Raw genomic sequence first — 72089 nt, 5'->3', positions numbered from 1 at the left:
AAATCAACCATGTGCTGCAGACTCCCAACTGCCAAACAAATGCTGTCCCCTGCTTGATGCGTCATCTCTGCCTGCTCTGCATCACCCCACCCTCGCTGTACATACTGAGTAGAGGATTGTGTACCTCCCTCCTCTGGAGAGATGTCTTCCTCCTCCATCGACTCCTCCTCATCCTCCTCACAAAGTGTTCCCTTCCTAGGCCTTTGTGAGGAACAATGTAGCGCAGACTGTCCAGAAGCAGATGGCATTTGGGACTCCTCATCCTCCACCCCTTCCAAAACCTCCTCCCTTAGTGCTTGCAGTGTTTTTTGAAGCAGGCAGATAAGGGGGACAGTCATGCTGACTAGTGCATCATCTGCACTCGCCATCCACATGGAATCATCGAAGGCAAGAAAAACGAGGCAGATGTCCTTCATAGAGTCCCACTCAGTGGTGCTGAAGTGTGACCGGCGCACAGTGCGACTTGCTTGCGCCTGATGCAGTTGGTACTCCATGACTGCTGCCTTCTGCTCAGATAACCGCTCCAACATTTGTAACGTTGAATTCCACCTGGTGGGTAGGTCACATATGATGCGATGTTCCGGAAGGCGTAATCGGCACTGCAGAGCAGCAAGGCGCGATCTTGCCGTGCTGGAACGCCGCAAGTGAGCGCACTCTATGCGGACCTTGTGCAGCAGTGCATCAAGATCCGGATAGTCCCTCAGAAAGCTCTGCATGACCAAGTTCAGCACATGTGCCAGACATGGGATGTGAGTGAGGTTGCCTAGGCCAAGAGCTGCCACCAGATTTTAGCAATTGTCACACACTACCAAGCCCGGCTGGAGATTCCCTGGCAGAAACCACACGTCGCTCTCCTGCTTGATGGCATTCCAGAGCTCCTGCGCTGTGTGGCTTTGATTCCCCAAAGAAATTAATTTCAGCACGGCCTGTTGACGTTTGTCCACGGCTGTGCTCATATCGGTCGTAACAGGCTCCTGCTGCGCTGTTTCTGAGGAACTTGATTAGGATGAGGAGTCAATGTGTACAGACTGGATTCTTGCAATCCGTGGAGTTGGCAGAACACGTACAGCGCCACTCTCCAGATCTGTACCCGGCTCCACAACATTGACCCAATGGGCAGTGAGGGAAAGGTATCGTCCCTGTCCATGGTTAGGTCCACGCATCGGTGGTCAGGTGGACCTTGCTACTGATGGCATTTAGTAGCGCATGTTGTATTTTTCCCTCCACATGTTTTTGCAGGGCAGGGACGGCTCGCCTGCTGAAATAAAAGCGGCTCGGCACGGTGTATTGCGGGAATGCCAATGCCATCAAGTCCTTGAAGGTGTCAGTCTCCAACAGCCTGAATGAGAGCATTTCAAGTACCAGTAGTTTGGCAATGCCAGCATTCAGAGCCTGTGCTCGGGGATGGTTTGCTGAGTATGGCCACCTTTTATCCCATGCCTGTGCTACCGATGGCTGTAGAGTGGCCTGGGAGTGTGAGGAGGACTGGGAACGTGGTGCTGTGGGTGGAAGTTCACTGGGTCTCCGGACAACAGTGCCAGAGGTTCTTCCTTGGCGATCCTGTGAGGAAGCCAAACCAGCTGTGTGTGAGCTGGAGGAAGAGGCCCCAAAACGAGCTGAAGAGGTGGTAGGTGGTGCTGTACGTTGGCCTACGTCTTCAGTGTGTCTGTGTAACTCCACCTCGTGCTTGGTCCGCACATGTTTCCACATATTTGTGGTATAGAGGTTGCTGACATTTTTCCCTCTTTTGACTTTCTGATGACACAGCTTGCATTTGACAAAGCAAATGTCATCTGCAACTGTGTCAAAAAAGGACCACCCACTGCAAGTCTTGGGAGCACCCGTTTTGCCTTTTGAAAGAGGAATGCTCCTACCGGGTGCCAAAGTGGAGGCTACAGGCAACCAAGTCTGCCCCCTCCCTCTTCCTCCTGTTTTGGCCGTTCGGGGAATCTCTTCCTCAGAGCTGCTCCCACCACCTTCCTGTTTCTCACGCCATGATGGGTCAAGGACCTCATCATCTACACTCCCCTATTCAAACACCTGCTTCTCCTGGGTTGTCTCGCCAGCACCGTACGCACCAGAAAGTGGTAACTGATTCTCATCATCATCTGATGCGTATTGAGGTGTGCTGACCATAGGCACTGGCCCACCCGCCTCTTCAGATTCCGAGGGACAAAGAAGTTGCGCAACACTGCATACTCCCTCTTCGTCACATTCTTGAATGCTGCTTGGCTGGCCCCCTCTTTCCAAGCCAACAGATTCAGAGAACAGAAGTAGAGACTGTGATGGCTCCTGTCCAGGGCTCTCTGACTGCCTAGGCACTTTGGCAGGTGGTGAAGAGACAGACGGTTGCTCTTCAGTGCTCTGGCCCTGAGAGGACGTGGAAGTCATTGAAGTCGATGCGTTAGCTGCCATCCATCCGACAACGGCTTCAATTTGTTCCTCCCGCAGCAGTGGGGTACAGTGAGGTCCTACAAAGCTGCGCATAAAGGACTGTTGCCTGCTAAAACTGGGAGATGCTGACTCACTGGTGCCCGCAGCAGGTACAGAATCCCCACATCCTCTCCCTGCAGAATCCCCACGTCCTCTCCCTGCAGAATCGCCACGTCCTCTCCCTGCTGAAACTCCACGCCCACGCCCACGTGCCTTACTCCCTGCCTTCTTCATCTTGCTAGACTGATAAAGATAGGCAGAAAAGTACAAAGGGGGGCTTAGTGTGCTTATTCCTGAACAGCTGGTAACAGATATAAGAAACACTAATTTTATGAAGTGTGTGTGTGGACTACACTTTAATAGGAGCTAATGTGGCCTACACAACTGTCAAATGTAGTGTTTGGTGAACTTTATTTTGTTTGTTTTTTTAAAAAAAGCTAAAAGGATGTGACCAAAGATTTGAAAGTGATAGTATCACAAACTTTATGGAGCTATTACAATGCAGGCAGGTAACCTACAATGCAAAAGATGAGGCTTCAAAAAAATTGGGTAATACTAATCTGGCTGCAGCTGAAGGGCACAAGCCAGAAAAAAGGCTCCTCTATCTACTCCTATATAGTGTTTGCAACCAACCAATGTAGATGGATACGGATGGATGCACACTAATAGGAGAAAAAAAAAAGGAGCTGCAATAAAAGAAAAATGTGTGAGGCAGTGACGCACTCTGAGCAGCCTACAACCAGACGTAGCTGCAGGACACACTACTCAGCGTGAGCTGCACTCACACACAGTCAGAGACCTCTCAGACAGCCGTGAACAGTGCAGAGAAGTGGGCACTAGCACTGAAAGGCTGCAGAAAGGCTCCGATGTCTACTCCTATAGTGTTTGCAACCACCGTATATGGATACGGATGGATGCACACTAATAGGAGAATAAAAAATGAGCTGCTATAAAAGAAAAATATGTGTGAGGCAGTGACGCACGCTGAGCGGCCTACAACCAGACGTAGCTGCAGGACACACTACTCAGCGTGAGCAGCACTCACACACAGTCAGAGACCTCTCAGAGAGCCATGAACAGGGCAGAGAAGTGGGCACTAGCACTGAAAGGCTGCAGAAAGGCTCCGCTGTCTACTACTAGTGTTTGCAACCAACGTATATGGATACGGATGGAAGCATGCTAGATAGAATTTATGAAAAATAAGCAGCTAGAAAAGAAAAATATGTATGAGGCAGCAGTGATGCACGCTGGGCGGCCTACAACCAGACGTGGCTGAAGGACCCACTACACAGCGTGAGCTGTACTCACACAGCCCTTGCAGACAGCTGTGAACACTGCTGCTGGGCAAAAGAAAGCTACAGTGGTGGTTTATGTAGCCTGGGTAAAGCACAATATTTTTTTGAGAATCGCTATTTCTAACTGTCCCTCACAGTCTTCAACAGCAGCCTGTTCCTAACTGAATTCACAGCAGAGTGAACAGAAATGGTGGCGGCGGCTTTTATAGTGCATCATGACATCATTTCAGCAGCCAATCACAGCCATGCCAATAGTTAACATGCCTACATGCCTAACAGGATGTGCCCACATTTCTGAGGATTTCCATTGGCTGAATCAAATCGAGCGGGCTCATAGCATTATGGGAACTTCCGATTCCGGTATTCAATATGAAAAAAGTATCGGAACTAAGTATCGGAATTCCGATACAGCGAATATCGGCCGATACCCGATACTTGCGGTATCGGAATGCTCAACACTACTGTTAACTCAATTTACTTATAAAGTACTATTTCAAAAGTACTCACATACTTGTAGAACTATTGTTTCATAAGTCCAGAAAAGTCCTTAAAAAAGGAAGCAAACAAAGACACAAAAAACTGTAGTTGTAGAACAAAAAAATTCACAGTACACCTAGTGCTATTCTATCATTTTAGAGCACTCACTTTACTGTAGATCAATATTTTCCAAGGTTAACCTTGAATAATGTGCAAATGTGCTATGTTCAATGATAAAGCTCAGGCTTAAATGTAGGTAAATTACTAAGGGATTCTATCAAGCTTCATGGCCTTGAACTTACACTCCGTATTTCAGCAGAATATCATTTTGAGCTGCATTGTATTTATTTAGGTATAAATACATCTCTGAGTTTCAGAATAGTTAAACAAATGATTAAGAAAAAACGTGATCATGGTGATAAATAAAGACAAAGCAAATAGTCACATCGAAAGGTAAGGACATCTCATATACTTTTTTTTAATTGTGTAAATGTATGTACCTGCAGGGCCGACACAAACTGCTGAGGGCCCCTGTGCAAGGAATTTATTTGTGCTCTTTCCTCCATATGATGGCAAAGTATGGTCTTTTTAAAAAAAAAAAAATCAAACATGCAGCAGTTTAGTCCATTTTGCAAACCAGGCTAGTGTATGTGCAAAAAAGAGGCCACTGTGACACTCGTTTTCCAAGCACACAGAACCAGACGGGTATGCTGGAAATTACTGGCACTTTCTTCAGGTGTCTACTATTGCTGCCAAATGGTTAAAAGGGGTTGTCTGATACGTGAAATGCCCTTTATTAAAACAGTGACTTGCAAAACTATTCACCTCTTGGCATTTTTTTGTGTTTTGCTACGTCACAACTAGAGATGCGCGAACTTTTCAAGATTCGGTTAGGTTCAACGAATGTCCCAAAGTTCGACAAACATGTTTGCCAAACAGTTCTTCGAACATATCTAAAACCCATTGGATTCAATGGGAGGAAAAACCAAACGCATAGATAATATCTTCAGGGGATTCAAAAAGCTGCCAAAACACCTAAAATTAGGTGCAGACACCATGAAAAGTGACATCAATTGACCCTGAGAACAAATAGTATAATTGTGCATCATGAATGCATGGAACAAGGCCTGGGACAGGGTTTGGACCAGCATTTCTAGCTTAAACATTGATCAGAAACAGGTGGGTGAGGGACAGGTGTAGGACCAGTGCTCCATGAGCCCTGCCAAATTTAGGTAACATACATGAAAGAGACCAAACTTGGAGTCCAAACAGTTACAAAAATTAGGGGCAGACACAAGAAAAAGTAGCATCAATTGACGTAGAGCAGAAATTTAAAAATGGCGCAGCAGCATTCAGGCATGTGCCATTTATGAGCTAGGATCTGGGACAGCATTTACAGATTTAAATTTAAGTTCAAATTAAGAGATGGGTGTAGGCATGCTGTGCTGGAAGCACTGACAACTCATGCAGCAGCTCAAGCTACTTTTCTGCTCAGCCATACTCAGATGTCACAAACATCAGTTTCATAGACTACTATTGGTAGAAACATTTAAAGATAGTAACACAGGTAGTTGACTGATCAATTCACCCACAGTAGAAATTTTAGAATGGCACATCAGCAGTCAGCCATGAGCTATGTGTTACGCACAGTGTAGGACAGACTAAGTGCAACACAAAGGGATAAGGGAGGGGGAATCAAGCACTAAGGAAGGGGGAAGTGGAGACCCCTAGACTGATCTAACGTCGCCCTGTCTGTCCTACCATTACTACATAGGTTCCGCACCTATCGTCGAACAGGATACCTAGTCCCTGTGTGACTCTGGATGAACGCTAGTCAATCCCACTAACACTAAAGACATTAAGGATAAATGAAACTAGAGGTACACTTAGCTTGAGTAGAATCAGAGAGAAATGCTGACGTCCTCCAAACTCCAAGAGGATGCTAGCAGACTGCTATAGCTCCAAGCTTCAACAAAAAAGGCAAACAGAAAATATCACAGGAAGTTGGGAGTTATAAACACCTAGGTCCAGATGTGGCCTTTAGCACTTTGGGAGGTGGCCACTAGTCTGCAAAGCAAACAACTGCAACCTTCTACAAACGGATGCAGTGCAATGGTCAGCACCCTCTGACACATCCGTGACATTATGCATGAGGTATCAGGGCTTTGACCAGCATTTAAAGCTTTGAATTTAAGTTTAAATTAAGATGAGGTGAGTGAGGGACTGGTGCAAGCCTGCTGTGATGAGAGCCCTGATACCTCATGCAACAGCTCAAACTGCTTTTCTGCTCAGCCACACTCAGGTGCCTTAAACATCAGTTTCATAGACTACTATTGGTAGAAACATTTATAGATAGTAACACAGGTAGTTGACTGATCAATTCACCGACAGTAGAAATTTTAGAATGGCAAAGCAGCAGTCAGCCATGGACAATACATGAGGTATCAGAGCCTGGGTCAGCATTTAGAGCTTTGAATTTAAGTTTAAATTAGGATGAGGTGGGTGAATAACTAGTGTACGCCTGCTGTGCTGGGAGCCCTGATACCTCATGCAACTGCTCAATCTGCTTTTCTGCTCAGCCACACTCAGGTAGCACAAATATCAGCTTCATAGACTACTATTGTTTAAAAAATTGAAGGATAGTAACACAGGTAGTTCACAAGGGTAACAGGAGAAATTGCAACATAAAATTTGTTGTGCAATTTCTCCTGAGTGCGCCGATACCTATGCGGGGGAATACTACATTTCAGGCACAGTGCAAAGCTCAGAAGCATCATATTGGAATTCAGAGTTTGCTGGAATGGTTTGAGGGTGCCATGTCACATTGGCATAGAACCTGAGGTGCCAGAATAGAAACCACCCATATGTGAACTCATTTTACAAAGTACATCCACCAATGAATTAATCAATGGGTGCAGTTATCATATTGACATCACATTTGCCTCATAGAATTTTATACCATTGAGCAGTGAAAAAATACTGAATTACATTTTTACCACTAAATTGTTGTTTTAACCCCAAGTTTTTATTTTTTCTAAGGGCTAATAGGAAAATGTTATACAAGAAACTGAGATTAATTTTTTCCTGGGTACGCCAATACCCTATATGTAATTGGGAAATATTTTTCAGGCACAGTGCAAAGCTCAGAAGGAAAGGAGCACCGCACCATAGTGCAGATTTTACTGTTATGGTTTGCTGGTGCCACGACACACTGAGAGAGCCTCTGCATTGACAGAACAGCAGAAATCCCGATAAGTGACCCCATTTTTCAATCTACACCTCTCAGTGAATTAATCTCATGGTGCAGATTTACCATTAGACAGTGAAGAAAACATTATTACTAGAGATGAGCGACTTTGCATTTTTTCGGGTCGTGTCGGGTTTCATGAAACCCGACTTTCGCAAAAGTCGGGTAGAACGAAATCGGCCGATTATCGTGAAAAGTCGAAGGCCGACTGAAACACGAAAACCAATGTAAGTCAATGGGGAAGAAAAGTCGGCAGTGAGTGGAGGACAGGAAACACACCTACAGTGCCCATTTTAATGCCAAAAACATCAATTCTTATTCCTTAAGCTTGTCAACCTTAATTTACTTTATGATAATAGTTAGGCATTGAAAACTGGGGGTTATTTGGCTAAAGTTGTGGGGGGGTAGTGCTGGCTCCAGATTTTCATGGGTCCAGGGCCAAAGAGTGTCACTGGGCTCCTTTAACACATGACACAATGACGGCAGAGAAATAGCGGTACAGTACAATGAAAAATACTTCAATTCTTACATCACATGACTGATATCCATTTTAAATTCTCCAATAGCTCCAATAACAGACGGACAGAATATTCCTCCATACAGTATTATGGCCACCGCATAGTGCACCATACAGAGTAATGAGGCCCATATATTTCTCCATACAGAATCATTGGTCCCATATAATGTTCGATACAGTATATGATGAGCTCCACATAATGCTACAGTATATGTTGTTCACCATGGATGAAGCTCCAGTGTCTTATGGGCCCAAATAATGCTCCATATATAATGGGCCCCATTTCTAATGCTCCAGTGTATAATGGGCCCTGTCAATGCTGCTCCAGTGACTGATGTCCACCTTTGGAATGCTCCAGTGTATGGTGGGCCCCAGATATCATTCTCCAGAGTAGCGTGCTCCCCAAAAATTGCTCCCAACCTTTAAAACAATTATATAAGTCTCCTCGCTAGGGAATCCCTGTACTATGAACTCCTCATCATCCCCATCTTCCATCTCTCTGCACTTGGACTGTTTAGGCAGAGGGCGTACAGACGTGATGTCATCGCGCTCTTTAACCAGAATGTCACTGTCAGGAAAAGTGTTTGGTTTCCAAGGGCAGTATGGTTGCAAAGCTGAAACTTAAAGGAATCTCCAGAAGGGCACCACCAGGAGTGGGAGCCTGCAGCTTAATTGGACTCAACACGGGCAACCTCAACCATGCCATCCACAAAAAAGCTGCACAGATTGCAAGCTTAATTCCATTAACGAACGAGATTCAGGCATGCCCTCGCGGTCCGCGTCCAGCTTACTAGAGGGACACGCGAGGCTCTGGCACGTGAGATCGGCCAATAACAGGTCTGTCATGCCCTTACATGTCCGGGGCTGCACGCGTGCTACAATGCAAGGACCAGCGTGTATCGCTTACATGTGCGGATAACACGCTGAACCCTGTTAGTGATGGGGATCTGGGATTACAATTCTTCCCCACGAACAAGCATTTCCCAGTAAGTGCAGGTCAACCGTAATTCCGGAATTAGGCCTAAATGGCATTCCAGAAAGAATGTGAAAAAATTAAGTGTCCAAACCACAGGTGGTGTAGCTTGCTTAACAGCTGGGCTCCTCTGCTGAGTAGCACACAGTTCTTACATAAACAGGCGGCATAGCTTGGTTCACGGGTGGCCAACTCTGCTAAGTAGCATACACAGTTACTAGGCCCAAAGTATTAAGTGGTGTAAATGCAGTCAAAAATTGGTTCTTTCATAAACAGGCGGCATAGCTCGGTCCACGGGTGGGCTCCTCTTCAGAGTAGCAGACACAGTTACTAGGCCCAAAAGGATTTTCAGGACAATATGCGGTAAAAAATTATTAGAAACAGACACTGCTACTATGCCCTAAAGCTGTCTATTATCATTGAAAACCATTATTAATGTTAAAAAAGATACGCTTTTGTTTAATGAAACGTTCTCGAACAGCCGAATTTTAATCGAAGTGTTGTAGGTCGACGAACGGATCTAACACCGCCCAAAACAGCTAGAATTTGAACTTGGCCAACAGTTCCACTCAAGCACCACTCATCTGTAATCAGCAGGCAGACTCAGACGGTCTCAGGCGCAGTATGGATTCGACAGGATTGCAGAAAGTTGAGAAAGGGTACAGTATCACCGGATAACAGGTATTTATAGCATAGATTAAATATTTAAAATCTCCGTGTTTATTTCCAGAGTCCGACAAAGACACTCACAGCCTCAGTATGGATGAGACAACAATCTAAAAAGTAGAAAAAAGGAAATATTTTTGAAGCATACACCAGTATACACTGTTGGGGTATTTTTAAATCTTCATATATATTTCTGTCACAGTAAGACAGTCCTGCCTCTCCGCAAGAGGAAACGAGATGGATAAAAGTACAGACATAAAGTCGGGTGATTGGAGAAATTTAGGAATTACTAATCAGGGGAAAAACTCCCGGGAGAATTCTCAGAGGCAATGCTGACCCTCAATTATTTTGTGTGTGGAGACAGCGAAAACAGTTCTTTGTGAAGAAAGGGTTGCTGTATCGCAGTACCATTGATCCCATCACCGTTACTCATCTCCATCAAATTTTGATCACAGGGAGAGATGCAGACATGGTCCTCACTGCCTATCATTATCTGTCAGGTAACTTTGGAGTGCAAAAGACAGAAGCCACAGGCCGTAGGCGATTCTATTGGATTGGCATGAGAGGGCACATTTAAAAATGTGGGCAGGAATGTCACATGTCTGTGAGGAGGAAAACTGTGAAAGCTGATGATAAACCACCACTGCATCTTATGGTGAGTCAACGTCCATAAGAAATGGAAGCCATTGATCAACTGAAGTCAACAACATGGTCATGAAACCCCTGTCTCCAACGCCACTTCTGATGTGTGCACCACGAACACCTCTTCCATGTTGCCCCCTACGGCTCGTTGGAGAACCATCACCACTGCTGTGTGCTGGGAATACCTCAAACAAACGGTTTACCAGAGTTGCTTGTTTGTTAGCCAATATTAGCTCTAGGTTCTCCTGTGGCATGATGTTTTGGAATTTGCCTTTATAGCGTGGATCCAGGATGCTGGCCAACCAGTAGTCGTCATCGTTCATCATTTTGGCAATGCGGGGGTCCCTTTTTAGGATCTGCAAGGCATAATCTGACATGTGGGCCAATGTTCCAGGTGTCAATGATGCACTGCGAGTGCTGGGTGGAGGAGCACTTTCTGGCAAATTCACATTCCTCCCGTCACACACACACCCTGTACCAGACCTTGCCACGCCAACATTTTCTCTTGCCCCACGAGAAGCATCCTCCTCCCCTAAATAATCATCCCCATCATCCTCCTCCTCCTCTTCCTCTTTTTCCTCCACCTCGTCCAGGAGAGGTCCTGGAACAGACTATTGCTGACTGTCATCAAGGCTTCCCTCCTCCTCTTCCTTATCCTCCTCGGCTGCAGACGCCTGCTCCTTAATGTGCATCAAAGTTTGCATGAGCAGATGCATAAGTGGGATGCTCATGCTTATGATGGCGTCGTCTGTGCTTACCAGTCGTGTGCATTCCTCAAAACACTGAAGGACTTTACAGAGGTCTTTCAGCTTCGACCACTGCACACCCGACAGCTCCATGTCTGCCCTCAAAGTGCCTGGTCGTGTATCCTCCCACAAATGCATTACAGCCTGCCTCTGTTCGCACAGCCTCTCAACCGTGTGCAGGGTGGAGTTTCACCTTGTTCCAACGCCGATAATTAGGCGGTGCTTGGGAAGTTGGAGCAATCGCTGCAGCTTCTGCATACGACTATAGTGTACGGGCGACCGGCGGATGTGCGAGCACAGTCTTCGGACCTTCTGGAGCAGGCCTGTTATCTCTGGATAATTATTGAGGAAGCACTACACCACCAGGTTCAAGGTGTGAGCCAGGCAAGGTATGTGTCTGAGTTTTGAAAGGGCTATGGCTGCCACAAAATTCCAGCTGTTATCACTAACTACCTTGCCTGCCTCAAGATGTAGACTGCCCATCCATGACTCAGTTTGTCGCTGCAAGTAGTCAGCCAGTACCTCTGTGGTGTGTCTGTTGTCTCCCAAACACATCATCTTCAACACAGCCTTCTGACGCTTTCCACTAGCTGTTCGATAGTGGGACACCGAGTGTGCAACACTGGCAGCTGCAGATGGAGTGCTTGTGCGACTGCGCTCTGTTGATGAGCTTTCACTTCTGGTGGAGGAGGAGGAGGGTCGAACGCCTACACCCAACTGTTTCCTATACCTTGGGCTAGGCAGCACTGTCCCACCGCCGCTGTCCCCTGTGGACCCTGCATCCATCACATTAACCCAGTGCGCAGTGATGGACACGTAATGGCCCTGGCCATGCCCACTGGACCATGCATCTGTTGTGAGGTGCACCTTTCCACTCACTGATTGCTTGAGTGCATGGACAATGCGGTCTTTCACATGAAGGTGGAGGGCTGGGATGGCTTTGCGAGAAAAGAAGTGGCGACTGGGTAGCTCATAGCATGGTACTGCGTAGGCCATGAGTTCGCGGAAAGCTTCGCCCTCAACCAACCGGTAGGGCATCATCTCTAACGAGATTAGTTTGGCAATGTGGGTGTTCAAACCCAGTGTACGCGGATGAGAGGATGAGTACTTTCTTGTCCTACTCATAGTCTCTGGTAGGGTGAGCTGGACTTGAGAGCTGCATATGGTGGAACTAGCGGTGGACATGGTGGACTGAGAGAGGGTTGATGATGTTGATGGAGTTGGTGTTCTTTCTGATGGCCTAGATTCAGTCTTTCGTAGCAATAACATTGTGATTCCCTGACTGCTTTGGCCTTGCGACGACACCTCAACATTTGCTGCTGGTGGTGTGCTAACCGGTGGGCTTACAGTGGGGGAAACGATGTAGTGTTGCTGACTACCTTCATTGGGAGCAGTTGCACATGTGGTACGTGAGGTTTGGTAGTCAGTCCACGCTTGCAAGTGCATGGTGGTTAAATCTCTAAGCATGCAACTGGTATTCAAATTTCTCAGATTTTTCCCTTGGCTAAAGGTCTTTGCACACTTCTTACAGACAACCTTTGCCTGATCATTAGGATTTTGTTCAAAAAAGTGCCACACTGCACTCTTCCTACTATGGAAGACATTTTGAGGCCTTGCACGCTGTGCTAATTTGACCATCTGGCCTAGCTGTCCTGCAACTCTTTTTTGGTTTTTGTTACGCATTTTTGGACTGCTCCGGGCCTGCCAGATAACAGCTGTTGCGATGTCATGCTTGCTGCGGATGCTCCTCCTCCTCTTCTGAGCTATTGGCAGTGGCACCCTCTTCCCCCAATGGATGCCAATCTGGGACAATAACTGGGTCATCCATCACCTCCTCTTTAATGTCATGTGCACCTTCCCCTGTGTCACCATGTAAGGTGGTATAGTATGCGGGAAAGGGAACCTGAGTTTTATCAGGGTCAGATTCTGGCTCAGTACACTGCGAGGACAATGTAGTGCTCTGAGTGAATGTACCAGCAGATAAATCTAGCAGTGGCTGTGCATCAGTGCACTCCATGTCAGATTCTTCTTGGACTGGGTAATTCTCGATTTGACATGATAACCCAGGCATTGTATGTGAAAAGAGCTCCATGGAGTAATCTGTAGTGTGGCCTGCCGCATCCTTTACTTTTGGTAGGGGTGAAGGACACTAGGAAAGGTGTGGTTCATGACCATGAGCCTCCAATGACGACTCATTGCTTTTATTTTTTGAAAGTTCAGAAGAAGAGTCGAGAGAGTTGAAGGCTGTGTCAGCAATGTAAGCCAAAACTTGTTCCTGAAGCTCCGGCTTTAAAAGCGGTTTACCTACTCCCAGAAAAGGGAGCCTTCGAGGCCTTGTGGAGCCAGACGATGACGCAGGCTCAACACCTCCTCAATTAGGTGCTATTGTGCTTTTGCCACTACCAGCAGATCCACCACCACCAACACCATCATTACCAACTGGCAACCCCCGCCCACTTCCACGGCCTCTTCCAACACACTTCCTCATTTTTGGGAAAATGTACCCAAAATACCACCAGCAATATGGTACTGTAAAACAAGGTACAATGTGTATACACAAGGAAAAAATTTTGTCAGCTCACCAAACCGTAGCAAATGCGGAGTCTGGAGGAATGCAATCAATCCTGGGCGGTGCAGGGAACTTGGATTCCGGAAAATCTTGTAGGCACAATACTCAGGAGGTGTTCCAGCAACTTCGACCAAAGGATGGTTAAAATCAAAAGACTTTATTCCAAAAAAATGATTAAAAACAGAATAGAAGCATAAAAAACATATGGTTCACCATTTTGACAGACGCTTACGCGTTTCGGACTGGAGGGTCCTTACTCATAGCTATGAGTAAGGACCCTCCAGTCCGAAACGCGTAAGCGTCTGTCACAATGGTGAACCATATGTTTTTTATGCTTCTATTCTGTTTTTAATCATTTTTTTTGGAATAAAGTCTTTTGATTTTAACCATCCTTTGGTCGAAGTTGCTGGAACACCTCCTGAGTATTGTGCCTACAATGTGTATACAGTATTGGGGAGAATTTGAATCTCCCTACAGACTTAAGGACACTGAACTATTATCTCAGGCCCAGTGTAGATTACACCTCAATATAACAGGCTGAAATTGGATGGTGTATAAAATGACTATATAGGACTGGGGAGAATTTGAATCTCCATACAGACTTGAGGACACTGAACTATTATCTCAGGCCCAGTGTAGATTACACCTCAATATATCAGGCTGAAATTGGATGGTGTATAAAATGTCTATATAGGACTGGGGAGAATTTGAATCTCCCTAGAGATTTTAGCAAGCTGACAATGATGCTCTCAGTCCCAAGTAAGGCAGCAGGCAGCCTAATAAGCAGGACTGCTGCACACAAAAGTGTGGAAAAATGAACGCTTGGTTACTGGGCAAAAAAGAGGATGAAAAGTATTTCTGCTTTTAAAAAAGCAGTTTGCACAGCAGTGTGAAAACAGCAATGCAGCTATCAGGGAGCCTTATAAGGCAGCCTAATAACCAACAGAGCTGATGCACCAAAAGATAGCCTCCCCTTGCACTGCTCACTAACTGGTGTGTTGTACAGGCAAAATCGCTAGCAGCAGAAGCAGTTTTTTGTATCTTCTTCCCTGCCTAATGCTCTCCCTACAGAATCATTATCAGCAGCAGCTCTCCCTATTCTGAGATCAGCAGAAGTAAGATGGCGGTCGGCGTGCATGCCCTTTTATAGTCCCTGTGACACCACAGAAAGCAAGCCAATCACTTGCATGCCCTTCTCAAAGATGGTGGTGACCGCTGCCTATGTCATATCGCGTTGCCCACAGTGTGCGTCCTCCATCATTGGCTGAAAAAGGGTGCTGGAAGCATCTTTTGAATCGTGACTTTGGCGCTCTGGTCGCCGACCTCGTGGCTGACCTCACGCTATGGTCGGGTTTCGTTTCATGAAACTCGACTTTTGCGAAAGTCGGCGACTTTTGAAATTGACCGACCCATTTTTCTCAACTCTAATTATTATATTTCTACCACCAAAATTTTGTTTTAGCCCCTGATGTTACATTTTCACACAAGAATTGGGTAAAAATGGCATCATAATTTGTCCCATAATTTCTACTGACTGTTGCAATACCACATATGTGGCCGAACTATACTGCTTGGCCACATAGCGAGACTCGGGAGGGATGAAGCACTTTTTGCCTCCTGGAGCGCAGATTTTCCTAGAACAGTTTGCGACCTCCATATACAGAGCCCCAGAGTGATAGAAGAGCAGAATACAACCCTCTAGTGACCCCATATGGAAAATGATACCCCTTTTGGGATTTAATCTGTAGGTATAGTGACGATTTTGACTCCATGGGTTTTTTCCAGAAACAAGCAAAAATGAATGTTTCCGATTAAAAATTGTGAACCGCCATTGTAGTGACCAGTACCTTATAGTGACCAGTACGTTATGCCCAGCTCATGGTTCTGGAGACACTCATCCATAAATTAAGCTGTCTCACATTGCTATAAAAATGCCAAACATGAGGATGCTATATGTGGTTTAGGCACACTGTGGGGCTTAGAAGGGTAGCGGGCATTTGGATTTGGGAGTGCATAATTTGCTGAATTTCTTTTGGAGAGTGAGGAGCCATTTTGCTTTTCCAGAGCCTTTGCACTACCAATAACGTGGAAGCCCCTACATTTCCATTAACAGATGATGGATCTGAGTGGAGACTTGCTTTTTTTGTAGAATGAGTTTTCAGAATGTCTGGGATCACATTTATTCTGCGCTCTACGCCAAGTACTTACTTTGGGGTTTCCATCTAAGTCTCCGAATTATGTATTTCAAATGAAACCTCTGAGGGAACCATTCACTATAATGAGGCAGCAGAGTTACTCTGAACTTAGTCTGTTCTCTGCTCAGCGAAGTCCCTCTTTTCACAAGTGCACAAAACTGTGGCCAACTGCACTTGTTTGCAACAGACACAGCTGGATCACAGGTACTATGGCATCCACAGTTCCTCCATCTGCCTCATTATAGGGAATTTTTTATGGGGATTCCGTCTGAAACACGTATTTCAGAGATTTTCATTGAAACCTCAGCGTAAGTGCCCAGCGCAGAGCTCTTGATAAATGTGTGCCAAGCCTTAGTGCGATCTTTGGGAGGCAGAATGAACAAATCAGCAGCAGATGAAGAATTGGTTTTATTTATTTTTTACGCCACTCTTCGTGTGGTATGTGATATTGTGACTTTATTCTTTGGGTCGGTGTGATTACAGCGATACCAGTTTTATGTATTTTTTGTTTTGCTGCTGTCACATACCAAAAGACACTTTTTATTGCAGCAAAAACTAGTTTTTACATCACCATATTTTGAGAGCTATACATTTTTCATATTTTGTCTGACAGAATCATCTGAGGGCTTGGTTTTTGCAGGACGAGTTGACATTTTTACTGGTACCATTTTCAAACCTGTGGCATATTTTTGATTACTTTCTATTCCGATTTTTGGAAGGCAGAATGAACAAAACCAACAATTCAGGAAATGTTTTTTTGTTTTTTTTATGTCATTCTGCATATGGTAAAATTGATATGGCAGCTTTTTTCTCAAGGTCTGTACGATTACAGCAATACAACATTTATATAGTTTTTTATGTTTTGGTGCTTTTACACTATAAAAACTATTTTATAGAAAAAAATAATTATTTTTGTATTGCTTTATTCTGAGACCTATAACTTTATTATTTTTGGCTGATGTAGCTGTATGATGGCTTGTTTTTTGAGGGTCAAGGTGATGTTTTCAGAGGTACCATGTTATTTTATATTAGTCTTTTTGATCATGTTTTACATAGTAACATAGTAACATAGTAACATAGTTATTAAGGTTGAAGGGAGGCTTTAAGTCCATCTAGTTCAACCCATATCCTATCCTAACTTGCCCTAACATGTTGATCCAGAGGAAGGCAAAAAAAACCCATGTGGCAACAGTAAGCTTCACATTGGGGAAAAAAATTCCTTCCCGACTCCACATACGGCAATCAGACTAGCTCCCTGGATCAACGCAATATTAAGGAGACTAGTGTATATACCCTGTAATATTATACTTTTCAAGAAAGGCATCCAGTCCCTTCTTAAATTTTAGTAGTGAATCACTCATTACAACATCATATGGCAGAGAGTTCCATAGTCTCACTGCTCTTACAGTAAAGAATCCGCGTCTGTGAGTATGCTTAAACCTTCTTTCCTCCAGACGTAGAGGATGCCCCCTTGTCCCCGTCACAGGTCTAAGAGTAAAAAGATCATTAGAAAGGTCTTTGTATTGTCCCCACATATATTTATACATTGTAATAAGATCACCCCTAAGCCTTCGATTCTCCAAACTAAATAACCCCAAGTGTAATAACCTGTCTTGGTATTGCAGACTCCCTAGTTCCCTAATAACCTTGGTCGCTCTTCTCTGCACCCGCTCCAGTTCAGCTATGTCTTTCTTATACACCGGAGACCAGAACTGTACACAGTATTCTAAGTGTGGTCGCACTAGTGACTTACAGTATATAGAGGTAAAATTATGTTCTCCTCATGAGCATCTATGCCTCTTTTAATGCATCCCATTATTTTATTTGCCTTTGCAGCAGCTGCTTGACTCTGGCCACTAAATGTGAGTTTGTCGTCCACCCATACACCCAGGTCTTTTTCAGTGACTGTTTTGCCCAGTGTTTTACAATTAAGCACATAATTATACAACTTGTTCGTTCTACCCAAGTGCATGACCTTACATTTATCCCCATTAAAGCTCATTTGCCATTTATCAGCCCAAGCTTCTAGTTTACATAAATCCTCCTGTAATATAAAATTGTCCTCCTCTGTATTAATTACCCTGCAGAGTTTAGTGTCATCTGCAAATATTGAAATTCTACTCTCTATGCCCCCTACAAGGTCATTAATAAATATGTTAAAAAGAAGCGGGCCCAAAACTGACCCCTGTGGAACCCCACTGCTAACCGTGACCCAGTCCGAGTGTGCTCCATTAATAACCACCCTTTGTTTCCTATCCCTGAGCCAGCTCTTAACCCACCTACACATATTTTCCCCTATCCCCATTGTTCTCATTTTATGTATCAACCTTTTGTGTGGCACCGTATCAAAAGCTTTTGAAAAGTCCATGTACACCACGTCCACTGCATTCCCTTGGTCCAGTCCGGAACTTACCTCTTCATAAAAGCTTATCAGATTAGTCTGACAGGAATGGTCTCTTGTAAACCCATGTTGATATTGGGTCATAAGGTTATTCTTCTCCAGATACTCCAGTATAGTATCTCTTAGAAAACCCTCCAGGATTTTACCCACAGTTGAGGTTAAACTTACTGGCCTATAATTTCCAAGTTCAGTTTTTGTCCCCTTTTTGAATATTGGCACCACATTTGCTATACGCCAGTCCTGTGGTACAGACCCTGTTATTATGGAATCTTTAAAGATTAAAAATAGTGGTCTATCTATGACTTTGCTTAATTCCTGCAGTACTCGGGGGTGTATCCCATCTGGGCCCGGGGATTTGTCAATTTTAGTGATTTGTAGATGCCGCCGTACTTCCTGCTGGGTTAAGCAGGTGACATTTAATGGAGAATTTTTATCCCTGATCATGTTATCCGTCATGGGATTTTCTTGTGTAAATACTGTTGAAAAAAAGTCATTTAGCATATTGGCTTTTTCCTCATCCTCATCCACCATTTCACCCAGACTATTTTTAAGGGGACCAACACTATCATTTTTTAGCTTCTTACTATTTATGTAGTTAAAGAATATTTTGGGATTATTTTTACTTTCTCTGGCAATGAGTCTCTCTGTCTCAATCTTTGCTGTCTTGATTTGCTTTTTACAGAATTTATTTAATCTTCTGTATTTATTTAATGCCTCATCACTACCTGCTTGCTTTAATTCTCTAAATGCTTTATTTTTATCTCTTATTGCGCCCCTTACAGCTCTATTTAGCCATAGTGGTTTCCTCCTATTTCTCGCATGTTTATTCCCATACGGTATATATTGTGCACAGGTCCTATTCAGGATGCTAATAAACGTCTCCCATTTTCTTTGTGTATTTTTATGTCTCAGGATATCGTCCCAGTTAATTGCACCAAGATCATCTCTCATCCGTTGGAAATTTGCCTTCCTGAAGTTTAGTGTCCTTGTAACCCCTCTACTACACATCTTATTAAAGGATACATGAAAACTTATTAATTTGTGATCACTATTACCCAAGTGACCCACAACCCTTACATTTGATATGCGGTCTGGCCTGTTGGTTAATATTAGGTCTAGCAGTGCCCCCCCTCTTGTTGGGTCCTGAACCAGTTGTGAAAGGTAATTGTCTCTCATCGTTGTCAGAAACCTATTACCCTTGCTGGAACTGCAGGTTTCGGTTCCCCAATGTATTTCAGGGTAGTTGAAGTCCCCCATAATAATGACTTCTCCTTGAGTCGCTGCTTCATCTATTTGCTTTATGAGGATATTCTCTGTAGCTTCCATTATTTTTGGAGATTTATAGCAAACCCCTATCAGTAATTTATTATTTTTCCCCCCTCCCCTTATCTCTACCCACAGGGACTCTACATTTTCATTAGATTCATATATATTATCACGAAGGATGGGTTTTAAGGATGATTTTACATATAAACACACGCCTCCCCCTCGCTTATTTGTACGGTCATTTCTGAACAGACTATAGCCCTGTAAATTAACAGCCCAGTCATGGCTCTCATCCAGCCATGTCTCAGATATCCCCACCATGTCATAATTATGTTCCAACAACATTAACTCCAATTCCTCCATTTTGTGGCGAGACTTCTGGCATTAGTATACATGCACTTTATGTATCTCTCTGTACCTCTATTCTTTCTTAAATTATTAACTGTTCTAACCCCACCCCCCATGCCACCTCCACCCCCAATGTCATTATTTGTGCCCAGGTCTCTATCTGCACTGTCTCCCCCTCCTATAAAAGGAATACCCTCCCCCCATCCCTAGTTTAAACACTCCTCCAACCTTCTAGCCATTTTCTCCCCCAGCACAGCTGCACCCTCCCCATTGAGGTGCAGCCCGTCCCTAGCGTAGAACCTGTAGCCAACTGAGAAGTCGGCCCAGTTCTGCAGGAACCCAAACCCCTCCTTCCTACACCAATTCCTGAGCCACTTATTAACCTCCCTAATCTCCCGTTGCCTCTCTGGCGTGGCACGTGGTACAGGAAGTATTTCCGAAAATACAACCTTGGAGGTCCTTGCTTTAAGCTTACAGCCTAATTCCCTGAAATCATCTTTAAGGACCTTCCACCTACCTCTAACTTTGTCATTTGTGCCAATGTGCACCATGACCGCTGGATCCTCTCCAGCCCCTCCCAGTAATCTGTCAACCCGATCAGCGATGTGTCGGACTCGAGCGCCAGGTAGGCAGCACACCGTTCGACGATCCCTGTCTTTGTGACAGATTGCCCTATCTGTTCCCCTAATAATTGAGTCTCCCACTACCAGAACCTGTCTGGCCTGCCCTGCTCTCCTATTTCCCCCCTTACTGGAGCAGACACTCCTCCGGCTTTCAGAGGACATGCCTTGCTGCAGCAGTGCTACTCCTGCACTAACACTCCCCTCATCTGCCAACTTAGCAAACTTATTGGGGTGTGCCAGATCAGGACTAGCCTCCCTGGTGCTCTTCCCTCTACCCCGCCTTCTAACTGTCACCCAGCTAGCTGCTTCATTGTCCTGCAGCTCCAACCTAGCATCCCCCCCTCATCTATCCCATTGAGCGTCTGCCCAGTGAGCAGAAGACTCCTTTCCATATTGTCTATGGATCTCAGTGTAGCCAGCTGCACATTTAGATCCAGTATGTGGGCTTCCAAATGCACAACGTGCTCACATCTTGCACAGCAGTATGCACCCTCGACCGGCTGTTCAAGGATTTCATACATGCGGCAAGACGTGCACTGGATGGCATTGGCAATAGTGGAGCACACCCTAATGGGGATTGCACCAGACAATAAGATAAGCAAAAATAAATAAAAAAAAAAAAAAAAAAAAGTATTAATATAACAGCAATTCAGTAAGACCTCCCTTGGAAACTCCCTGAATCTAAAGTCACTGAATTTCAAGTCACACACTTACCACAGTTCGCACTTACGCTCAGGTCACACTCAGCTCGTTCACACTCGCTCAGGAAGAAGATTTAAAAGAGTTTTTTTCCCCCCTTTTACCAGCACACCACCTTGCTGCTCAATGCACTTCCAAAAGGAGTTGAGCCCCAACCAGCTGCCCCTTATAAACCCTTAATTACTGTATGAACTCCCACCCTTAATTAACCCCTTGTGAATATAGTTACACCTCAAGATTTAAATGCAATATGGTTTACCCTTAAAAACACAGATAGTAAAATAAGAGATTAACCCTGAAGAGAGAAAATATAGGTTAAACAAGCCCCCAAAGCCCCGCAAAAATTGAACAGGTAGAAATCACTCAGCAACTTACAATTCAGCAACTCACACAGGTATTTGTTATAGGTTTTCCAAATACCTCTTCACTGAATTTCAAGTCACACACTTACCACAGTTCGTACTTACGCTCAGGTCACACTCAGCTCGTTCACACTCGCTCAGGAAGAAGATTTAAAAGAGTTTTTTTTTTCCCCTTTTACCAGCACACCACCTTGCTGCTCAATGCACTTCCAAAAGGAGTTGAGCCCCAACCAGCTGCCCCTTATAAACCCTTAATTACTGTATGAACTCCCACCCTTAATTAACCCCTTGTGAATATAGTTACACCTCAAGATTTAAATGCAATATAGTTTACCCTTAAAAACACAGATAGTAAAATAAGAGATTAACCCTGAAGAGAGAAAATATAGGTTAAACAAGCCCCCAAAGCCCCGCAAAAATTGAACAGGTAGAAAGCACTCAGCAACTTACAATTCAGCAACTCACACAGGTATTTGTTATAGGTTTTCCAAATACCTCTTCACTGAATTTCAAGTCACACACTTACCACAGTTCGCACTTACGCTCAGGTCACACTCAGCTCGTTCACACTCGCTCAGGAAGAAGATTTAAAAGAGTTTTGTTTTTTTTTTCCCCCTTTTACCAGCACACCACCTTGCTGCTCAATGCACTTCCAAAAGGAGTTTGGCAGTATGATGATAAAGCATTGTTTTTTGCCATGTTTTTTTTATTTTTTTATGCTATTCACTAAAGGGGTTAACTAGTGGGACAGTTTTATGGGTTGGGTCATTCCAGTTGCAGCGATACTAAATATGTGTACTTTTATTCTTTATATATATATTTTTCATAAAAATGTTTATTCATGGATACAATATTTTATTTCTTTAGAATTTTTTATTTTTAAAGTTTTTTAAAACTATTTTTTTTACTTTTCTGTTAACTTTTTACTTTGTCCCACTATGGTACTTTGACTTTTTGCAGGCTGATCACTTCTATAGCATATGGATGCAGAAGTTTCCCTATGCTATGCAAGCTGTGAGGGCTGTACTGATAGTCAAACATTCTTCAGTATGCTCTTGAGCATGATCAAGCAACTTTGCTAGCTCTGTTGACCCAATGTCATCATGACAACATCAGGTCATCGTGGCAATGATCGAGACCCCACAATGACGTCACTTGGTTTCTGATTCAAGGACAGAGGAACTTTCTTCCCTCTGCCTGCTCCCAAAATGCTGCGATCTTGTTCAATCACAGCATTTAAGGGGCTAACGTGCTGGGAGTGGTACTGGACCACTCCTGGCACTGAGTTACAGGGGTCAGCTGACAGAATTATCTGACACCCGGTGGCGATCTCATGTTCACAGCATCTATGTGCGTGAAATTACATGGACATATCCATATGTCCCAGGTCAATAAGTACCAGGTCACAGGGAAGTATGGAAATGTCTAAGGTGGTAAAGGGGTTAATGCCCTCCTTGCCTATACTGAGAGTTTTGGTGGGCATCCCACTCTTGGCAGGTTTTTGTGGTACTCATCATTCTTGGCAGGTTTTTGTGGTACTCATGGTGGCAGCAGTCCCTCAGTACTTTGTCCCCAACCATCAAATTTTTCTTCTGGATTGACGTGCCTGCCTTGTAGCAGAATGTATTCAGGAACATCACCTGTGCCCTTTACCAACACACTTACTTGCTTTGTCCACTTAATTACCAAAATGTGAACAAGCGGTTGTGGCCAGGGATGCTACATTTTCACAACTGCACACTGGGTGAACATTGTAGAGGCTGGGGCCGAGTCCCACCTGGGCATGTCACATGTGCTCCTGATGCCGAGGATTGCTGGCCCTACTTCTATGAGGGTTTCCACCACCCCTGCAGCAGCTCATGCACCCCTTCCTGTCCATCTTAATCCATCTACACTGCTCATCACTGAGTCTGCATCTGCTGCTTCCATTCATTCCCCAGTAGTTTACAGTCAGAGCGGCTGTATTAGGAGCACTCCGGCTGTAAACTGATTAACCCCTGAGATGGATTATGCCATGAGACGTGACTGAGCACCGGACAGGTAATGTACAATATCATTCAAAAGATTGGGGTCACCCAGACAATTTTGTGTTTTCCATGAAAACTCATACATTTTATTTTATCAAATGTGTTGCCAAATGAATTTAACATCTAGTCCAGACATTGACAAGGTTCGAAAAGAAAGATTTTTATTTGAAATAATAACTTTATCCTTCAGACTTTGCTTTCGTCAAAGAATGCTCCTTTTGCAGCAATTTCAGCATTACAGACCTTTGGCATTCTAGCAGTTAATTTGCTGAGGTAATCTGGAGAAATTTCACCCCATGCTTCCAGAAACCTCTCCCAGAATTTGGTTTGCCTTGATGGGCACTTTTTGCATATCATACGGTCAAGCTGCTCCCACAACAGCTCAATGGGGTTGAAATCTGGTGACTGCGCTGGCCACTCCATTACAGATAGAATACCAGCTGCCTGCTTCTTCCCTAAATAGTTCTTTCATAATTTGGAGGTGTGCTTTGGGTCATTGTCCTGTTGTAGGATGAAATTGGCACCAATCAAGCGCTGTCCACAGAGTATGGCATGGCATTGCAAAATGGAGTGATAGCCTTCCTTATTCAAAAACCCTTTTACCTTGTACAAATCTCCCACTTTACCAGCACCAAAGCAACCCCAGACCATCACAATACCTCCACCATGCTTGACAGATCGCGTCAGGTGCTCTTCCAGCATCTTTTCCTTTGTTCTGCATCTCATAAATGTTCTTCTCTGTGATCCAAACCCCTCAAACTTGGATTCATCTGTCCATAACACTTTTTTCCAATTTCCCTCTGTACAATGTCCGTGTTCTTTTGCCCATATTAATCTTTTCTTTTTATTAGCCAGTCTCAGGTATGGCTTTTTCTTTGCCACTCTGCCCTGAAGGCCAGCATCCCGGATTCGCCTCTTCACTGTAGACATTGACACTGGTGTTTTGCATGTACTATTTAATGAAGCTGCCAGTTGAGGACCTGTGAGGCGTCGATTTCTCAAACTACAGACTCTAATGTACATGTCTTGTTGCTCAGTTGTGCAGCGGAGCCTCCCACTTCTCTTTCTACTCTGGTTAGAGCCTGTTTGTGCTCTCCTCTGAAGGGAGTAGTACACACTGTTGTAGGAAATCTTCAGTTTCTTGGCAATTTCTTGCATGGAATAGCCTTCATTTCTAAGAACAAGAATAGACTGTCGAGTTTCACATCAAAGTACTTTTTTTCTGGCCATTTTGAGTGTTTAATGGAATCAACAAATGTAATGCTCCAGATTCTCAACTACCTCAAAGGAAGGTCAGGTTTACAGCTTCTCTAATCAGCCAAACTGTTTTCAGCTGTGCTAACATACTTGCACAAGTGTTTTCAAGGGTATTCTAACCATCCATTAGCCTTCTTACACAGCTAGCAAACACAAAGTACCATAAGAACACTGGATTGATGGTTGTTGGAAATGGTGCTCTATACACCTATGAAGAGATTGCATTACAAATCAGACATTTGCAGCTAGAATAGTCATTTACCATATAAACAAAATATATAGTGTATTTCTGAATAATTAAATGTTAGCTTCATTGGAAAAAACTGTGCTTTTCTTTCAAAAGTATGGAAATTTCTAAGTGACTTTAAACTTTTGAATGGTAGTGTATATTGTTGGTTTATTATTTTATACTTTTTTACAGGAGAACAATTACGTTGCTTTGGATTTAGGAGTAAAATAATGCTTTAAACAATGTGTGTAGTGTATTCTTTAATTAAAAGACTTTGTTCTTATTGTGTGTGTGTGTGTGTGTGTGTTTTTTTTAACCCTTGAATAACTCTAGGATTAGTAATGGAGAGATGTCTTATTGACACCTCTCCATTACTAATCCAGGCTTAAGCTGGAGTCACACATAGCGACTCACCAGCGATCCCGACAAAGATATCAACGTGTCAGGATCGCTGGTGAGTCGCTATGTGATTGCTGGTGAGCTGTCACACAGACAGCTTCACCAGCGATCAGCACAGCGACGCCGAATGCGCGGCGTCGCTGTGTTCGTTAGTTACCAGCGCGCTGATGCAGGGAGCTGGTAACTAACGTACACATTGGGTATCTAAGGGACGTGCATCAGCTTATACTTATTTTCCACCATAATATGCAAATAATATGAAAAAAAAACAGACAATGTGATTTTCTGGATTTTTTTTTCTCAGTTTGTCTCCCATAGTTGAGGTCTACCTATGATGTAAATTACAGACGCCTCTCATCTTTTTAAGTGGTGGAACTTGCACTATTGCTGACTGACTAAATACTTTTTTGCCCCACTGTAGGTTTAGAACAGTAGAAAAAGGCGTATGAATATTAAATTTTGCTTGTTTCTTCACGTTTCTTACCCATATGCTAATCCATGTTCTGGGTTACATTCTTGTGATATATAAGACGCAACATAAAAGTTTTACATTTTTTTTGCTGGGTTACATTTTTCAGCCATATTACCTGTTCTTGGATACATTTCATTGGTATAAAACCCTCCAAAAAAGTTTTTCAAAATTTTATCATTGTTATATTGATCATCCATGGACTATTCCTTGGACTGGAGTACATTTCGTTGCTTCATAAGCCTCAAAAAAGTTCAGAATATTATTGTTATTGCAATGCTCACCCATAACTGTAAAAATCCCTGTTCAAAATGTATCAGTATTGTTTTGCCCGCACATAGGGTATTACATCTTCTTACTTATATTTCATTGCTATAAAAGCCTCTGAGCTCATCCGTCAGGTATTGATTGCATCTTCTTGGCTCCATTTCGTTGCTATGAAAGCAAAAAACTGGTTCAAAATTTATCTGTATTGTAATGCACAGCTATAGACTACTCAGTTTTCTGGAGAACTTTTACTTGCTATATGAGCCTCCTAAAACTTGTTCTAAATTTATCAGTACCATATTGCTCACACATGGGGTGTCACATCTTCTTGGGTATATTTAGCTGCTTTATAAGCCTCCAAAAACATTCCAAATTTATCAGTATCATATTGCTCACCTATAGGATATTGTATATTCTTGGGTACTTTTCATTGCTATAAAATCCTCAAAAACTTGTTAAAAATATACCAGTATTTTAAAGCTCACCTATAGACTATTCCTTGGTTTGGAGTACATTTCCTTGGCTTATAACCCTCAAAAAACTTGTTACAAATGTATTGGTAACATGTTGCTCATCCATAGGGTATTACATCTTCTTGGGTACATTTCTCTTGGGTACATTGCTCTTAAAGCCTCAAAAAAGTGGTTCAAAATATTTAGATATAATATTGCTCACCCAAAGGGTATTTAATCTTTTTTAGTTAATTTTGTTCCTATAAAAGCTTCAAAAAACTTTTTCAATAATGTATCTGTATTATATTGTTCAGCTATAGACTTATATTGTTCAGCTATAGACTATTCCATCATCTGGAATACATTTAGTTGCTATATAAGCCTACAAAAACTTATTGCAAATTTATCAACATCTTATTTCTCCAACATAGTGTATTACATATAGTTGTGTACATTTAGTTGGTGTATAACCCTCAAAAAACATATTTGAATATTTAGGATGTGTGCACACATTGCAGATTTGGTTTGTTTTTGTCGTTTTTCTTCTGCGCGGATTTGTGACAAACCACAAAGCAAAACCTGATGTCAGAAAAGTGCATGAGAAACCTGACGTGTCATGCACGCGTTGAGTTTTTATGATTTTCAGATTTGGTGCAGTTTATAATCTGAAGCATGTCAATTCTCTGTGCATTTTGCCCAGCATTTTTCATCATTCACTTCACCCTAATCAATGAAATATGCAGGTAAAAATGCATAAAAAATGAGGCAAAAATGCACAAAAAATTGACATTTTTGCAACTGTGTTTATCCTGCCAAGAGATGCAGAAATTTTACCCAATGTGTGCACATAACCTTATCGGTATTATACTGCTGACTCATAGACTATTCCTTGGTGTGGAGTACATTTCCTTGGTATATAACCCTCAAAAGTGCCTAGCCTTTAATAGTCTAGGAGTACCAATGACAATTTGAACACGATCTGTATGAGGCCCTCCTTGATGTTTAAAACAGAGTGCATCTGAATCCCTCTGAGTCTGTTATTGTTGGCAGTTTTTCCTTCTATCAGAAATTACACCGAAATGTCCTATTTTTTAATAAAATAATTATTTTTTTTAAATTAAATTATATTTTTTTAAAATCCTTTTTAAATTTTGCCTTATATACAAGTCCTTATACAGGAAAAAATGATTCTCGGTTTGGAATGTTTCATTGACACTCCTTAAAGTGGAGTAAAAGTGTGACATCATTTTCCTCAGCAGCGAACTGGGATTTTTCCAGAGATCTTCCCCATGCTGTTCTTCCATTCAGCACTTTTACCATCCATTTGAACATTTTCACTGCCCCCCAGACCTCTTTGTAGCTTTCCCATTGACTCCCATTATACTCGTTACTCGAAACGAGCATGCGAGTATTAGTAGTTGCTCAGTTCGACCAACGAACACCCAAGTATTTTAGTGCTCGCTCATCCCTACTAATTTAATGTCAACTTCCATTTGATAAATAAAGCAAGCTATAATTTTGCAGAAAAAGAATATGCATTTGAATCGGAAGAGTAACTTACAAATTTCTGAAATACATTCAAAGATATCACATTATTCATTTGAGCGGTTTGCCTTTAAATCTGTCTACCATATGATTTTAAAATTATTGCCCATAAATTGCATTGCTCATAATATGTTAGAGCTTTTGGCCTTGACTGATTCATTTATAATGAGCATGACAAAAAAGAAGATTGAAAACCTTGTCATCCTTTCTTAACACATTACATATTGTCATAGCATGATGTGTGATATAATACAAACTGCTTCAATCATCCCAATAATGTGACTTTGCCTTTGACAAGTCAAAGAAGCATGACTTCTACAATTAGATTTAAAATATGGAAATGGTTTTCTGATATCCGGTCCCAAATACATATTTACTACAGTTTACAATACAGTGAAAGAATTAATATAGATAAGCCTAAGAAAAGGATGGTTATTAACATGGGTCTAAAACAATTATTTACAAGAGGCAAAAATGACAAGAATTGATAAATCATGGTTTTAAAGTTTTGAAGAGACTTTCTTTGTCTTGTCGTATTTGGTGTCATTTTTGCCTTTGAACTGTTTTGAGACTTTTTAGAGCAAAAAGAGACCCTCTCTGAAACAATTGTACAAACTTTTCTGGCATAAAAAAATTCCCTGCGGAGAGGACTGAAGTATATTTGAACAAAAATTTACCAACTGTTTAACCTCTTAACCCCCCGGGCCATTTTCCAATTTTGTGTTTTCTTTTTTTGCTCCCCTTCTTCACAGAGCCATAACTTTTTTATTTTTCAGTCAAAATGGTCATATAAGGGCTTGTTTTTTTCTGGACAAATCGTACTTTTGAATGACACCATTGGTTTTAAAATATTATGTACTGGAAAACAGGAAAAAAAATCCAGGTGGGGTAAAATGGCAAAAAAGTGCAATTCCACATTTGTTTTTTTTACTGTGTTCACTAAATGCTAAAAAAGACCTGCCATTTTGACTCTCCTGGTCATTACGTGTTCATAGACACCAAACACATCTTGGTTCCATTTTATTTAAGTGGTGAAAAAAAAATCCAAACTTTGATAAACAAAAAAAAAAACAACTGACGTGCCGGGAAAGATGTGGGCTCAGCACCGGAGCCCACATCAAAGGGAGCGATTCCGACGTGGGCGTAGTATTACGCCCAACGTCAGAAAGGGGTTAAACAGTCGGATTTAATGAATAGATGTAAAAAATCTGGACACACCATGCTGACAACTTTAGAAAAGGCACAAATTTTTGGATGAATTGGTTGCAAATTTAAAAGTCACTTATTGATATTAACTCTAAAAACTGTTAAAAATGCATAAGTGAAGCATACCGTACTGCCAAATATATAATCAATATGGATTTATCATGATAATACTATTCAAACCCAAAGTATGGGAAAAGTGATATAGAGCACCCGAAAGGCTCTTTTCAGGCTAAGTTATATCTGTGCTTTATTTTTTTAACTCTCAAAATTTTTTCTCATCTTCAAAACCTATTATTCTAAATGTCAAGGAATAGTATATCATATTAATATGCTGTATATCCTCTAACCTCTGTGATTTCAGCACAAGGCGCTCTTATCATCACGAAGCTATGACATCCCATTCTTTGGTCACCTCATTTCTTTGGCCTGTGATTTGCTCCATTGGTCAGATAACTGTAATGGGACATCATCATTTCAAGTCGCCTCACTACAACAGCCAATTACATACCTCAGCAGACAGATCATGGAAAAACTATGATATTATGGCTTCCTGCCATGGTGTAGTTCACTGAGGCGGCGTACACTAGATCCTCCAGAGTGAAGGCGACGTAAGTTTGCCTAATTTTAATGTTATAATATTCACTGTAATTTAACCTTCCGTTAGTTGAACCAAAACACTTACGCAATTAATATTCACACCTCGCTGTGGCAAGTGTGGTCGACGCTGCGTCTCGCAATGCACTGAGGAGAGAGGGGCGCCCAAACTAGCAAGCTACCGAAATGGACGGTTGCCTACCCTCCACATTTGTTAACTCGACTAACTAAAGGTTAAAAGATGGGAAACACCTTTTAAGGCATTTTATGGTCGTGTAAGTTTCTTTATAGAGTATAGGCAGCCAATTTTCAAAATCTCTACTCATTTTTGGAAATTTTCCTCCTAATGGGAAAAGTTTCCTTCCAAGTTCCTAATGTAGCAATCAGAATAAATTCATAAATCTAATTAAAAAAATGTACATATGGAAAACCTAAATTCCTGACAAAAGCAAATATTAACATGAAGATACTGTCATTTCTGGGTGTTACGCATGCTTTGTGTCTTAAAGGGAAACCCAATAGGGTCTGTGACTTTGGAGTTAATATGAATGCAATGCAGCAATTAGTCTTATTTATGATAGGCCAGGTACAAAAACACTTACCACCCCTCAGTAGACACATACATTACATTACATATTTATGCCTATTCACAGTAAAACCTGTCAATTGGTGACTTAGGTTGAGAAAACATGCATATTTGGCTTATCATTCGTCTTTTTGCTGCAGCATTGGCTGAGCTACACAGCTTAACATGTAAGCTCACAACGAATACTTCACATTAATTGCCAGATGACTGACTGCAATAAATATTGTTAATCTCTCTACATTATGCTGTAGAGGGCAGCACAAAAGATCTGACAGGCGCCTTTTAAGTTTTGCCAATAATTTTGGAATTGAAAAATATCCAGCCGGAAATTCACTTAAAATGTGTTTGTGGATCGTCCTTCATCCATTGTCACTTATATTTCATCTTCTCCCTCGTCTGCTTTCGTTTTCTGCATAATTATGTGTGTCCTTGTTACTCATCTTAATGTAAGGAAAAGTTAATGTGTATCTATAACAAAAGAAAGCCTTCTTCATTATCTTTTTTTACCAAATCAGACTTGTTGTTTAAGGATTTAATTCTCATTAGTTATCTAGGACTATTACTTTTCATTTGCTTCTTTTATTGTTTTTCCTTTATTTCATTTTTCCTATTTTTACATTTAATGGAATATTATACCTAGAAATCAGTCATAAAAGTAAACAGAAGACAATCTAACTTTCAGAAGAAATAGTAAATCTAATACCAAATGCACAAATTCCTGGGATGCTGTATTATAAAAAACAAAGATGGAAAGCGCACATAGGGTGTATCGTCTAGAAGAACCACAATAGCAAGCAAGCCCAATCAGTTAGACTCACCTGCTGACGTTGTGTGAGTCACAACAAACTGGGAATCACTCATAAAGGTCCGGTCGTCGCTGGTATCACGCTGGTAGTAAATGAAACAAATCCAAAGTGGAAAAAAGAGCCGGGCTGAATAGACCGCGCTGACCAGAAAAAAACGCACCTTCGGCAGTCCATATAATAAAAACTTCTTTAATAAGCCTACGCGTTTCGTGGCAAAACCAGCCACTTCATCAGGGCATGCTGTATTATAATATTTGCTACTGTCTCCTTCCCCACCATTCTGTAGCATGTAAGCCCAAAAAGGCAGGGTCTTCTCCCCTCTATATCAGTCTGTGATTGTTAGTTCGTTTACTGTAAGTGATATCTGTAATTTGTAGGTAACCCCTTCTTATGTACAGCACCATGGAATCAATGGTGCTATATAAATAATAATAATAATATAGCTTCACAGTTTCACAGCACAGAGAACCGCACAGAGCAACGCTGCCGCAATGAGGTAATAGGAATACTTCACTTACACCTTCTCGGTGAGACGTCCCCTCACTTCGTCATCGGGACCACTCCCCCCCACCATATGCGGTGACCACAGATTGCTCAGTACCCGCCCTATAAGGCAACACCTGGCGTATAAGAAGACACCTGACTTTTGAGAAGATTTCATATTTTAACTGGAAAAGTTGGGGGTCATCTTATACGCCCAGTCGTCTTATAAACCGGAAAATACGATTATAAGTTGGGGAGAAGACATGTAATTATAATAAATAGGAAGAAGAGGACCCATACATATAATTTCCTGGGGGGGCATGTAGCCACAATAAATTGGGGGCATTTAATTTTGGGAATTGGAAGAAAAGATATATAACTACAATGGATTAGGGGGCATGTAATAAGGGAGGAGGATATACAAGTTTTTGGAGGAGGACATATAATTATAATGAATTTGAGAAGAAATCATGTAATTATAATAATGAGTTGGGGCAAGTAATTGTAATGAATTGGTGGGAGGGCATGCAATTCTAATTAACTGAAGAGAACATGATATTATGATGAATTGGGGAGAGGACAAGTAATTATAATGAGTTAGGGAGAGAAGATATGTATTTATAATGAATTGGGGGACAACATGTAATGATAATGAATTAGGGGGAAAGGATATGTATTTATAATGAATTGGGGAGAACATGTAATTATAATGAATTAGTGGGAGAAGACATGTATTTATAATGAACTAGCTGAAGAGCCCGGCGCTGCCCAGGCATAGTAACTAACTGTGGTTAGTTATAGCAAATTATAATTATCCTCCATCCCATAGTCCCATGCCCATATACCCATCATACATATCCACGATCCCATAGGCCTGTGCCCATATACCCATCATACATATCCTCCATCCCATAGTTGAGTGCCCATATACCCATCACACATCCTCCATCCCATAGTCCCATGCCCATATACCCATCACACATCCTCCATCCCATAGTCCCATGCCCATATACCCATCATACATATTTGCCATCCCATAGTCGAGTGCCCATATACCCATCACACATCTTTCATCTCATAGTCCCTTGCCAATATACCCATCATACATATCCTCCATCCCATAGTCCCGTGCCCATATACCCATCATACATATCCGCCATCCCATAGTCCTGTGCCCATATACCAGTCATACATATCCTCCACCCCATAGTCCACTGCCCATATACCCATCACACATCCTCCATCCCATAGTCAAGTGCCCATATACCCGTCATATATATCCTCCATCCCATAGTCAAGTGCCCATATACCCGTCATATATATCCTCCATCCCATAGTCCAGTGCCCATATACCCATCACACATCCTCCATCCCATAGCCAACCATTATGACATCATAATGAGCGGCGGGGCTTGCAACCTATGATGACATCAGTGTCGCCATGGCAACCATTGTGATATCATAATGAGGGGCGGGGCTTGATACACACACACTTTTTCCCCATTATGTAGATAGGGGCAAAATTGTTAGGTGAATTGGAACGCGTGGAGTTAAAATTTTGCCTCACAACATAGCTTAGGTCACTCTCGGGGTCCAGATGCGTGACTGTGCCAAATTTTGTTAGTAAGTGAAAAAACGTTGGCACAACTCAAGTATAGGTGGTGCACAAGTAGGGGCCCAATCCATAATCACTGATATATAAACTTGGCACACACACGTCTGTTGTGGACACGAGAAGTGGCATTTTAATAAGGTATAGTACATACAGTTAATGACGTTTCGGTCTTATGACCTTCATCAAAGTACTGAAAGTAAATAGATATCGATTGTTTACCAAAAAATAAAGTATATACAACAGAATACTGGGTACATGAACAGATATAGTAATGTATGCCGTAAAACATCATACAACAAGATAGCACGCGGGCAGTGAAAAACCATATAATGCTGAGGATTACAATGAAAAGAGCAGGTAATAAGAAAAATGCACATACCCCTGTATTGTACTGAACGCCTTGAGTGTGTGAGCAAAAGCCTGTGAGGACAGATCAGTGAGGCTGTGGTAAATATCATCACTAGTGCCAGAATATGTGAAAAGGTAATTTGCAAGCCTTACCACAAAAATATGCAATGGAATGCTTATAGCCACTCTCCTGAGGGTATAAAAAAGGACCACATTGTTACATGCAGTGCCCCTGGAATTGTGAAAAATGCCGCAAAGGAATGAAGCGGTGTCTTACCGATCCTTAGGTGCACAGTGCGTGTCTGAGCTGTGAACGTGGCGTCCGCCGTTTGTTCTATGTGCTGGCTGAAGCATGGTCCGTGGTTTCTTATATAGAGAGAGGCAGGGCGGCAGGTGAGGTCGGGCGTGCGTGTCACCGCCGCCATCTTGCGTTCCACCAGCCCTAGAGTGTTATGGGAACGGGGCGGTGCAATGAGCGTCATGTGTGTGAGTCGGATGACACCCTAGTGGGCATGTCTATACCTGCCTCTGTGCCGTCCTATTTAGTGATGGGAGAGGGGAGGAGATCCTCTAAGAGGCAGAGCCACAGTGTCATGCATAATATCGGCTAGTGCTCAAGTGAAGGCAGCGGCATTCAGGGTTGCGGATTCTGAAATAGAGAATATATGCATAAGTATCATATACATACATGAGGGCATATTGCCTAGAGAAGGAAAGAGGGGTATGTTAGTACATCATAAAAGATTGGATGTCATAATCTCTGTTTAACCCCTTGGGTGTCATAGTATTCAGTTCGTGGATCCAATACGCCTCTCTCTTTTTGAGGAGGTAATTGCCCTCTACGGGGAGGGTGGACCTGTTCGATTATTTGGAATTTTAATTGAGCAATGGTGTGTCCTGCACTAACAAAATGGAAAGGGATTGGCAGCAGCAAGTTTTTGCATCTTATAGTAGATTTATGTTTCGAAATGCGATCACGTATTGGTTGCGTAGTCTCCCCTACGTAAAGTAATCCGCATGGGCATTTGATTAAATATACTACAAAGGATGTATTGCAAGTAAAGTAATCCTTAATGGTATATTTCTTTCCCGTATAGGGGTGACTGAAAGAACTGCCCTTTTGGACATTATTGCATTGCACACACTGTAGACAGGGGAATGTCCCAAATTTGGGGGTTGAAAGAAAACGTTGAGATGTAGAGGGCCGAGAAGGGCCGATATCTGCTTTCACCAAGAGATCCCTGATATTCCGTGGTCGTCTAAATCAAGGGAGGAATGGTACTGTAAATTCTTCAATGTGTGGGTGCGCTGTCTGTAAAATCTGCCAGTGTCGGCGTATGGTAGTATGTAATCTATAAGCCAATGGGTGGTAGTTATGGACAAAAGGGATTCGCTTACTTACTTTAGGTATGGAGGGGACAGTTGCTCTAGGTACCTTCAATGTATGGGGGGGATAGCCCCTTTCCTTAAATTTCTTGCGCATCTGTTCCATACGTATATCCCTAGTTCCAATGTCTGAGACTATTCTTTCTACTCTCTTCATTTGGGATTTTGGAATAGAATCCTTCATCCTTGTGGGATGAAAGCTCTCATAGTGCAATAGGCTGTTACGGTCCGTAGGTTTTGTATAGATGTCAGTCCTCAAATGTCCCTCATCATCCTTGATAACCACTCCTGGGTGATCCAACTCAGGAAGTTGCACTAGCAATTCAAGAGACATTAACAAAATATTTGCATCGTAGAATTATTGACTCCAGAACATTTGACTACTTAACCAAAAAATCCCCTATAACACCAGTATTCTATATATTACCGAAAATACACAAAAACCTAGAGAATCCTCCCGGCAGACCCATTGTAGCCTCCACTGAGTCGATCTTCTCGCCCATCTCCAAGTATTTGGAGAAAATATTGACACCTATTATTAAATGTACGCCATCTTTCCTACTTGATACTGGGGCATTTCTAGTTGTCCTACATAACCTTGGGAGTATCCCCCCTGGCGCTATCCTAGTAACTTTTGATATCAAGGATTTATACACATCTATACCACATCAGGAGGGGATAAACTCGATACAGAAACTACTACAACAATCTAACTTTGATCCAGAACAGGCTAACCTCTGTTGCGACCTATTTTCTATTATCCTAACCAAAATTTTTTTTCTATTTGAGGATAAATACTATTTGCAAATAAAAGGGACCACTATGGGCTCAAATGCCGCATGCCCATACGCAAATTGTTATGTATCGGATTTTGAGGAGAGCCTCATTTATCACAATGACCTCTTCCGCACACACGTCTTACTGTGGAAGAGGTATATTGATGATGTTTTCTGCAACTGGGGGGCCCCTTAGACACTCTGGATAAGTTTTTCTCCTTCCTGAGATCCTCCTGGCCAGGTTTGGATTTTACAATGACACATGACACTAAACAAATCAATTTCCTTGACACCCTCGTTATCAAGGATGATGAGGGACATTTGAGGACTGACATCTATACAAAACCTACGGACCGTAACAGCCTATTGCACTATGAGAGCTTTCATCCCACAAGGATGAAGGATTCTATTCCAAAATCCCAAATGAAGAGAGTAGAAAGAATAGTCTCAGACATTGGAACTAGGGATATACGTATGGAAGAGATGCACAAGAAATTTAAGGAAAGGGGCTATCCCCCCCATACATTGAAGGTACCTAGAGCAACTGTCCCCTCCATACCTAAAGTAAGTAAGCGAATCCCTTTTGTCCATAACTACCACCCATTGGCTTATAGATTACACACTACCATACGCCGACACTGGCAGATTTTACAGACAGCGCACCCACACATTGAAGAATTTACAGTACCATTCCTCCCTTGCTTTAGACAACCACGGAATATCAGGGATCTCTTGGTGAAAGCAGATATCGGCCCTTCTCGGCCCTCTACATCTCAACGTTTTCTTTCAACCCCCAAATTTGGGACATTCCCCTGTCTACAGTGTGTGCAATGCAAAAATGTCCAAAAGGGCAGTTCTTTCAGTCACCCCTATACGGGAAAGAAATATACCATTAAGGATTACTTTACTTGCAATACATCCTTTGTAGTATATTTAATCAAATGCCCATGCGGATTACTTTACGTAGGGGAGACTACGCAACCAATACGTGATCGCATTTCGAAACATAAATCTACTATAAGATGCAAAAACTTGCTGCTGCCAATCCCTTTCCATTTTGTTAGTGCAGGACACACCATTGCTCAATTAAAATTCCAAATAATCGAACAGGTCCACCCTCCCCGTAGAGGGGGCAATCGTGTTTACCTCCTCAAAAAGAGAGAGGCGTATTGGATCCACGAACTGAATACTATGACACCCAAGGGGTTAAACAGAGATTATGACATCCAATCTTTTATGATGTACTAACATACCCCTCTTTCCTTCTCTAGGCAATATGCCCTCATGTATGTATATGATACTTATGCATATATTCTCTATTTCAGAATCCGCAACCCTGAATGCCGCTGCCTTCACTTGAGCACTAGCCGATATTATGCATGACACTGTGGCTCTGCCTCTTAGAGGATCTCCTCCCCTCTCCCATCACTAAATAGGACGGCACAGAGGCAGGTATAGACACGCCCACTAGGGTGTCATCCGACTCACACACATGACGCTCATTGCACCACCCCGTTCCCATAACACTCTAGGGCTGGTGGAACGCAAGATGGCGGCGGTGACACGCACGCCCGACCTCACCTGCCGCCCTGCCTCTCTCTATATAAGAAACCACGGACCATGCTTCAGCCAGCACATAGAACAAACGGCGGACGCCGCGTTCACAGCTCAGACACGCACTGTGCACCTAAGGATCGGTAAGACACCGCTTCATTCCTTTGCGGCATTTTTCACAATTCCAGGGGCACTGCATGTAACAATGTGGTCCTTTTTTATACCCTCAGGAGAGTGGCTATAAGCATTCCATTGCATATTTTTGTGGTAAGGCTTGCAAATTACCTTTTCTCATATTCTGGCACTAGTGATGATATTTACCACAGCCTCACTGATCTGTCCTCACAGGCTTTTGCTCACACACTCAAGGCGTTCAGTACAATACAGGGGTATGTGCATTTTTCTTATTACCTGCTCTTTTCATTGTAATCCTCAGCATTATATGGTTTTTCACTGCCCGCGTGCTATCTTATTGTATGATGTTTTACGGCATACATTACTATATCTGTTCATGTACCCAGTATTCTGTTGTATATACTTTATTTTTTGGTAAACAATCGATATCTATTTACTTTCAGTACTTTGATGAAGGTCATAAGACCGAAACGTCATTAACTGTATGTACTATACCTTATTAAAATACCACTTCTCGTGTCCACAACAGACGTGTGTGTGCCAAGTTTATATATCTGTGCCAAATTTTGTGACTGTAGCTGCGACGGTGCGGATGCCTATCCCAGACATACACACACACATACACACACTTGAGCTTTATATAATAGATTAGGTGAAGGACATCTAATTATAACAAACTTAGAGGATGATATGTAACTAGAGTGAATTGGGGAGAGAACATGTAATTGTAATCAACTAGGGAAGGAGGAAGAGTGCAGTGGTAGAGGTTGAGCAGTAGGGTCAATAGTAATGAATTGTAAAAAACAGTACAGTGGCTAAGATGTATATCTTTGTACCGTGCGGGGCAACACAGAACTAGACCCCAATCAGAGGACCATAAAACATCCAGACTCCTTATCTATGAACTGGTCCAATGTTTATATTTATGTTTCTCCCTCTCCCATATTGATAGTTCTGCTTCACGTCACTTGTCTTATCTATTGCATTTTTTCTAGGCTGTATTGTGCATAAATATGTGACTTCAGATTTTGTATTAGTCTAGCCTGATGAAGAGACCTGAGTAGTCTCGAAAGCTTGCAATGTATTACCATCTTTTCAGTTAGCCATTAAAAGGTATCAACTACTGAGGACTCTCAATCCTGAATATTTTTCTACAGTGGCTAATTAATTTCTGTTTTTGTTGGGCAGGGAAAATGGTCAATTATAGTTAATAGGGGGCACAGTCCTGGCTTATCTATATATATAAAATTGAATGTATGTGTGTATCACCAACCAATCACGAAGCATCTTTCATTTCACCAGAACTGTTTAAAAGAAGTCGAGCTGTGATTGGTTGCTATGAGCAACAGTTTTTCCACTCAATGACAACACCTCAGCAGACACTGAAAGGGTGGGAGAAATCTAGCATTCCCGGGAACATAAGCTCCCAGCCATTGTCTGCCCCCCAGAACGGAGCAGAGAGCACATGACAGAAATGAATCACACCCTCCCGTGCCCCTTATACCCATCACACATCCTCCATCCCATAGGCACATCTTCCCTCTTAAAGGGATCTCCAGTATGGAAATCTGTGCAAATCCCTCAGCGCTCTGATTCTTACCCCAGGCTTCTATTAAACGGATCATTGGTATGGAAGTTAGGGCAAATCCATCCAGTGCTTTGGTTTTGACCCCAGGCCTCTCTTAAAGGGATCATTGGTTTGGAACTTAGGGCAATTCCACTAAGCGCTCTGGTTCTGACCCCAGGCCTCTCTTAAAGGGATCCCTGGTAAGGAAGTTAGGACCATTTCGCTCTGCTCTCTGGTTCTGACCCCAGGCCTCTCTTAAAAGAATCCCCGGTATGGAAGTTAGCGCAATTCCACTAAGCACTCTGGTTCTGACCCCAGGCCCCTCTTAAAGGGATCCCCAGTACGGAAGTGAGGGCAAATCCATCCAGCGCTTAGGTTCTGACCCCAGGCCTCTCTTAAAGGGATCCCCGGTATGGAAGTTACGGCAATTCCACTCAACGTTCTGGTTCTGACCCCAGGCTCTCTTAAAGGGATCTCATGTATATGAAGTTAGGGTAAATCCCTCAGTGCTCTGATTCTGACCTCAGGATTCTATTAAAGGGATCATTGGTATGCAAGTCAGGGCAAATCCACTCAGCGCTCTGATTCTGATCCCAGGCTCTCTTAAAGGGATCCCCTGTATTGAAGTATGGACAATTACCCTCAGTGCTCTGGTTCTGACCCCAGTCTCTCTTAAAGGGATCATTGTTATGGAAGTTAGGGCAATTCCACTCAGTGCTCTGGTTCTGATCCCAGGCTCTCTTAAAGGGATGCCCAGTATGGAAGTTACGACTATTCTACTCAGTGTTCTGGTTCTGACCCTAGACTGATGGGATGATGTGGGATATTAGGGGTAATATTCCGGTGGCTCTGGCTGATGGGGTAATGTGGGATGTTAGAGATAGTAGTCCAGTGGCTCTGACAGGATGATGTGTGATATTAGGGTTAGTAGTCTGCTAGCTGTGACAGGAAGATGTGGGATATTAGTGGTAGTAGTCCAGTGGCTCTGGCTGATGGGATGATGTGAGATATTAGGGGTAGTAGTCAGGTAGCTCTGGCTGATGGGACAATGTGGATGATAGGGGTAGTAGTCCTGTGGCTCGGGCTGATGGGACGATGTCGGATATTAGGGATATGAATCCGGTAGCTCTGGCTGACAGGATGATGTGGGATATTATAGTAAATGTGGCTATGCGGAGTGGGCGGGGCTCTTCACTCAGCTTTATATATATAGATATAATCATTATAATTTGTAATAACTAACCGTAGTTAGTTACTATGCCCAGGCAATGCCGGGCTCTTCAGCTAGCCAATTTATATTTTGAATGGTGGGTTTAACAAGGACTAATTATACATTAATGGTGTGGTGCATATCTGTACGGTGTTCAGAGGAGGAATTTTTTATTCAGGAAACAAATGTATACATCAAGCATGCTTAACAAAAGCTTACTGTATTTAAACTTTTGCGACTTATTTTTAAAAGATAGAATACCATGTTTCATTTCATTTATAATTTACAAATACTTGCTAACTAGTGTTTCACATAAAATCCTAATAAAATATGTTTAAGTTTGTGGATGTGACGTGGAAAAATTTGCTGTGTATAAATACCTTTTATTATTTATTATTTTTTTAATCAATATCTCTTGGAATAGAAGAACAATTTCCAACATTTTGACAACACTAATTTCCATAGAACATTTTTGAACCCATGCAAGATCTTTTTCCATTCTTCAAGAAAGAAATCCTTTTGAGTCTGAATTCTGCATATAGAGTGATGCTAAATTCTTCTGAATTTCTCATAGGTGTGTCGAATGAGCTCTATTAAGGAGACATAATAGGCAACTAGATATGAGCGAAAACTAAAATGCTCGAGTGTTCGTTGTTCGAATCGAGCAATTCCTAATACTCAAATGCTTGATTCGAGTAACTAGCATAATGGGAGGTAATGGGAAAGCCAAGTATTTTTCTGGCAGACCCTACAAAGAGGTCTGGGGTGCAGTTAAAATGTTCAAATGGATGCGAAAAGTGCTGAATGGAAGAAGAACACCATGAAGAAGACCCCTAGAAGCATCTCTGACTGCCAGATTGCTGCTGAGAACATTGATGTCACACTTATAAAACACTTCAACTTTAACGAGAAACTGCATTTCACAAAAAAAACTAAAAAGCATTTTTCCCGTTTAATGACTTGTATATAAGGCACAATTTAAAAAAGGGTTTTAAGAAATATAATTTTAGCTAGTCAAAATTGATCTTTCTAATAAAAAAAGGAAATTTTAGTTGAATTTATGAAGGAAGCAGGAACTGTCAAAATTAGAGACTCAGAAACACTCAGACACACACTGTATTAGACATAAGGCTAGTTTCACACTAGCGTTTATTCGACACAGCGCACGGTGCCGCTAAGCCCCACCCCCTGCCGGCTCCCTGCCCGCCCCATCCAGTCATCGCCGCCTACTATCGCACATGGACGCTTGCGATCTGCGCACCCTATCTTTAGCATAGGGTGCGCAGATCGTGCGCTGGTCGTGCGCTAGTAGGATTTTGGCGTGCGCTGCACACTTTTGAAGGTGCTCCTGTGCGTGCCGAACGCAGCATGTTGCATTTCGGCGAGCACGGCGCACCTTCAAAAGTGCGCACGCCAAAGATAGGGTGCGCAGATCGCAAGCGTCCATGTGCGATACTAGGCAGCGATGACCGGATGGGGCGGGCAGGGAGCCGGCAGGAAGCAGAGCTTAGCGGCGCCGTGCGCTGCGTCGAATAAACGCTAGTGTGAAATTAGCCTAAAGCAGGATCTCATACACATTCTGTTCAAATTGTCATGTATTGTTACTCCTAGATACATAAAATCTGTGCACTTTTGAGGGTTATATACCAAGGAAATTGACTCGAGACCACAGAATGGTCTATGGGTGAGCAATATAATATAAGGGTATGTGCACACGTGAATTACAATTTCTGCACCATTTCTGCATGTCTTTGCAGGAAAAATGCATCTACAAAATGAGTGTGTTTGGTGTGTTTTTGCCTGAGTTTTTGATTGATTGATGTGAGCTCAATGGTGAAAAACGCAGGGCAAAAAAGCACAGAGAATTATAATGCAGTAGATTATTTTCTGCACCAAATCTGCCAGTCAAAAATACTCAACTTGTGCATGACACATCAGGTTCCTCATTCAGTTTGCTGGCATCATGTTTTGCTTCAGATTTTGTCCCAAATTTGCACAAAAAAGTGTAAAAAACACACCATATCTGCAACCCTTGCAGTTTTTTGAGGCTTATATTGCAGAGAAATGTACCTAAGAAGATGTAATATCCCAATGATCGCAATTTAATGACAATACATTTTTAAACAATTTTTTGAGGGTTATATACCAACGAAATTGACTCCAAACCACGAAATAGTATATAGGTGAGCAAAATTATACTGAAAATTTTTTTAACAAGTTTTTTGGGAGTTATAAACAACAAAATGTACCCAAGAAGACGTTATTCCTTATGGGTGAGCAATATGACACAATACATTTTTAGCAAGTCTTTTAAGTGTTAAATACCAACAAAAAATATTGCAGACCATGGAATAGTCTATGGATGAGCAATATAATGCTGATAAATTTTGAACAGGTTTTTTGAGGTTTATATAGCAACAAAATGCATCCAAGAAGATGAAGTACCCTATGGTTGAGCAATATGATGCAAATACATTTGAAACAAGCTTTTGAAGGCTTATACAGCAACTAAATGTACACAAGAAGATGTAATACCCTATGGGTGAGCAATATAATACCAATAAATTTTGAGCAAGTTTTTTGAGCGTTATATACCAAAAAATTTAATCCAGACCACAGAATACCCTATGGATGAGCAATGTAATAATAATAATATGTTGACCAATTTTTTTGTGGCTTATATTGCAATGAAATATACTCCAGACCACGGAGTAATGTATGGATGAGCAATATAATAATGATACATTTTTAAACAAGTTTTTGAGGCTTTTATTACAACGAAATGTACGCAAGAAAATTTAATACTCTGTGGGCATCTTTTGAGTCTTTTAAGGTTATAATAGCAACAAAATATACCCAAATAGATGTAATTCCCTATGAATGTGTAATATGACACCAATAAATTTTTAACACATTTTTTGTGGGTTTTGTAAGAATAAAATGTAAACCAGACCACAGAATACACTAAGGGTGAGCAATATATTACTGATAAAATTTGGAACAAGTTTTTTGAGGATTATATAGCAATGAACTGAAGCCAAGAAGATGTAACACCCTATTGATAAGCAATAAATACGAATTAGATTTTGAACATGTTTTTTGAGGGTTATATACCAAGGAAATGTACTTCAGACCATGGAATAGCCTATAGTGAGTAATATAAAACCGATAAAATTTTGAACATGTATTTTGAGGCTTATATAGCAATGAAATGCACCCAAGAAGATGTAATACTTTATGAATGAGCAATATAATATCGATACATTTTGAACACATTTTTTAATGGTTAAAATAAATCTTTATTTTTATATAGCGCTAACATATTCCACAGCGCTTTACAGTTTGCACACATTTTCATCACTGTCCCGGGTGGGGCTCACAATCTATATTCCCTATCAGTATGTCTTTGGAGTGTGGGAGGAAACCGGAGTGCCCGGAGGAAACCCACGCAAACACGGGGAGAACATACAAAATCCTTGCAGATGTTGTCCTTGGTGGGATTCGAACCCAGTACTCCAGCGCTGCAAGGCTGCAGCGCTAACCACTGAGCCACCGTGCTGCCCAAGGTCATATGCCAAGCAAATGTGCTTCAGATCACGGAATAGTCTATGGGTGAGCAATATAATAACGATGACATGTTAAACTAGTTTCAACAAAATAAATTTTCAAAAACACTTTTTTCTACTGTTATAAACCACCAAAATGTGACAAGTATTCTATGGATGAGTAATCTATTTCTGAATTATTTTCCTATGCTTTTTATAAGTTTTTCATACCTTCATAATGCAGCAACAATTGTTTTAAACTGCATGGATAAGTCAATGAATCTATAAAAAAAACTTTCAGAATCTGCATAATTAAAACTATTCACAGCAGCGTTTTGTAGCTTGTGCGGATGCTAAAAACCGAGAAATGGATTTCTGCCCGCCCGTACCACCCAAACACGTCATGTCTGGTCTTAATGAAAGAAGATGTCATATCCAAAAAAAATAATCCCCCCGTCATCACTCTGCTAGCTTCCAAGCAATAGTTATGACCAGTGGAAGGTTTAATAACTCTTCCAAAAGGGGCATGCATTCACTGACTCAGCCTCCACAGTGAGGTCAGCCACAGAAGAGCCTAAATCTAGGATGCTCGATTGCAAAGTTGTCTTTGACCTGGAGAATCAGCTGCAGGAAGCTGTGCATTTGTACCCTTTTGTTCTGGGAAGTTTCTACTCCCACCTCATTCACACAGCATACCAGTGACTTAGATGTGTAAGTTCTTATCTTAATCCTCTATTATTTTGCAACTGTCTGTATATACTGTATTTTGTCTCTTTAGTAACATCTAATGTCCATGGGAGGCAAAAACAAATTCCATTCGGCCATGACAGGTTGATTATGAGCATCTGAAGAGTTGGGAGAGACGGCTGCTCACCATCTCTCCATCCTTGGGTGTGGTTAACTTTGTAAAATGAGACCTGTTTGTCTTACACATGTCCTTGCATTTCGGTGTGCAGATCTCCTGGATTAAGTGCCTTTGCTAAAGGACCAAGAAGATAGACTCTAAGCCAGGTGAACTAACCAGCACTATTGTGTGGACTTGTTACTTTATTTTTCACTTTGTGATAGCCAAAGGCTAAATTTAAGTTTTCCTATGATGTGGTTTATAAGGACTGAAATAAACCAGCCAGACTTTAAATAGAAATGGTTCATCTGATACCTCAGTTCGTTCCAAAGTGAGGAGCATTGCTACATTTGGTGTTATAAGTGCGGACAGTGTGACTGCTACAGAATTATTGAATGTCATGGGTGAAAGTGGCTAGAAACCAGGGAGCAGCATCAGACAGCATGGAGGATCTGATTAAACATCTGGTGCAAGCCCAACAACTACAGCAGCAACAGCTGGCACAACAGGAGATATGTAAGCTGATTATGCAACAGCTCCAGCAGCACCAGCAACAGATCCAGGTGCACCAGAAACAGATCCATTAGCAGCACCTTCAACAGCAGCAGCAGATTGAATTGCTCACAGAGGCAGGTCATGCCACGGCGGCAGCTCCAACTCCAAGGTCAGCTGATGATTTTTCTATTTAGAAGGCGGTGAAGAGAACCTTGCAGAAAATTATCCCAGAGGTCCTTTTAACCATTTTTGAAAGGGTAGTCAATATGGAGAAATGGGCAGATGCCCTGGTGCAATTCTAATCGGGGGAGCCACAAAAAGACTACTATGATTTAGCCTTACAGGATACCAGAGAATATGTGAAATTGAAAACAGATATTTTTGCATTCTTGAGGTGACGATGTCTGTATTGGTATAATGGATCCACCATCATATCACTGTCGTAAGCCTCCTTGCTCCCAAATGTTTGATCTAAAAGTAGTAGCAGTTGGAGTCCTCTACCCCAGCGCATATGGTGGAGTGAGTTGAAAATGACCAGTTTGTGCATTCCCTTCTGAACCCAATCCAGACTTGGGTTGCCCAAGGCAATCTCCAGAACGTCGATGACTTGGTCAAAACCTATCAGGGGGTTGATGGTTCCTTGGGGAGGCAATCCACTCCATACTGGAGGTCCCATCAGGAGGTGGAGGCTAAAAAAAGGATGGAGCATCCAAAGTTCAAGAGAGGTGGTGGCATAGTTCATGCTGAGGGTCTCATTGAGGGATGTAAATTTGCTGGAGTTGCCACACCAAGATCATATAGCTGCTCATCATCCCCTGAGCACCAAGCAAATGGACTGTAGCATGGGGCGCCACTGTTCTTTCCACACATATACGGCTTGCAGGGTGGACTGTCCACCTGATGAGTTACCCAAGCTTGTCCTGTAAAAGTGAATGGTCTGAAAATGACTGGACTATTAGACTCAGGGAGTTTGGTGACCCTTGTGAGGCCACAATCTCTCTCTAATTGATCCCTGGGGAGAAAGTGGGATTCCACTGCATTTATAGGAATACTTAAGACTATCCAGTTTCCACTCTGATCATTGAGATGAACGGAGGTAAGGTCCCGAATCCCATGAGGTTGGCGTGGTCCAGGATTTATTGCATCCAATTATCATAGGCCGGGACAGTGTGTTGTTTTGGGACTTGTGGGGAAGGAGCGAAGACCTCAATTGCTTGTGTAAGAGACAGTTTGGCCCTAAAGAAGTCTCAACACCAACCCCAGAGCCAGATGGGTTTCCCTTCTGTGTAATGCTGGGAGATGAGGCGGTAGTATCCTCAGAGGCTAGCATTTCTGAGATAGGAGTGACTAGATAAAATTTTGGGTCAACCCAACATAGGGATCTAACTCTAAAAGAAGCATTCAATAATTTAACTGTTATAAACGGCATAACACAGGACCTGAGAGCTGACACCAAACTTCCTTATTTTATGATGATTGGGGACTTATTGTACCAGGTTACTAACGTCATGTATGAAATAGTAGAGCAATTGTTGGTATCAGAACCATAAAGGCAAAGGGAATTAAACAAATCCCATTGAAATTTCTTGGGTGGCGATCTGGGCGGCGACAAAACAGAAAGAATGGGTCAGGCAAAGGTTCTATTGGCCCAGATATCACTGGGAAATCCTAACTTATTGCAAGTCCTGTCCCACCTGCCAGTTAACCACTCCCACCTCTGACTTCTGTAATTCCCTTGTGTCACTACCCGTCAAGGCATAGCAAGAAAGGGACCCTGTTGAAACTCCCTGTTTACTGGTTAAGCAAGAAGGGGACATTGACGACGTCACAACAGCCAAGACGCTGTCAAAGGCCCAAAAACAGTAATGACAGGAATTGCTGCACCAAGACCGGGACCTGCTCTTGGATTTGTCAGGGTGTACAGATATCATAAAACATGTGAGTGTGAATTTCAAGCCCTAGTGAATTCCAGAGGCCCGTCGACAACTGATCTCCAAGTAAGTGAAGCGCATGCTGAATCTCAGAGTCATTGTAGAATCTAAGAGCTGGAAGATCTAAGAGCGGGTGGTCTAACACATTTGTCCTTGATCCAAAACCTGATGGAGAATGGAGATTCTGTAATTATTATCTGAAGCTGATCAAAGTCTCCAAGTTCAACGGATATCTGATGCCGTGTGTCGTTGAGCTGATCAAGAGACTTGGCCCGACAATGTACATAACCACCTTGGATCTAACAAAGAAATATTTGCTAATCCCTATGGCACAAGAAGCCATGGAGAAGATGGCTCTTTCTACACCCGACAATTACTTCCAATATGTCTGGATGCCGTTTGGACTGCAGGGAGCTCTGGCCACCTTCCAGAGGGCCATGGACCAAATTCTCGCACCCAATAAGAATCACGGCATGTCTGGACAATATTGTAATCTTCAGCTCAGAAGTCATCCAGGAAAGGTCCAGGCTGTGTTTAATGTTCTCAGGAAGGCGGGTTTCTCTATAAATAAAAAAAATGCATCATGTGAAAAGAGTATGACAAATACCTTGGATATATAGTAGGTAAAGCTGGAATCAAACCAAAGAGCAATGAAGTGGACGTAATCCAGAACTGGCCGAAACCACTTTCAAAACAGCAAGATAAGGTATTTCTGGGAATCATAGGGTACTACAGGAACTCATTCCAAGCTTTGCCACAGTGGTCACACCCCTAACCAACTGCCTTAAGAGGACAAAATCAGTCATGACCAAATGGACGCCGAAGATGGAGATGGCCTTTCAAGAACTGAAACTAGCTCAGTGTAAGTAGCCAGTCCTGGTTGTCCCCCACTTAAAGAAGGAATTTGGAAAATGTTGGCATGTGAAAAAAAATTCCATTGTGGAAAAGGAATGATTGGCCATAAAGTGGGTGGTGGACACATTAAGATACTATCTCTTAGGGTGAAAATGTAAATTATTGTTGCACCATGCCCCATTCAGTTGGATGAGGGATAAAAAGGGAAAAGTGCTTCTGTTTTCTGCTGATTTCTAGCCCTACAGAGTGTCTGCTTCCATGTGGAACATAGAGCCAGGAGTTACATGATAAAGCCAATACCCTCTCAAGAATTCCATGTGTAGTGGTAGAAGGTGCCAAGTCCACGGCTTTAGGCAGAGAGAGGAGGTTTGTAAGGTGCTGGTACGACATAATGGATGGGAGATAAATCTGGAGTAATGCTTCAGTTCATATGGGACTAAAAGAGGTTAATCAGCCATGACAGGTTGATTATAAGCATTAAGCAACTAAAGAGTTGGGAGAGTAAGCTGCTTACCATATCTTCAACTCTGGGTGTGAATTACTTTGTACAATGAGGCCTGCTTGTCTCACACATGTCTGTTTGCATGGAGGTGTGCAGAGCTCCTGGATTGAGTGTCTTTGCTAAAGGTCTAAGAAGCTGGACTCTAAGGCTGGGGTCACATTGTGTTCAGGCAGTCCGTTAGACGGACTGCGTTACACCATTGCCGGACGCATCGCCAACGCATGCCATATTTGACATGCGCTCGCGATGTGCCGTCATTCAGTGATGGAGCCTCGGACGCGGGCTGCAGCGTCTGAGGCTCCGTCACCGCTAGCGCAGATGAATCATCTGCGCTAGCGGTATAGCATAACGCGATCACGTTATGCTATAGCATTAACGCAGCCCGTCAGCGCTATGCGTTGAACGGGTTGCTTTAACGCAATGTGACCCCAGCTTAAGCCAGGTGAGCTAGCAAGCACTAATGTATGGACTTGTTACTTTATGCTTCACTTTGTGCTGAACAAAGACTGCATTTAAGTTTTCCTGTGATGTTATTTATGAGGACTGAAATAAACCAGCAGGACTTAGAAACGGTTCCTGTGATACCTCAGATTGCTCCCAAATGATTAGCTTTACTACAGTATTATGTCCAGAAGCTGTTCTGATATTGTAGTACTATTTTTAGGAAAGGATTTTCTTGACATTTTCCCTTTAAGACAGCTACTACACTTCATTGTCTGATTATGCAGATTAACTGTAATGCCATCAGCAAGTTGTCTTTTCAACTGTCTTATTGCTTCTGGGTCTCTATGTGCAAGATGCCCAGTCTATGCATGAATACAATTCTTGTGCTGTTCATGTTTAGCAGTGTATACACTTTCCTTGCATTTTGGCTTGTACAACTGATTTTTGATTTTTCCTTTTGCTAGTGTGTAGCCTTCTTTTGAGATGATACAGCTGTTATCTTTAAATAAAACTTAATTTCCTTGTCTCCTGAGTTTCTTCAGAGATAATAGATAGCTTTCAAGACTAGGGACATAGAGACATCCTTTACTACTGGGCCCTTTCTCCTTTGTGTTTGGGAGATTTGACAATTAAAGGGAATCTGTCACCACATTTGACATATCTAAACTATTACTATGGGCCTTCAAGCTATAAACTACTGAAAACAGTCCTCCCCGTGTGCCTCATATCAGCTGGATACCACTGTTAACAATATGATGCGACATGGTTACCTCTATTACTAGTGTGATATGTAATGGCTGCTCTCTGCTCTCCTGATAACTGACATCTTGCAGGTTCCTCTCAGCTTCAGTTTCCAGCTCACAGGCAGACAGGGCTGCAGTATTGTTGCAATACAGCAGAGCTAAGAGAGAAGCAAAAAAGTGCTTGCAAAAACAATTTAATTTCTGTTGTTCTGCATTGATTACTTGTCTCATACTGGGAACACATCCTTCATGTGAAATAAGCTCTGGGGACAAAGTTATCTCCAGGCAACATCCACCCGGAGCCTGGAGGAGGTCACTTATATAAAGTGATAAAAGATGATTTCTCAGCAACAACACAGCGGATATGAGACACAGGTATGACTGTTTTCAGCAGTCTGTACAACATGTATGGCCATATTAATAGCTTAGATAGGTAAAATGTGGTGACAGATTGCCTTTAATGTAACTAACTCCTTTTCCCTCTGAATTCATATGCTGGTCATTCACCAAGATCACTTTCTCAGACATACTTTGGTCAAGGAGAGAGAAAAAGCTTCTGTCATTAGTCATATTACCAGTTACCCAAGAGTCTACACACAGGGCTGCCACTGTGAATTTCGGGGCACCATACTGACAAAATTTTCGGGGCCCCCTTGAGACTCTGCCCAGGCTTCACCTTATCCCCGCCTCCACCCCTCGAACTATCCACAGTCAAAAGATTTTTTAAGCTGCCACCATGACAAGGTAGACTCTTTTGGCCAGGCCCTACTCTACTCTAACCTATTAAACATTTGTTAAAATATCCAATACAATTTAGGTAAATTTTTATTTATTTTTAAATTTTTAAAATGACCAATAATATCACATACAGGGGACAAATACCACCGCACCATGACCAGATACCATATTACTACCACATAGTGACCTATAATACCACATAAAAGGAACAAATACCGACATACCATGTCCAGACCACATATTAGCACTACAGTGACCGAATAATACCACATACAAGGAACAAATACCACCACCACACCATGACCAGACCACATGTTTCCACCACATAGTGACCAAATAATAGCACATACAAGGAACAAATATCACCACACCATGTCCAGACCACATATTACCACCATATTATGACCAATAATACCACATACAAGGAACAAATACCACCACACCATGACCAGACCACATAGTACCACCACATAATGACCAAATAATAGCACATACAAGAAACAAATACTGCCACACCATGGACAGACAACATACTACCACCACATAGTGACTGAATACTATAATACTGATCAGTAATAAAAAAACAATACTAATGTCACAATAATTGTCATTATACACAGGAGATCTGTAGTTAGTATGCAGTGTCTTTGTACAGGTAATACAGTGATCACCGGTGACATTATACACAGGAGCTCTGTATATAGTGTATAATGCAAAGGTAATACAGTGACCACTGGTGACATTGTACACAGAACCATTGTATTTAGTATACAGTGTATAATGTCAGTGTACAGGTAACACAGGTGACATCTGTAGGTGAAGTCCTTCATCTTCGCTTCATCTTCAATATCCAGCACAGCATGCCATAACTTCTTCCAGCCAGGGTTCATCTTTGCAGGAAATAACACAGTTATCTAGAGCTCTGCTTGCAGAACACATTACTTTTTTTTAAAAAAATTATAAACTACACCAGATGAAGAAAAAAGGTGACAGTGTTGCTCTGCTCAGTAACAGGACCACCTACCTATTTAAAACAGTGTCCTCAAAAAATAAAATAAACACATCACTGCAGTAATAATATTTCTTAATTAGCCCCTATGGTAATAATATCTTCCATCCTGGCCCCCGTGTGTCTCATTCCTGGCTCTAACCATATGTTCTCCTATCCTGCCCCCCATGTGATGTCCCATCCTGCCCCATATGAATATCCCCATCCTGCTCTATCTGTCCCATGATCCTGCCCCATCTGTTCCATGATTTTGCCTCATCTGTCCCATGATCCTGCTCAATCTGTCCCATGATCCTGCCCCATCTGTCCCATGATCCTGCCCCATCTGCCCCATGATCCTGCCCCCCATCTCCATCATATTCATCCTGCCCCTTGATCATATACAATCTGTCTCCATCCTGCCCTATGATCCTGCCTCATCTGTCCCATGATCCTGCCCCATCTATCTCCATCATATCCATCTTGCCCCATGATCCTACACCATCTGTCTCCATCCTGCCCCATGATCCTGACCCATCTGTCCCATGATAATGTCCCATCTGTCTCCATCATATCAATCCTTCACAATGATTCTACACCATCTGTCTCTATCCTGCTCCATCTGTCTCCATCCTGCCCCATCTGTCTCCATCCTGCCCCATAATCCTCACAATCTGTCTCCATCCTGCAGCATCTGTCACCATCCAGCCCCATCTGTCTCCATCCTGCCCCATGATCCTGCACCATCTGTCTCCATCCTGCCCCATCTGTCTCCATCCACCCCCATAATCCTGCACCATCTCTTACCAACCACTCTCATTTTATTTAGGTGTATCTATATAAATGCAAAAAATTATAATTTTTCTTGTTTGTATCTATATAAATGGCCCACCCTGTATTTTTATTTAAGAACCATGATAACACAGCTGGCATCTGCTTAGAATTTTAGCATCTTGTAGGTCAGCTTGCAAAGTGAAAGTAAAAATGTGCTCTATCTACACACACACAGTGAGCAGGAATTTCCTGTTTTTTAATATTGCTTTACTGGCAATACAACACTATTGCTGGAGACAGAAATGCATGCACTATTAAACAGTAGTAATATATCTATCTATCTATCTATCTATCCATCTATCTATATTAAGCATTATTCCAACACACTACTTCAGTCAAATTAAACAGAGACCAAAGCAGTGCCACAGACACAATGCTGTGCTTGGGAGGGTAAGGAAACTGTGTTTTGCTTTGTTTCTAATACAGAATGCATTAGCATGCAAACGTTTTCTCATAGCGGACAACCCTCTGTTGACTTATGTACTACAACGTATCGTAGGGTTGCTAACTTGATTTTATCTATTTTCCTGATTTTCTGGATAATTGGAGTTTATGTTATAACCTTGTCAATCCACCAAGTATTTAGTAGTAGTTTTTAGTAGACTATGATTGTACATCATTTTATATGTATTTTAAATTAATTTATAGCAGTTTATAACATGTTTTTATTGTCTTCTGTTATTCAGTGTTATAAATTGATTTCATAGTTTATAACACCAGCTCCTGTAAGAAAATAATATTGGACTGAAAGTTCAATCTTGGGTCAAGGGATGCATATTATTTGATTACAACACAAGAGTATTGCCTTGCCATTAAAAGTCAGGGCCAATGAATTACAAATGCTACATTTAAAATGAGTTCACGATAGACAATGCTCAATATTTCATTTCTGCAATAAACCTCAATGTCATTGCACTTACTTGTATGTGATATTAGTATAATGAGTTCTGTGACCGGTAATATTGCCAAGGTCATTATTGCAATGGTATCTATCAAAGCATGCTGTAATGATGAAGCTTTTATGCGACTGTTCTTTTAAAATGCAGCTTCAAATTTTATGGCCTTTCTTACATGACATTAATGCGCCATGTGCAAAAGTCATGAATACCTTAGCTTGTGATTAACATTAAATCAAGCACAATCTTTCTCTATTTTATGCATCAGAGAACAAAGCTCAATTGACTTTTAATATTTCAAAGCTGCAGTGACACCTTGAGAAGGTCTGCATGTGTTGTATTCATTTTAGCCTCAAACAATGAATTAATACAGAAGCTATTATAGCGAACATAAGGCTGGGATCATATAATTTACTGCTCAATTAAAGATCTTGATTCCCAGGGTAAGATATGAGAGAAAGAAAAGTTTAACAATAGCAAGGGAAATTTACTAAAAATGATACTTCAATTGAGCGGTGCTTCACTGTCTTTCCCCTATACACCCCCCTCCAGATTCATTAACGGGGCACACGCGCTATTCAATTTTGATGTAGGCTAAAATCAATGCTAGGTCATTACAGCAGCACCACTCAGTTCAGGGTAGAAACTTTTTTACATTCACTGTGGAAAATGGCACTGCATAATTTTCTTCAGTAGTAAAAGAATATGGTGAACATAATTGTGGGTACAGGGCATGGACAAGAGTCTAGAGACACTAAAAGGGGTGGATGAAGTGTTGAGGATGAGGGATCCAGCTTTTCATTAAATTATACAGTCATGGCTGAAAGTGTTGGTACCCTTGAAATTGTTCCAGAAAATTAAGTATTTCTCCCAGAAAATTATTGCAATTACACATGTTTTGTTATTCACGTTTATTTCCTTTGTGTGTATTGGAACAATGCCAAAATAAATGGAGAAAATTAGGAAAATTGGACATAATTTCACATAAAACCCCAAAAATGGGGAGGTCAAAATTTTTGGCACTCTCAAATTAATATTTGGCTGCACGCGCTTTGGAATAAATTACTACAACCAATTACTTCCAGTGCTTTGCTTCCATCCATTTCTGAGTGCTTCTTGAAGTACGCTCGGGGTCATTGTCCTGAAGGAAGACCCACGACCTGGGGCGCAAACCCATCTTTCTGACACTGGGTACCATATTGCGTCCCAAAATCTATTGGTTATCTTCAGATTTCATGATGCCTTGCATCATACCAACATTTTCAACCATGAATGTACCATACTTTTTTCAGTATATATTTATATATAGTATATAAACTCTGCTTCTACCATGACCACCCGATGACATCTTGCTTCACAATAAGAAAGTTGCGGCGGTGCGGACAGAGGCAGAGTGCAGACACGATAGACGATAGATGCTGCAGGGATGAGAGAAGTCTCAGACTCTTGGTGACACCTCGTTTGAGACTCTTCTCAAATGAAACATCAGTGGAAGTGGAGTAAAAAATAGCACATTTGGGGATTAGATAGGAAAAAGTGTAGGGAATTGTACAATAAGGCAAATGACAAAAGTGCTTGGAGTATAGATATTTGTAAAGGACATTTTAGCTATCAGACCACCTCTTTAATTCAACATGAAATTTCATACCTGTGATGGAAAAAATACCTGCTATTTATTACATGTGACATTGAAGCTTTTACTGCATAAACAGTGGTCCTTTTAAATAAGAAGAGTGCACTACATGACCTTCACTAAATCATTTGTAAAGAAAAGAAACATTTTCATGGCAACCTTGAAATCTTAATCTATTAACATTTCCCTTCTGAAATGAATCAGAACACAATCATAATATAACTTTCGCTGAAAACATTTTACACAAGTAGGCGTACAGATACAGAAATGTGACACACTATTACGCTAGATACTTCTGAATTGTTAGTCCATGTATATCATCAGCATATATGACAAAATAAAGCCTTTTTCTTAATATTCATCAGGCATACTATATGTTTAGCTGCAAGCAAATTATTATACTGAGGAATCAAATTCCAGCTGTTCGTTGAAGTACATTGAGAGGGGAGGGAATCATAGGAAGGAGGAGTTAATAAGAAACAGAATGAGAGAAGCACAAACACATGTGAGCCATGCTTCTGCATTGAAGAACGTGTTTGTCTCATCTCAGTGATGGTTTCACAGCTACACTGCTCAGTAAACTGCTGTATAATCTGTATAATGTTCTTTGTATGGAAGATATCATAGAAGTTAGTCTCCACCCACTGCTTCAGAGACAAATGAACATTAATGATTGAGGCTTCAGAAGACAGCATTGTAGAAAAATGCAGTATACAATTCAGAATTTCATTGTTTCATAGTTTTTTAAGGTTGAAAAAAAGATATAGGTTTAATAAGTTCAACGTACAATACTAGTGTGTTGAGCCACATAATTCAAAAACCCAAAGAGGCATGTCTTAATTGCCTCATACTGCAAATATAGTTCCTTACAAATTACCTATGGCAATCAGACTTATTCCCTGGATTAAGGTTCAATTGCAGAAATCCAAGTTCCAAATGAAGTCTGACTTACAAATGACTAATGCAATTGAGAAAATAACCTTACCAAAAGGAAGAGGGGGACAGATTAGTATAGATTAATATTCACCACAATGTTGAAGCTATTTTGTGTAATGCTGAGTCACTTCTTGTGGACAAGTCGAGAGTCAGGGTAGTCAAGGACTCCTAGGTCAAAAGCCAGGAGGGTACAACATAAACAGAGAAATGGTAAAAAGTCATAGTCAGGTAATGGTCTAAGGTCAGAATACTAAGAGGAAAGCGGATCAGAGCAAAGGGAGCAGGCAAAACAGATGGTCAGAATGAGGTCCAAGGTCAGGCAGCAAAAAGATCTACAAGCAGAACACAAGGCACAGAGAGACAAACTACACAAAGTTGAATATATGTCTGGCAGAGATCTGGGACTAACAGCTCAGCTAAGGAGCTGGGCAAGCACCTGGGTCAGGAAGGCAGCCAGGAATCCCCAGTCTCAGATTTGATGGCCAAGCTGTCAATCAAAACACCAGCAGCTCAGCATGCCCCTACACCAGAGAGGCCATCATTCAATGTACTAATAGCTTTAGCACTGCATCCCAGACACACTGAAGGGTGGAGTCGTGACATTTAGATATTTAAATTGGATATGAGAAACCCAACAAAAATTACCATATTAACATACGTTGGCTCCAGCGTTGAGCCCACGTGTTTTCCTGCACATGACAGCTCATCTGATCAGCTGTCATTTGCCCCTAACAGCCGAGGGTGGAATTGCAATCCACCCGTGGCTGTTAACATGTTAAAAGCCTCCATCAATCTCCGACAGCGGCATTTAGCATGGCCACTTCGGAAGTGTGTCACTAATCCCATCCATCAGCGCCCATGTTACTTGACCGAGGACAGGACATGAATGCAGGAGACCTCTGTGGTTGTGGTTGCCATTGATGGAATGCTATGATTATCGCAGCTTTCAGTCTGCCATGGAGACTATTGAAACATGTGAAAAGTAAAAAAAATGTTTTTTAAAAAATATAAAAAAATTAAAAAAAAATACATCACCCCTTTTGCCTTATTAAAATAAAGCAACAAAAAAAAATAAAAGATGCACACATTTGGTGTGAATGTGTTCAGAAACACCCCGTCTATCAATGTATAAAAATAATTAATCCGATCTGTAAATGGCATAACGAGAAAAAAATTAAAACTTTATGGGTGGCCGCAACATTGCAATAATAATTGCAATAATATGCGATAACAGGCATCAAAAAATCATATCTACCAAAATGCTATCAATAAAAACGGCAGCTCGGCACGCAAAAAATATGCCTGTACCCAGCCCAGGTTTGGAAAAATGGAGACGCTACAGGTCTTGGAAAAAGTTACATTGTGTTTTCTTTGCAAACATTCGATTTTTTTCACCACTTAAATAAAAGAACCTATAAAAGTTTGGTGTCTGAAAAATCATAATGACCTGGGGAATTGTAGTGAGAGTTCAGTTTGAGCATTTGGTGAACATGGTAAAAAAAGCCAATTGTGAAATTGCACTTTCTTTGCAATTTTTCTGCACTTTTTCCTGTTTTCTAGTACACAACATGGTAAAACCAATGGTGTCATTCAAAAGTACAACTTGCTCCACAAAAAACATGTCCTCAAATGGTCATATTGACAGAAAAATAAAAAGATATGGCTCAGGGAAGACAGGGAGCAAAAAACGCAAATCCAAAAAATGAAACCCCAAGGCCGTGAAGGGGTTAATACAAGGGTCATCACCTTTCAGAAAAGTTTTTCCTGTAAGAGCCAATAAAATTTGTCCTTTAATCACCCTTCCATGTTCAGAGCTGAGCTTCCGCTGCTGTTCCTGCTGTCTGTTGTCTTCAGTGCTGACACCTTTTTGACAGAGCTGCCTCCAGTAGTTGAGATCAGTAGCACAGTTTTTTTTACAACTAACAAAACTTATATAATTAGGGGACAAAACTTTTAAATAACAGCCTGATACTCAAGGTACCCCATAATGATATCCCTGATCATGTCATCTGACAGTAGAGAAGACATCTAATAGATTGGTCTTTCTATCATACTCTTAAATAATTTCACTTAATTATATTTGAGAAGCCAGAACTATCAGTCTCTTACTTTTTATGTAGTTGAGGACTATTTTCAAAGTATTTTTACTCTCATTGACATTGTGTTTCTCTGTCTCAGTCTTTCTCTGTCTTTATCTGATTTCTATACAATTTATTTTGCTCTCAACAATATTTAAATGCCTCATGGCCACCCCTGTTGTTGTATTACTCTAAATCAGCAGCATACGTACAGTACTATTGGTGCCACCTTTGCAGCTGCACAAGGGTCCAATAAGTAACGGGTGTCCCTGTCATTTTATGGGCAGCTTTTTATCACTGATTACTGTCTGGTCTAATAACTATTATGGCAAAAAATGTCAATTGTGAACACCATTAGTATTGACCAAATCCCAAACTTCATTTAATGAAATGCAGCCCCAAACATACAAGTACCCTCCACTGTGCTTCACTGTTTTCTGCAGATTCTCATTATTGTACCACTCGCCAGTCCTTTGTTGCGCAAACTACCTTCTGTTACAGGCAAACATTTTGGCTCATCAGTCCAGAGCACCTGTTGACATTTTTCTGCACCACAGTTTCAAAGTGTTCACACATAGTTGAGTCATTTGACATTGTTTCCATGTCATTGGTATGGTTTAATGCATGCAGTTCTTGTATGAATACCACTTCTGGACAGACTTTTCTAAGCAGTAGATGGGTGTCATATTAGATGAGTATAGCTGAGATTTGAGGGCACAGCTGGACATCTTCCGATTTTGAAGAGAAGTTAGCATGATGTGTCTTTCAAACCAGAGCACTGTATCCTTTGCTGACCACTTCGTGTACAGTTTTCTGTATGCTGAGAAATACAGGCTGAGACTTTTCCCTCTTGCAGTAACATGAAAGAGGCGTGGGATTGTATTTAAATTTATTTTCTATCAGGAAAATGACCCCAAGAAAACAGCCAATGATATTAAGAACTATTTTGAGTGTATAAAAAGACAAGGAATTCTGGAAGTGATAATGATAGATGAGCAAATATATCAGTGTTCGGTTCGAATTACGTTCAGCAAATTTGCAATATTTGCTGATCAATTTGTCGAATATTCGCTGAACATAACCAGGGAGGCAATGGGAGGCAAAAACAAACACATGCACAAAACCTTAGAACGGCTCCAAATGCTGCCAAAACACATCAAATGAGGGACAGACACTAGGAAGCAGGAAGGTGGCCTCAATTCACTCACAGTACAGATTTTAGCATAGCACTGCAGCAATCAGCCAGGCATGAGGTATCGGGGTCTAGGAAAGCATTTACAGATTTCAATTGAACGTCACATTAAGATGAGGTGTGTGAGATATCAGTGTAGGGCCCCTTTGCTGGGAGCCCTGAAACCACATGCAACTCCTCTACCTGCTTTCATGCTGAGCCACACTCAGGTGGCACAAATATCAGTTTTCTAAAGTACCATTGTCAGAAAAATTTAAGGATAGTAACACGGTTGAGTCCAAGGAAGTGGAAGTCTGACGATCGCGGAGGCCTGCTGCTACAGGCAACACGCATGTAGGAGACCCAACCAGGAGTCTACACATTTACAAAAATTAGTGACAGACACCAACAAAGTGTCATCAATTGCAATAAAGTAGAATTAGTATAGCGAGGACTGACACCTCTGTTATGATTGGGGTCACCAAGGAGGAGAGCAAGCCCAAGCTAAGCCACAGAAAACCAGAGAGGTTGGTAACTAAGTGGATTGCAGACCCCTGATCCTATCCACACAACTAGCAGTAGCCATGGAGCGTGCCTACGATGATCCTAGATGCCTCGGCACAGCCGGAGAGCGAACTAAGCCTAAAGCAAGAAAGGGGAAATCTAAACAGGCCCATAGCAGACCCCAAAGGAATAGATAGCCCAGCACAGCCTTGAAAAATAGGAAAAGGGAAAGGGATTTGTGCTCACCAAAAATAGTCCTGTTAGCCGGTCATGCCTATGGATCAAATGGCTGACCACCATGTGTAGCAAACATAAGAAGAGAAGGAAGATCCGGCACTGAAGACTTGATAAAATCCATGGAAAAACTTTATTCACATATTTTCATAATAAAAACAGAAAGGGGAAGAAGACCCCACGCCTTACGCATTTCGAACCTCACAACAGGTTCTTCTTTGAAGAAGAACCTGTTGTGAGGCTCAAAACGCGTAAGACGTGGGGGTCTTCTTCCCCTTTCTGTTTTATTATGAAAATATGTGAATAAAGTTTTTCCGTGGATTTTATCAAGTCTTCAGTGCCGGATCTTCCTTCTCTTCTTAGATTCAGCAGAGCCCCAGCAGGAGCTGGCTGACCCACACAAAACTGAAATAGACAAAACCAGAACAAATGTGAACAGAATAGCAAAAGAACACTTAGCTGAGTATGCAGGGACTGAGCTGGAAACTAAGACCTCAGGAGACAGGAAAAAATCACCAGCAGGGATAGAGGGAGTTGGCTGCCTTAATTCCAGTCTGAAACCCAAGATCTCCATTCGTCATCCTCATTATCAGGTGGCAAGCCTCTGTTAATCAGATCAGCTCCATTACCTCCAGTAAACACCAGAGGGAGCCCAGAAAGAGAACTCGCAACCCCTCTGTCAATATGACCAGCTCCACTACCTTCAGTAGTAACCAGAGGTAGGCCAGAAAGCAAATTCACAACACACCTCTTCCAATACAGCAAACCCGGCATATGGAAACTGTAACAGGTAAGGTTGTGGAATCACTGTTCCGAATCCCATTGAATGACTGAAAGGGGCGTAACTAGGTGGCCTACTAAATCCCTACTCGGACAAGTGGCAGCAGGAGAAAACTGTGACCCAAGGTGGTACAAAGAGGTGGCACCAGGTGATACTCTATAGCTGACCTGCAGAATGTGGTAGCTGACCCCCTACTGCTAAGGCCCAAAGGAGGGATGAAAAATGCAGGCAGACTCTGTAGGGACTCCGTAACCATGGGTTCAGATTGAACTGGCTGAGGAACAGAAAAGCACTGGCAGGTGCGGGCTGGGCCGGGTGTTAGACAGATGGGTGCTGGCAGGTGCGATCTGGACTGGCTGATGGACAAAAGAGCGCAGACAGGTACGAGCAGATGGGTATAGACAGGTATGAGCAGACGGGTACAGGGTAGACAAGCAGAAAGACAGACCTGGGGAACCTGACAACTAGCAAGCATGCAAAGCAAACTAACAATATAGCTCAGGCACCTCCATATTGGAGGAGAAGCCTTAAATAGAAGGTGTCACCCAGCTATAGGTCGGGAATACTTTAGGTTGATGCGGCGGTCCTTTTAAGAGGGAGGGAGTGCATCCTCTAAGCATAGCTCCTTGTCCTACAACTGAACCTTAGTGGACATCGACACATAGGGGGTGAGATGAGGAGGTGTTGTGTGAGTGGGAGACACTGAAAGTCCTGTCTGTTAGGTACGAGGAGACCCAACAATGGGCCAAGTCTGAAATGTCAACAGATCAGAAAGTCTGTAGTAAGAGGGAATGGTCTACTGTGTCAAAGACAGATGCCAGGTCCAGGAGAAGGAGGTGGACAATCTTGCGTCACTTTCATTAGGCGGTTAGTAGGTCGTTGGTGACTTTAGTCAGGGCAGTTTCAGTAGAATGGTGTGATCTGAAGTCAGATTGTATGCGCTCAAAGAGGGAGCAAGAGGAGAGGTGGGAGGACAGTTCAAAATGGACATGTTGTTCCAGTAGTTTGGTGGCATATGGGAGAAATGATCTGGGGCAATAGGTAGACACAGAGGATGGGTCAAGGGTGGGATTTTTGAGGATGGGTGTGATCGAGGTATGCTTCAGACAGGATGGAAGACACCAGTTGTTAGTGACAGGTTGAAGAGGTGGGTTAAGCTTGTGATAAAGACTGGGTTAAAGTTTGGAATGAGGTGGGACATTATTGTGTCAAATTCACAGATGGAGAGGCAAAGTATTCAGATGAGAGGAGAGGGAGGGGGAACTGGTGGATGCAGGAAAGAATTGAAAGTACTGAGTAGCTGTTTAGGGCTGTGAAACAGGTATAATATGAGGGATGATAATTTGGTTTGTTTTGCTGCAGTCAGAATTTGAGCAGCATTTTAAAATTTCTGTTACTGGACGGGCAACTCCACTTCCTTTCTTTGGCAGCTGTACAATGGTACGCTTTGTAGATGAGGGCCAGAAAGAACATGTGCTCCAGTAGATGGCAAGTACTGCATCAAGTGGCCTCTGCTCTTTTTCCTCCACCTTAACATAATACACAGTAGAGTCCTCAGTGGTGGCACCTCATTTTTTCCACCCATGTCACAACTCTCCAAGTGCCCAACTGACTGTGGGGAACCACAGATGGGCCATTTTGCACAGCTGTTCACACATTATATTCAATGGGTATCAGAGGTATGCTGTAAAGATTCACAGAGTCAAGAGGAGGAAATCATCTGCACCAATGGCCAAATTAAATTTTTTTTCTGACTTATTTATGGCAGGACAAAAGTTTTGTCCGAGCATAAACCAAACCCTCTTCAACAAATGTTAACCCCGTTGGGTGAAGGTTATCCATTTTTGATGAGACACAGATATTTGAGGCACCCGCAGACTATAATGTGCAGTCAAGGCAAAAAGAGGATGAGGGCAACGCTCAGGGCGAGGAGTTGGAGAAGGAAGACAATGAGGTAGTCGATCACACTTGGTGTAACCCAGAGGCATGTAACTGAGTAGCTCAGCAGAGGAGGATGAGGAGGAAGATGAGGAGGTTACTTAGACAGAGTTATGCAACCACAACAACCAATGCATGCTGAGGCCCAACTCTGGCAGTGGACAGCAGCGTTTGCGGTTCTGCAGTTGCCTAGCTCGAGTCTTTTTTCAGATTGGCAAAAATCTAAAAAATCATGTTATCTGCCAACTTTTTTAAAAACAACCTGGTAGAGTAAAAAAAGAAATCATTTCAGTATAGCATGCATGACCTGCCACATGCGTGATCAACATACGTTAATCTGAGAATGCTAAAATGCAGACAAGCGGGTCTCACCGATCACCGCCCACCCCATCAACCGCATCTTCTGATTCTTCCTCCTCCCTCACAGTGGCAAGTGTTGTCACACGGGTCTCTGACCGAAGAAACTCCACTTGATAACCCCTACTGTTGGGGTGATTGACAGCCTGTAAGCTGAAACAGAATTGGACATACCTGCTGTTTTTGACTGATCTTACATACCAAGCACACCCCATCTTTCTCAATCCACCATAACATCCCTGCCTGCACCTCTCTCACTGTCCAGCAGATTGTCGTGTTCACCCTACTCCACACTGTCAGCACAGCAGCAAACCCTCATTTGTGCAGTAGTGCTTACATAAAAGATTCTCCACTCCTACACATGGCACAGTTAACAGTTTGAATTTCACCATCTTCAATCTGCTAATAATAAACTTTATTTATATTTCACAAACACATTGCGCATAGCTTTATGAGTCAGCAGTTCATATAAAACAGTCAAAAGTTACCAAGTTTAAGTTAATCAATAAAGCAAAAATAATGAAGACACTGCACTCTACAATGAGGAGGGGGTGACACCAATTACAGGTGCTTATTTACAATGACGGTAAAACCATCTTGAGGAAATGGGGGGTAGATAAACACTGCATGAGCCTTTTGGGTACAGTTGAGTTTGATGGTGAATTAATAAGAATGATTTATTGATACAAATAGAACCACAAACAGTTTAAAAACATTTAAACGTCAAAGAGGCAGAACCACAGACACATATAACCCAAATATGATGTTACAAAGTCTCTGGTAAATTGCTGGAGGTGAGATATGAGTCACTACGCTTAATGGCGTCAGTGATATAAAACCCAGAGTTTTATTCTCCAGCACACTAAGTGCCATGAGAGGTTAACCTAATCTATATAATGGGCTGGCTTTTTTTGTGGACATCTATAGCGGGTGGGAGGATGTCCACCTAATCTCCGCCCCAGGGAGTGGTTTGGGGCTTAAATAGCTGGGCTCAAGAGGCAGTCTGGTTTCTCCAGTGGTTTGTGTCCTGACTCCTGAGGAGAAAAACCTGAACTTGGAAGAAGGACCCAGCACTTTTTTTTGGGCAAAATGTTTCTCAGAAGTTTCTCATGGTGTGATACGTAAAAGAGGGGATTTGTTGGGGAGTGTTTTGCTCAATTTAAAGACTTTTCCCTTTGTCTGTCTTTCTTACTTTCGGCTACAGGGTTAGTAATGGGGGTGTCTGATATATACATCTCCATTACTAACCCTAGGGCTGATGGCAGCTGACATTACAAAGCTGACATCAACCTCATAATATTACCCCACTTTCCAATGCACCAGGGTAAGTGGGATGAGCCAAGCAAAGAGGCAGGACTGGCACATATAATGTATGTGCCTTTTCTGGGGCGGCTGCATGCTATTTTTAGGCTGGGGAGAGACAAATATCCATGAGCCTTACCAGTCTGAAAGTACAAGCCCCCAATTGTCTGCTTTAGCTTGGCTGATTATAAAAAATGAGGGGGATCCCATGCCATTTTTGCTAATCATTTATTTAAATAATTAAAAAAAGGGTACAGGGTGCCTCTATTTTTGATAACCATCCAGGTTGAGCCAGACAGTTGAAGGCTGCAGCCCACAGCTTCCTGTTTTACCTACCCCATTTGTTTTCATTTTTTAATCAATAGAGGGGACCCCACATCTTTTTTAATATTTTTTCACATGGTTCGCTGGCCAATCACAGCCATGCCAATACTTGATATAGCTGTGATATGGCCATAAGTGCCCACACAGGAAAAGCTTGCTCATTGACTGTGCTGCAGCCTTTCAACAATTTTTGCTTGGGCTGCTGAACCCAAACACTAACGTAGACTTCTGGGAGGTAACACGGAGCCAAGCAGAGCCAAAAGGCCTGGCACCACTCAGCGTGACAAGGTGGTGCAGTCGTCCACGGCAACTGGTCTCGGAGGTAGGACTATTTTGATGCCCAGCTGCCATCCAGAGGATTTCCATGTGCTGTTTGTTTTTGTGAGTGTTTTGGACATTAAAAGACTTTTGCTTTGAACTTTCCTCTGGTCCCTGCCTATCTTTCACATGCACCAACCCCGTTGTACTACTATATATATATATATATATATATATATATACAGTGGGTACGGAAAGTATTCAGACCCCTTTATATTAGTGTTGAGCGATACCACCCGATACTGAAAAATATCGTATCAGAATGGATCGGCCTATCTAAAAAAAAGTATCGGGTATCGCCGATTCCGATCCCGGAAGTCCCATTCAAGTCAATGGAACAGAAATATCGGAATTAAAAAAACCCTTTCTTTCCCTGTTGGTTAATTCTACATGGAGAAAAACAACTAATAATAGTGTAGAATGTATTGTGGGAGGTGTAGGAGACATTAAAGCCATAGATGTTTAGCCCAATCAAATGGAATCGCAGGATTTTTTTTTTTAAAGACGTTCGTAGTTACAAAGATATTGACTATGTTAAAGTCTTTATTTTTTTGTCAGATATGTATGTTTCCCTACTTCCATGCTCTTCACCTTCTTTTTAACTTCTCCCACACTTTCTCCTTCATCATCTTCAGCAGCAACAGTAAATTCTTCTTCTTCTTCTTCTTTTATTCTACTTCTTTTATTCTTCTTTTCTTCTTCTTCTTCTTTTATTCTGCTTTTATTCTTCTTCATATTCTACTTCTTCATCTTCTTCCTATTCTTCTTCATCATATTCTTATTTATGTCAGGCATTCCTGTAGTTGTTATCTATAAAAGTTTGAAGATTACACCTTCCGTTCAGCCTGTCACAAAAGATTAACAACAGGATTTGTCCGCGTTCAGTTTGGCCTGCAGCAGTAGGCCTTTTCCAGGGGCACCACAAGGAGGAACAGACTCACCCCCATACACTTCTTAGTCTTCTTCTGCTTATAAATTAGATAATATCATTTGCTCTGATTGTTAGTCTTATGCTTCATGTTCTTCTGCTTTTGGTTTTTATGCTTCTTGGTCTTCTGTCTCTTGTTGTTCTGCATCTTGGTGGTTGTCTTCCTGTTCTTTGTCCTCTTGGTCATCTTCTTCAGAGTCATCTTTTAGGTATTTTTCTGTGTGGTCTTCAGGGTCGTCATCTTCAGGGTCATTGTCAGGGAGATCCAGAGTGAGAATCAAAAACCATTTCCACAAGCTTGAACTTGGAAAAGTAGCAGAAGGTACAAGAAGACTGAGGAACTGCCAAGAACCAGCTGACAGTACTGGAACCCGGATGGGCAGCAGAATGAACAAGAGCCAATGGCACAACCGTGGACCAGCTGACGTTGCTGGAACACAGTTACTAAGCAGGAGGTACCTGTGCTCCAAAGCACTACCAAGGACCAGCAGATGTTGCTGGAACTCGGATACCAAGAAGGAGGCACCTAGGCCAAAGGCACTGCCGAGAACCAGCTGATGGTGCTGGAACCCGTATGTGTAGCAGAAGCTGCAAAAGCAAATGATACTAGCGAGGACCAGCTAACGGTGCTGGAACCCGGTGGGGCAGCAGAAGGAACAAGAGCCAATGGGAGAACCGTGGACCAGCTGACGGTGCTGTAACACGGTTTCTAAGCAGTAGGTACCTGTGCTACAAAGCACTACCAAGGACCAGCAGACATTGCTGGAACTCGGATACCAAGAAGGAGGCACCTAGGCCAAAGGCTCTGCCGAGAACCAGCTGACGGTGCTGGAACCCGGATGGGTAGCAGAAGGTACCCAGGAAAAAAACAAAGTTGCAAGGCCGTGAGCCGGCTGCAGTTACCGAAACCCACAGTCCTACAGGGGGTGCTTGTCCTATTGGCACTACGGAACCAGCCTTTATTACCAGAACCCGCAGCCCACATAGGAAGCACCGAAACTGCAGGCACCATAGACTTGGCTAACCCGACCGCAACACAACAGGACAACGTATCGGTGGCAAAGTGACGTTGACACTACCTGGAAACAGCAGGCGTGCTAGAACCAGGCTGGGCAGGAGGGAGTGCCCATGCCAAAAACACTTCCGAGAACCAGCTGATGGTGCTGGAAACCGGATGGGTAGCATTAGCTACAAGAGTCAAAGGAACTACCGAGAACCAGCTGACGGTGCTGGAACCCGGATGGGTAGCATTAGCTACAAGAGTCAAAGGAACTACCGAGAACCAGCTGACGGTGCTGGAACCCGGATGGGTAGCAGAAGGTACCCATGAAAAACAAAGTTGCAAGGCCGTGAGCCGGCTGCAGTTACCGAAACCCACAGTCCTACAGGGAGTGCTTGTCCTATTGGCACTATGGAACCAGCCTTTGTTACCAGAACCCGCAGCCCATATAGGAAGCACTGAAACTGCAGGCACCATAGACTCGGCTAACCCGACCGAAACACGACAGGACAACGTATCAGTGTCAAAGTGACGTTGACACTACCCGGAAACAGCAGGCGTGCTGTAACCAGGCTGGGCAGGAGGGAGTACCCATGCCAAAGACACTGCTGAGAACCAGCTGACGGTGCTGGAACCCAGAGGGGCAGCAAAAGGAACAAGAGCCAATGGCACAACCGTGGACCAGCTGACGGTGCTGGAACACGATTTCTAAGCAGGAGGTACCTGTGCTACAAAGCACTACCAATGACCAGCAGACGTTGATGGAACTCGGATACCATGAAGGAGGCACCTAGGCCAAAGGCTCTGCCGAGAACCAGCTGATGATGTTGGAACCCGGATGGGTAGCAGAAGGTACCCATGAAAAACAAAGTTGCAAGGCCGCGAGCCGGCTGCAGTTACCGAAACCCACAGTCCTACAGGGAGTGCTTGTCCTATTGGCACTATGGAACCAGCCTTTGTTACCAGAACCCGCAGCCCACATAGGAAGCACTAAAACTGCAGGCACCATAGACTCGGCTAACCCGACTGCAACACGACAGGACAATGTATCAGTGGCAAAGTGACGTCGACACTACCTGGAAACAGCAGGCATGCTGTAACCAGGATGGGCAGGAGGGAGTACCCATGCCAAAGACACTGACTAGAACCAGCTGACGGTGCTGGAACCCGGAGGGGCAGCAAAAGGAACAAGAGCCAATGGCACAACCGTGGACCAGCTGACGGTGCTGGAACACGGTTTCTAAGCAGGAGGTACCTGTGCTAAAAAGCACTACCAAGGACCAGCAGACGTTGCTGGAACTCGGATACCATGAAGGAGGCACCTAGGCCAAAGGCTCTCCCGAGAAACAGCTGACGTTGCTGGAACCCGGCTGGGCAGGAGGGAGTACCCGTGGCAAACACACTTCTGAGCAGCAACATGCGATGTTGAAGCCCAGGGGTCAATCAGGCAGCAGGCTGAGGCCAACTTGGAGCGAGTTTTATATTGGTTGTACACAACTACTGATTGTAACCGTGATCCACTTTGGCCTCTGGCTCTACTGTCTCTAGTATTTCCCCTGGCCTCCAACCACAGCAGTTGCTGCTCTGCAGAGTTGTCTGCACAATCCACACTTGTTCCTGAGTTACAGGGGCTCAGTCACATCAGTTGATCCCCTGATGTGTACCCGGCAATGTGTCCTGCTCTGTCCACATTCCCACAACTATTAATGGGAATGGGAACAGAGCAGGAGACATTGCCGGACACACCACAGGGGATCAACTGACGTGACTGAGCCCCAGTAACACAGGAACAAGTGTGGATTGTGCAGACGGCACATCAGAGCAGCGACTGGCGGGGTTGGAGGCCAGGGGAAATACTAGAGACAATACAGCCAGAGGCCTAAGTGGACCACGGTTAAAAGTCAGTAGTAGTGTGATGTTGGAGGCAGCAGGAGACTTTGCCATCCGCACAGCAGGGGAACAACTGGCGTTACTGAACCCCACAGACACAGGAGCGAGTGTTTCTATCTGTGCGGATGGCACTTCCAAGCTACAACTGGCTGTGTTGAAGCCCAGGATCAATGCTCCGAGCAGGCTGAGGCCTACTTGGAGCAAGTGGAAAATAACATGTAGTGTGATGTTGGAGGCAGCAGGAGACTTTGCCATCTGCACAGCAGGGGAACAGCTGGCATTACTGAACCCCACTAACACAGGAGCTAGTGTGTGTTTCTCTGTTAAGACGGCACTTCTGAACACCAACTGGCATTGTTGGAGCCCAGGATGAGGCATGGAGTTGGCTGAGGCCAACTTGCAGCACGTTTTATAGAGGTTGTAGACTACTACTGATTGTAACCGTGCTCCACTTAGGCCTCTGGCTCCACTGTCTCTAGTATTTCCCCTGGCCTCCAACCCTGCCAGTGACAGCTCTGAAGTGGCTTCAGCACAATCCACACTTGTTCCTGTGTTACTTGGCCTCAGTCCCGTCAGTTGATGCCCCGATGTGTGTCCGGCAAGGTCTCCTGCTCTGTCCTCATTCACACTACTAGTAATGGGAATGTGGACAGAGCAGGAGACCTTGCCGGACACACATCAGGGGATCAACTGACGTGACTGAGGCCAATTAACACTGGAACAAGTGTGGATTATGCAGACGCCACTTAAGAGCTGTCACTGGCGGGGTTGGAGGCCAGGGGAAATACTAGAGACAGTGGAGCCAGAGGCCTAAGTGGAGCAGGGTTAAAAATCAGTAGTAGTTTGAATGTGGATGGAGCAGGAGACTTTGCCGTCCACACAGCAGGGGAGCAGCTGGCGTTACTGAACCCCACTAACACAGGAGCTAGTGTTTTTCTCTGTGCAGATGACACATCTGAGCAACAACTGGCTGTATTGAAGCCCAGGGATTATAGTTCAGGTGGTAGAAACATGAACACAACAGGGGACCCGGATACAGTTGCCAACCAATTATTTAGTCGGGAAGAGGACTGGCAAATTCTGGGGAGATCCAGGCCTTGTTCATTTTCAGAAAAGTAAGGCGGTCGACGTTATCGGAAGAAAGTCGCGTGCGACGGTCTGTTAGTACACCGCGGCACTAAAGACGCGTTCCGATAATACACTGGCAGCAGGGCAAGCCAGCACCTCCAATGCATACTGGCGAAGCTCTGGCCATGTATCCAGCTTAGAGACCCAAAACTTGAAGGGGGAAGAGCCATCTGGGAGTACACTCACAGGGCAAGACATGTAGTCTGTCACCATCTGACGGAAACGTTGCCTCCTGCTGACTGGAGCCATCAGTGATGGTGTAGACAATTGTGGCGGACACACAAAACTTTGCCACATTTGGGCCATAGTGGTCTTGCCTTGTGCTGAGGCGCTGCCTCTGCTCCCTCCTTGTGCCGAGTTTCCTCCACTGGGTCGACGCACAGAGGTGCTTTGTAAAGCACTAGCACCACTGCTGACGGGTGGAATGAAAAACATGATGGACTGCACCAGTGTGTCTTGGTACTCCCGCAGTTTACGCTCCCGGTTCAACATTGGTATGAGGGTTTGCAAGTTGTCCCAGTAGCGAGGATCTAGGAGGGTGTACACCCAATAATCAGCCATGTAGAGAATGTGGGCGATGCGGCGGTCATTTCTCAGGCACTGCAGCATGAAGTCAACCATGTGCTGCAAACTCCCAACTGCCAAAGAACCGCTGTCCCCTGCTTGAGGCGTGATCTCTGCCTGCTCTGCATCACCCCACCCTCGCTGTACATACTGACTAGAGCTTTGTGTACCTCCCTCCTGTGGAGAGATGTCTTCCTCCTCCATCGACTCCTCCTCATCCTCCTCACAAAGTGTCCCCTGCCTAGGCCTTTGTGAGGAAGCACGTAGCGCAGACTGTCCAGAAGCAGATGGCATTTGGGACTCCTCATCCTCCACCTCTTCCAAAACCTCATCCCTTAGTGCTTGCAGTGTTTTTTGAAGCATGCAGATAAGGGGGACAGTCATGCTGATTAGTGCATCATCTGCACTCACCATCCGCATGGAATCATCGGAGGCACGCAAAACGACGCAGATGTCCTTCATAGGGGCCCACTCAGTGGTGCTGAAGTGTGACCGGCGCACGTTGCGACTTGTTTGCGCCTGATGCAGCTGGTACTCCATGACTGCTGCCTGCTGCTCACACAACCGCTCCAACATATGTAATGTTGAATTCCACCTGGTGGGTAGGTCACATATGATGCGATGTTCCGGAAGGCGTAATCGGTGCTGCAGAGCAGCAAGGTGCGATCTTGCCATGCTGGAACGCCGCAAGTGAGCGCACTCTTTGCGGACCTTGTGCAGCAGTGCATCAAGATCCGGATAGTCCCTCAGAAAGCTCTGCACGACCAAGTTGAGCACATGTGCCAGACATGGGATGTGATGGAGGTTGCCAAGGCCAAGAGCTTCCACCAGATTTCGGCCATTGTCACACACTACCAAGCCCGGCTGGAGATTCACTGGCAGAAACCACACGTCGCTCTCCTGCTTGATGGCATTCCAGAGCTCCTGCGCTGTGTGGCTTCGATTCCCCAATGAAATTAATTTCAGCACGGCCTGTTGATGTTTGGCCACGGCTGTGCTCATATCGGTCGTAACAGGGTCCTGCTGCGCTGTTTCAGAGGAACTGGAGTAGGAGGAGGAGTCAATGTGTACAAACTGGATTCTTGCAATCCGTGGAGTTGGCAGAACACGTAGAGCGCCACTCTCCAGATCTGTACCCGGCTCCACAACATTGACCCAATGGGGAGTGAGGGAAAGGAATCGTCCCTGTCCATGGTTACTGGTCCACGCATCGGTGGTCAGGTGGACCTTGCTACTGACGGCGTTTAGTAGTGCATGTTTTATGTTTGCCTCCACATGTTTCTGCAGGGCAGGGATGGCTCACCTGCTGAAATAAAAGCGGCTGGGCACAGTGTATTGTGGGACTGTCAATGCCATGAAGTCCCGGAAGGTGTCAGTCTCCACCAGCCTGAATGACAGCATTTCAAGGGCCAGTAGTTTGGCAATGCCAGCATTCAGAGCCTGTGCCTGGGGATGGTTTGCCAAGTATGGCCGCCTTTTCTCCCATGCCTGTGCTACCGATGGCTGCCGAGTGGCCTGGGAGTATGAGGATGACTTGGAACGTGGTGCTGTGGGTGGAATGTCACAGGGTCTCCGGACAACAGTGCCAGAGGTTCTTCCTTGGCGATCCTGTGAGGAAGCCGAACCAGCTGTGTGTGAGCTGGAGGAAGAGGCCCCAACACGAGCTGAAGAGGTGGTAGGGGGTGCTGTACGTTGGCCTACTTCTTCAGTGTGTCTGTATAACTCCAGCTCGTGCTTGGTCCGCACATGTTTCCACATATTAGTGGTATTGAGGTTGCTGTCATTTTTCCCTCTTTTGACTCTCTGATGACACAGCTT

This window comes from Dendrobates tinctorius, unplaced genomic scaffold (genome assembly GCF_039654945.1).
Source record: "Dendrobates tinctorius isolate UK_male_01 unplaced genomic scaffold, ASM3965494v1 ptg000016l, whole genome shotgun sequence".
Classification (NCBI taxonomy): domain Eukaryota; kingdom Metazoa; phylum Chordata; class Amphibia; order Anura; family Dendrobatidae; genus Dendrobates; species Dendrobates tinctorius.
The sequence above is the reverse complement of the archived record's forward strand: the minus strand, read 5'-3'. Positions refer to the sequence as shown.